Source organism: Anas platyrhynchos, chromosome 2, assembly GCF_047663525.1.
Source record: "Anas platyrhynchos isolate ZD024472 breed Pekin duck chromosome 2, IASCAAS_PekinDuck_T2T, whole genome shotgun sequence".
Lineage (NCBI taxonomy): Eukaryota > Metazoa > Chordata > Aves > Anseriformes > Anatidae > Anas > Anas platyrhynchos.
In genome coordinates, this window is record NC_092588.1 from 7908992 (window position 1) to 7978004 (window position 69013).

At 39.8% G+C, this 69013-nt stretch overlaps 1 protein-coding gene and 1 long non-coding RNA gene across 3 annotated transcripts; one reads left to right on the forward strand and one right to left on the reverse strand.

Annotated features, from left to right (window-relative positions):
* Positions 1 to 2572: 2572 nt before the first annotated feature.
* LOC106019385 (uncharacterized) lies at positions 2573 to 16396 on the reverse strand. 2 transcript variants are annotated; one of them, XR_003495851.3, is made up of 5 exons: positions 15900 to 16396; positions 14911 to 15002; positions 9767 to 9886; positions 9155 to 9303; positions 2573 to 8058 (listed from the first exon to the last, which is right to left on the reverse strand). It is a non-coding gene; the product is annotated as an uncharacterized lncRNA (long non-coding RNA). The 2 variants fall into 2 exon arrangements; XR_001194161.5 differs by lacking the exon at positions 14911 to 15002 and having other exon boundaries at positions 15900 to 16382.
* Positions 16397 to 16800: 404 nt separating this feature from the next.
* NDRG1 (N-myc downstream regulated 1) lies at positions 16801 to 59546 on the forward strand. Its single transcript, XM_027452731.3, has 16 exons — positions 16801 to 16939; positions 32838 to 32916; positions 35570 to 35605; positions 42768 to 42873; positions 44893 to 45013; positions 46920 to 46982; positions 48678 to 48738; positions 49196 to 49282; positions 50865 to 50921; positions 51855 to 51958; positions 52336 to 52392; positions 53409 to 53460; positions 54222 to 54269; positions 55819 to 55854; positions 56826 to 56877; positions 57713 to 59546. The coding sequence occupies exons 2-16, from the start codon at positions 32854 to 32856 to the stop codon at positions 57976 to 57978; spliced, it is 1209 nt and encodes a 402-aa protein (XP_027308532.1). The 5' UTR covers positions 16801 to 16939; positions 32838 to 32853; the 3' UTR covers positions 57979 to 59546.
* The last annotated feature ends 9467 nt before the right edge of the window (positions 59547 to 69013 follow it).

A 69013-nucleotide genomic window follows, 5' to 3' on the forward strand; every position in this document is an offset into this window, starting at 1 on the left:
AACAAGTAAGCAAGCATACAAAACCAAACCAACAAATAAAAACAAAAACAAAACCCCTGTCTATAACTGAAGTTTTATTATACTGTATTTTTGAACATTTCTAAGACAATATGTATTAAGGCCAACAGCTGAATCTGGGCTGCAGTGTAGTGTTATTCTGGTCTGTAAAGCAACAGTGCTGGAGGAAGCGTCACTATTTTTACAAATTTTTGTTCAATTTAACAAAAGTTATGATCATTATTATGATCAGTAGAATCATTAGAATTTATTTTTTGTCACACAGACCTCTCTTAGGGTATTGCTGTTTTTTTTTTTAAACCAAATATATTTGTGGAGAGTAAAGCAAAATATTATTTGCAACTTTTGTTTTATTAATTGGAATATTCACCCTCGTTAGATTTCTGATTTCTATTGTCAAAGGGAAATATTCCACTTTTAAACATAATAAAACGTCTATCTGTATTTATCTAGAAACTAGACAACAACTCCATATTTTTTCTTTGTTTTTCATCTAGCTTCTTCCTACCTCTTATGCTACATAGTTTTCTCTGTCTAGCAGCACTGATTTCTGGGATTGTGTCTGGCATTACATGCTTAACAGAGACCTTTTGTTGCTAACTGCATGGTTATGACAAATGGTAGATTGTTAAAGTAGGAACTGTGTTATCAAAATGCAATCAAGAGTGTGTCAAAAACTCTGGCTCTTTGTGCAGAATTCAAATGTGGGATAGGCATTATCTCAGAAATATTTTAACCAAACTCTGGTTAAAATATCTAGACTGGAGGATGAGATAAAATATATCAACCAAACTAAAACCTTGGAAAGAAAGAGGAACACAGATGAACATAACTAAAATCAACAAGTGTGTTATGAATTGTGTTCTTTACCTGCATTTGCTAGAAAAATTCTTAAAATAGAGAACCTTTACACGTTAACAGCTGTGAGGTGGGCTCTGAGGACTTATAAGGGGGGAATGTCATATTTGCTTTTCAGGAGGTGGAAGCGAAGAAGAGGAACAAATCCAGGGAATTCTACTGAACTCAGAAAGCTACTGGAACAAATTATGAAATAGCCTGTAAGCACTTGAAAGATAATATCATGCTAAGAAATGGCCAGTTCAGTTTTGTCAAGAATAAAACATGTTAAGGAAATTTAGTTTCTTCTCTGACATGAAAACCCATCCAACTGATGAGATGAAAACTTACATGATTTATTGCATTTGTAATAAAACCTTGGGTACAATTTCACTATTACATTCTCATAATGAAAGCAGCAACATACGGGCTAGATAAAGCTACTGTATACCAACCACAAAATTCAGAGATGTGACTGAGAGCAGGTTGCAATAACTGCTACCCAAGAGGGATGACACATGAAATAGCCCCCTTCAGCTAGTGATATGTATCACTAAAATAGAAATCAAACTTACAGTGAGCACTTGGTACCAACCTGTCATCAAAATGATGACATGAAATAGAAGGAAAGACATACATATATATTATTACCTTAGAAGGAAGAAATCTTAGAAGGAAGAAATCATAGCCCAAATGGAAAAAGCCAGAAAGGCAGCAAGAACATAAAAAGATATACAAACAGAACATGAAGAAGAAGAAAAAAAAAAAAAAAAAAGTTGTGCAACTAAGCAAATACTTTTCTGAGACACATTAGGAGGAGAGGAGGAGTGCTGTAAGTCAGAAGGTAAATTTTGCATTTCATTTAGCCCCTTTGAGTAATAAACCTATAGATAGACTCATCAGTAGTTCTAAGGTCTAAGAGTTCAGTGACACCTTTGGATACTGCATGACTGCATGTTAAAAAAATAACAACAAAACAGATGTAAAGAACACAGAGAAAACTTGAGAGGAAAACTAGGATCCTGGCAAGCACTTCAGGAAACATGATTTATGAGGAAATGTTTTCAAAATTAAGCTTGTTTTGCTTTTCAAAAGGCTGCTGGAGAAGACAATCAGTAGAAACACCACAGAAATACAGAGAAGGAAAATCCCCAAACAGCTAACTCTCCTGCGCATGGAAATGTTTCCAAGAGCATTAAAAGCCAGAAGGAAATTTTGTTCTCTAGGTGCCGTCAGCCTATGATAAGAAAGAACTAATAGGAAAAAAATAATGTTTTCAAATAATATGTCTCTGAAGACATTACCAAGGGAATCCTCAAACTGCATTGCTGGAGGATTTTAAAAGAGGTTAAATAAACTTGATAAGGGATTGCAACTTTTACATGATTCTTTTTCTAAACAGGAAAACATTTTCCCACTTCAAGTCCCCTTCAACACTGATTTTCTACAATTTGATATGAAACTACTGCTTATGTTCTTTCTTCTGGAAGCTGCTTGACAGCCTTCTCAATTTAAGGGGAAAATAATAATAATAATAATAATAATAATAATAATAATAATAATAATAATAATAATAAAACACAGTAATATTTGGAAAATGCTGAGAATTTCTTTCCAACTTTGGTTTCCTATCAATAGAATAAATCCTTGATTCCTACTCAAAGACTTGAGGCTACCAGCCTGTTTTTTGTTTTTTTTTTTTTTGTTTGTTTGTTTGTTTTTTTTTTTATTTATTTTGTTTTGTTTTTAATGTGTACAGCAAGTCTTTATTACTTCCAGTAGTACTGGCACCTAGTATCTTTTCTGAATCCCCTCTATGTTTCAGTGCAGTCCTTAAGGTCCACCATTTTGAAGACTTGTGCTGTTCAGTGGTTACAAATACAAGAAGCTGACTGAATTTCTCTGACTCCTTCCACAGGAATTTGGCTCAAAACCCTTTTTTCCAGTCTCTTGCAGGGTCACATCCCTTGTTTTCCAGGATGCTTTAGTCTCTCTACATGCTTCTGTGATGCTTATGCTGCTTTTCTTCTCCAAATATTTGCACTATCAGTAGATTGAGCACAAAGCAATAAACAGAAAAAGGCATTGTTCAGCTTCCAGAGTTACTCAGTTTGTGTCTTTGCATTGTACACTGATATATGACCATCTTGACCCCTTGTCATCTTGTCTACTTGCTTCCTCAGCAGACTTTCCTAGACTTAGAACTATCTTAAAAGCAGCTAAACTTTCTCAAAAGCAACAGCTACCACTTCCATTTATCCTTTAAGTGAAAAACAGCCCAAATGACAAGAAGGTGAGTTTTATGCCAGCTACTACAGAATCACAGAAAGGTTGAGGTTGGAACGAACCTCTGGAGATCACCTAAACCATACTCCCTGCTCAAGCAGGCTCAGGGATCTGTCTCTATTAAATAAATAAATAAAGATTGAACAAAGCACCCTTTACAATGTTTATTTTTTCCTTCTAACTGGAAGTACCATCTCAGTGGAAATAAATCAGGCCTGAATAGCATTTAATTCCTCTTCCACTTTTGTAAGCAAACCTCCAATATAAAGGGACTGATTTAAGTTTAATAATTTGTGAGTTAATACAGAATCAATAATAAGCAACTATTGTTATTTAACTCTGGGAAGGATTTGGGGTGTCATAGAAGATGTGAACATCTATCAGATGAAAGTGTTTTAAAATAGTGGCTAATCCCAATCTTAAATATTTACCAAATCTGCTGGCTCCACTTTTCTGCAATACTAACTGAATGTACTAACTGAGGCTCCTGAAGATTATTTCAGGGAAGTTTGATATTTAGCCAGGAAAACTCTCAAGTACATCATTGATGGGTGTTGGCAGTGGGCATGGCAACTATGTGGCTCTAAAAATGTCTAATTCAGTACCCTGCAGCTGCTGGAAAAGTGCACTTCCCTTTTTGTTGAAAAAAGTTATGTTCCAACAAACTTCTAAGAGGCCCTGGCAGCTGGTGAATTCAGGATGCTTTTGGTACCAGCAGTTACCATGAGCCACTTTTTCTTTCCCCTTGGGCTTTTAGTGTTTGGCTGGCTCTGTGTTATCATCCACACAGGGAGTAAAAATTACTCTGTAACACTCTAAGTGGCTATTCCCCTACAGCGAGACACTCCTTTGAAGCCACTTGGATATAGGTGAGGATGAATTTTCTGTAGCAGTTGCCCTAGACTAACACTCTGATAATCTGTTCCTGCAAATTAACGTGAAAGAGGGTCTAAGCCAAGGCTGTGGATTCTTTCTTCCAGAAAGAAAGCCCTGAAGGATTTAACCTCATGGTGAGGGTTCTCTCCAGCAGCAGAGGTTACAAACTTCATCCATCTGGGACAGAGTCCACCTGATTCCCCCACTGCCTGATCACAAATTTGTCATTAAACAAACTCCTGAGCTCATGGAGAGCTGGTGGATCAGAGCTAGGTGGGCTTCCTGCAGGTAGTTCCATCCTAGGGACCCATCCTAGAAAATCATCACACCCACAGAAGGAAGGGGTCAAGAACCTTCCCCTCTTTGGGGGGCAAGAACTGTCACTTCTCCCAATTTCTGAAAACCAGCATCAAATGACGTAGATAGAAAATCATATTAAATTAGGTTCCTGGGGAGTCTATGTTTTTAAGTTAATGACAGTGATAAGCCAGTAGAAAGAATCAGGTATGCCAATGGTTCTGCAGACAAAGAAACTAGTAAATAGTCTTCAGTTTTGTCCATGCTACATAATACTATTTTTAAGGCATGTTTCCCAATGGACTATAACTCATACTGTTCTAAATACTGCAGCAAACAGATTTGTATGCTTTTCACAATGTGATATCTAGTTATGGTCAAGGTTTCCTTTCTGGGTTAAGAAAACTTTCAGCATGTTACTTAAGATTCTACCAAAATGGCTTTGAAGTTCTGTCCAAATATTTCTGGAGATACCCCATTTAAAGATTGGTCATAAAAAATGCAACAGGTTTTTGTCCTCTTTTAAATTCTGATAATTTTTAAAGAGCTTCTTCTGAGAAGAAAATAAACTATGATGTGTGGGACAAACAAAGCAATAAATGCACTCCAGCAGGGAAAGCATGCTAAACAGGAAATCTTACATTCAGAAACAAGTGTGCTTCATGTAATTCCTTATCAGTTTGCTCAGGGTCTTTCTGAGCTGAAAGGACACAAACTGTTGTACAGGCAGTCTTTTCAGATATGGGGCCTCACAGATCAAAATGTTTTGTTTCAGTACATTCATATTATTCTCCCAGGATGAAGTCAGTATTATTCATGCTGTTAACAACATGATCTTGTGGCTCAGATGGGTTCATCAACAAAGGTGAGGCAATCCAGGGAAAGCTTCATGACACAAGGTAGCTTTCTGGTGGTTAGATTGTCCCCTTTTGCAAAGCTCCCTGGAACCACAGTAAGTGGATTAATACTTTCAGGTCTTTCTACAAAGTGTATTTATATGCACTCAAAATCCCCTCATCCCACAATACTAATATTTGTGTTAACATTAATACTTATAATTACTAATAACCTGGAAGTATTCAGGGCTTAGACTCTGGCCGTAGTCCCCTATGTAGAAGATGATAGGGAATGTCCTCACCATTTCAATAATGAGTGTTTTTGCCATGAACTGTCTCTCAATATTTATTTTTACTAAACTGTAGCAAAGCAGGGTTCCTAACCTTAGCTTTATCCAGCAATGTAATAGCAATGCTAATGAATAATAATTAGACTTATTTGTAAAGCTTTGCTACACTCTATTAAACACCTGTGGCCTTGCAGCTCTAGATGTTGTATCTCAGTGCTGGGTGATGAAAACCTAAATTAAATCCTCAGTTATGCTGGCAGCCGCAGAGTTCAGTAAGGGACCAGGGGTAAACACAGCCTTGCTGCCCAGCATTTTGAATAGCTGCTTTTTGAATTTGATAGCACTGGTGATCAATTGACAGGACAGAGGACACAGAAAGCAACAGGATCATGTCCATATTTCATGTGTACTTCACCACAGACAGAGGGAGATCATGCCCACAGAACTGTGATTGCTGCTGGCCATTACCAACTACATAGTAAGCAATAAAGTAAAGAGACACATGATATGCTTTAGTGCTGTATTTTCTGACAAGGTTATCTTAGGACAGAAACTGGAAGTGCTTATACAGTCCAGCTAATAAACACAACTTGGCATTTAAGATGCAACTTTTCCAGTGCTACTGTAAACAGTGGTTTTGGTTGTTCCTACAAAACCTGCTCTACTTGGCCTCTACTTCTAGTAAAATTACAAGCTTTGGGTATTTTGGTATGCTATCTCTGTTCATCGCATACCCCTCAAGACAGCTTGAAGACTCTTCAGTGATTGTGTCTTTCCTGTACTTCTCAGCATATTTACCTAAATTCTTCTCTGTTCCAGTTAGTGTTCCGTGGTATGGTGCCTCTGAATCAAGTTCTATTCCCTAGGGATTTCTTGCCTGGCAATAGTCTATGCAGCCAATCCCTACTAATAATCTTAATCAGTTATGTTTTGTTGTTATTTGTTGTCATTGTTGTTTCATCAAAGACAACTGCTGTAGCTCTGCCGGTGTTGTTCCACCATTCATTCAAATCAAAAACCAATGCGTGCAGCTTTTAAGTGAGATTGACCTGCTCATATTAAACCCGAAGTGCTGGCTCTATTTGATACTTTTTCTGAACTTTAAGACTTGGGTCTGCAATGACTAATGTTCTTCAAAAATTGTCTTTGATTTTTAATTCTGAAAATTGTTTTCTGATTATTATTATTATTATTATTAAATATAATAATAATTACACTATCATTATATTCTGTATTAATTAATTTGGATATTAATTTATAATAATAATTTAATAATAATAATAATAATTGTTTTTTTGTTCAGTTTTGTAATGACATTAAACATAATATGTATTTGTTTCATGTAGATAAAATTCTGGACTTTTCCATACCCAGAGCCAAAACATTCTTCACTGTTACTACCAAAACTCTATTTGTTTTTACAAAATATATATTTGATACTTTTTTAGAAGAGCACAAAATCAATCTGCCCTTTGGGCATGGAATATAGCCATTTACTGCTAATTGTCTTGTTACAGTATCTCAGAACTTCTGCTTCTTCATTTCCTGTATTGGGCTTTTAAAAATTGTTAGCCTGCATCCTATATCCAGATGACATGCTACACTGTAGCATTTCAGGCCAGTGACTGGTTATTTTGGCTAGTAAGATGAAGACTTCAGAATACCCATTTTTAAGCAGTCTTGGTGTCACTCCTTGTTCACTCTCTGTTTTATGGTGCTAGTCCCAACCTTGCTGTGGTCTACACTATACCTTCCGGCAATGACTTTCCTTTCAGCCTGTTAATTTCACTGAGCAGAACTTATTTTTTGTTTTCTTAGCTTTATGTTAATTTATTAAACTTAGAGCTGATCTCAACTTCCCAAGATGTGCTTGTGGCCTAATAATACTTTCTGCTACTGCTGAAAGCTCTTTACCAGGCTCTTTAAGGTTCTTGACATCCTGGTGGATTCATAACTGGTCTCACCAGAGATGAGTAAATGAGGTAATAATTTCCCCTGATTTCCCGGGCATGCTCCTCCTGATGTAACCCAGTGTGCATTTTGTACTACTTGCAATGAGAGCACACTCTTGGCTCATTTTCATTCTGACATCAACTTAAGTCTCCAGATCCCCTTTCATTAAGGCTCAGCAATTCATTTCCCAGCCTGTGCTGATGTGTGGAGTTATTCTACTCTGAGACACTGAACTTCTTCTCCCTGCAGGATATCATGAAGTTCTTAGCACAATCATGTTTCTCAAAGCCCTTCTGGGTTAAACCTTTGCTTCTTGGTATAACAAATAAGAATCACTTTTCTTGACTGAACATCATCTTGAATTTGCTTCAGTGTGCAGCAGATGGTGATGATGGTGATGATCTTGTCATCCAAATCTTGATGAAGATCTTGATCAATACTGGACCACCAAGACACTCCACTTGTTACTGGCTTTCTGTCGTTGATTTTGAACGTGGCAGTATATTCATTTTTAAGACATTCGTGCATCCCTTAACTCCTCAACTTGAGAAGAATACCTTGGGTGATGGTGCCAAAAGCCTTACAAAAAGGTCCAGGTTTATTATATCCACCAGTCTCCCTTCACTCACATAGTCAGCCTTCTGCTGACTTCCTCCTGACTGTTTCTAAAAAAAAAATAAAAAAATAAAAAAATAGAGTTTTTGCAGGAACTGTGCTCTGTTCGGCAACGCCCATTGTCACACTGTGTTCAGTGTACCCAACTGGAGTTTGGATGCATGGGATGGTAAAGCCTACAGAGGAGGCTGCCTAGTTTATCTGGGTATGTCTAGGCTAAAAGAGAAAAAGACATGAGCTCAAACCCATTCCTTTGACAGCCCACACCACTTAACTGCTGTTTGCTCCCTTGCTCTGGTCCAGCCTCTTCCCAGAAGCTGTCACCAAACAGTATAGATAAGACTGGCCTATGCACTCCACCCCAGGGCTATTCCGTGGGGCTCTGCATCCTCCAGTATGCTCCTATGGTGTCATGCATACACTGGGGTATGCAACACACCCCCTCAGCTTCATGCCATAGAAATTTCACTCTTGTGGGTTGGAATACCACCCTCAGATTATTTCAGATCCTTTGAACTGAAAAACAAAAACAAACAAACAAAAAAAAAACCAACCACCATTAAAAATGATTATGTCTGAGGACTATTGGGACATCACTCATAGAACAGAAGAAAGCCAAGGCCAAGTGCCATACAATGTATACATGGTCAGAGAGCTTGTCCTAAGACATGATGCTCGAGCCAGTTTGGGCCACTTAGAGTCAGGGCCAGAGTTTCGGTTTTGGCACTTCTATATTTAGTAGTATGGACACAGCATCAGTTCAGGTTGAGATTTTGGTCATAAAGTCAAAAATTTAACACTGAAGTGGTTTTTTTGTTTGTTTGTTTGTTTGTTTGTTTTTCTGACTTATTCAATTTGCTAATTTGAAACAGATTTTCCATGTCCTGTTTAATAGGGAACAGCCTTTAAAGTTATTAAATAAATGAACTGCTGATTTAGAGCTATCTTTTGATTCTGAGCAACTGCCTTGAAATGGCTGGAAATAAATAAATAAATAGTAAATAATAATAATAATAATAATAATAATAATAATAATAATAATAATAATAATAATAAAGTCCAGTTTTACTGAAAGAACTCCAATCAGCTTTTCTTTTGCTCTCTTCTCCTGTCCGTACTCCATTATTTCCTCTTAAAACAGCATACCTGGTCTTTGTCAAAAGATGCCTAAAGAGACCCTGTAAACCACATTGCAATCAGTAGTCACTCTTTGTGTCCTATGTCCTCTGCAGCACGCTCTTCTTACAACAAAGTCTCTCCCCTGTAAGAAGGGAACCAACCTCCATCTTCTCTACCTGAACACAGGACAGGGAAGAAACATGAGGTATTTGTTACATAGGCGACTGTGTTTTATGCCCAGAAGCCCAAAACTATGAACATATAAAAGCACTTGGTCCCAGGCCTGTTGGTGTGGCCAGCTGTGAGGACACGGTGCCATGATAATACTTCGTGCTTCTGTGACCTTGGGTTCAAAGCTATAAGAACAGCATTTATAACCAAAAGAGAGCTGTAGTCATCTAACTGATTTCAAGTGATACATGCCATTTAGGAAATTGTCTTGCAGAACCAGACTTACTTTTAGTTAATTGCTTGGCTGTGTTATTGCTATGTAAATCTATGCACAGGCCAAAAGGGTATATATTTTTAAGTGTATTTTTGAAGCAGAGGGCATGTTACTACAGTGTTAGGAAGATTAGGCATTGATCAGGCCTTTTTACCAGCTCTCCCTTATTGGAGAGAATTCTGATTTGTACTTACTTAGGTGCTCCTTAAACTGATGGGCACCACCCAGCCTGTTTTGGTTGGTTTCAAACCATCTTGAGCCTGGTGGGTTCCAAAGTTCATCTGAGATATGTATTTGATATTACTTCAGAGAAGCTGTGAAGAAGAAAGCATTCTGGTTACACACACATGTATTCGTGCCTCTATATTTGTGTGTATAGCAACGCCCCAGCAAGACTGAGTGGGAGGTGAGGCGAAGGGGAGGGAATTATTTTCCAGATTTATAGCTAGTAAAAAAAACTTCTTTCAAAAAATAATCATGAGAGATGGGGTATAAAGAGAGAGAGGGGTGTACTGGTACTTCAGGTTTGGAACAATTTTTCTTAGCCAAATAAAGATCACAGAGAATCAAAAAGACATCAAATTGCATTTAGTGTCTTCTGTCTGGGTCAGTATAGGAGTTGTAGACTGATGTGACAGGCACCAATGTGTTTGGATTGAGGAGGTTTTCTGGTGGCTTCCAGGTCCTATGATCTCTTGGTCTGAATGGCCTAACTTATCATGTTACTTATCATGTTACTTAACTTATCATGTCACTTAGCAGACACTTCTATCCTGCACCTCCCTGGTCACGTCTCTACTGAAGAACGAGTCTCTTCAAAGTCTGTTTTATATAAATGAGTGGAAATCTCCAGGTTTGACACATATTGCTTGTCCTGACTTGCAGGACTTGACCACAAATGATCACAGTTTGAACATCCCTAATTCTCTCCTAGAGTGGATGTACATGGGGTTTTTCTCTAAATGCTCAAGTATATAGAATCCCTATTTCTATTTCCTAATAGGTGAAATCAGATTTTCTGAAAAGGCATGTGCAACTTAAAAGTACATCCTTAAATTTGGCATTGAATTTTCAGCAGATGACAGCAATTGCAACTGATGTTCAAATTCTTCCTACTCAGTGAGTGGGGATACAGGTTCCTGGCACTCCAAGACATTGGCCTGGTAGATTGAAGAAGGATTACTGATGCTATAATTTGTAGATGAATAACTGTTGGCATCAGGTGGGCTCTGTAAAATTCTCTACTTATCCAGTGCTTCAGAAATTAGTGACCTGTGTAGCTTGTCTTCTTGGAGACCATTTTTTTTGGAAGAGCATTAAAGACGCTACTTTTAGAAAAAGAATGGAAAATGGTAGTTGCAAATGCTGAAGGGAGTACTCTCTAATTAGGTTTCTTTAGCCAAAGTATATCCATTCTTATTAATGCAAAGTTTCTTGTTGGCTATGGGATGGAGAAGATTATCCACCTTTGAGAGCTGAGAAGAATTTCTGCTCATTTATAACTTGCAGTATTTCATTCCTCCTGCCTACTGTGTAGGGTTGCAGTACTGCTTTTAGTTCACAGTTAAAGCAGCTCTCTCTATTTCCTTGCCTGCTCATAGTTGGCATGAAAAGAATCAACATGAGTAAGAAAAGAATAACATGTCATGCCAGCTCAGTAAAGCTATACCTGCATTGGAACTAGTACATTCATCTGTGTATTTAGCCTAGATCCCTAAAGAAACAAACACTATATGATTGTACATACAGGTGTGTGTGTTTAACACGTAGACAGGTCTTATGACTGCAATATTCCTCCAGCAGGCCTAAATAACCTCACGAAAGGGGCTATCAGGTACCCACAAAACCAATTTTTTTAATCTCCAGAAGCCCCAAATAGACTTCTGTTTAGCCCACTGGGCAAACAAGAGGGCAGTTATATACCTGGTCACCAAACATTTCCTGCTGGGGCCATCAGCAAACAAACAGCTCAACAGCTCCACAGAGGACAGTGTGAACGGCATTTTGCTGCTGCTTCAGCTCAGGGGCAAGCAGGTGACAAAGAAGAGAAAAACAATTAACCTGCCTCAGTAGAAATCTTATTTTTAAATCAGGCAAGATAGATAGTAGCAAAGAACTTGCCTGAGTGGAAAACTTGAGGTTAAATAGGCAAGATAGTAACAGTGCATTGCACTCCAATTGTGGCAAACGTGCAAGCTGAATTCACCTGAACCTCTTAAGTCTAAAACATGGGTACCACTGAAACCTTTAAAACCCTTATTGGACTACTACCAAACCCAGGAAATGCTGGTCTTCACTGCTTGATATGCGTGAAACCATTGTCATCCTGGGAAGAGGAGCTGTTCTAGATGTTAACTGAAACCCCAGTTGGGATTTCCTCCCTTTTGTCTAACTGTGTACAAGTTTCAGAGAGTTCCTCCTGGCTTAATCTCTGCACAAAAGACAGCTTGGAAAAAGTTAATGTGTTCTTGGTGTGAGAGACATGCTTTAATGTAGACATTGCAATCTGAGCCCTATTTAAAGGAGGAGTGGAAGTATCAGGGTATTATGCAGCAAGTCTTTCTAACTGTAGTAGGGATGTAGAACAATCTCCTTGCCTTTGCAATGACATCTGTGAGCTTCAGAACAAAAATCTTCTCTTTTTATTTTTTTTTTCTCCCTTCCAGTTTGATGAATTTTTACAAAATGCATTAGCAGCTTCAACAAGAAAAACTGCAAGGAAAATGTTGTGCAATGGGTATATAACTACCCATTAGGCTGTGGTTACGACTTTTTCCTGGTAAGCAGGAGAACTGTGCTCAAACCTAACTGCATGAGCATCTGAAACTGAGTCTCTCAGATGCCTGCACTATCTGTAGGTTATGGACACTGCAGCAGTACTGGAGAAAGCACTAACTAACAGACTATAGTTTTTTTTTTTTTTTTTTTTTCTCAGAGCCAAAAACTCAGAGCCAAAAACCTTATGTGGAAATAAACATAAAGTCTATTTTAGATCTTGTCTTTCTTGGCACTTTCTTTTGGCTAGCTTTAATATTTAGCACTCATAATGTTGACTTCTCAGAAAACCAGTTCTTAGGCACTTAGTAGTTCCCATGCATCGAAGTGAAAGCGTTGAGTGCTGAATGCAGAGCTGGGGAGCCCTGTCACTCCGCAATTGAGTCCTGCTGTGAATTTTGCTCATAGGTCCCACCCCAGTTCACAGAATGTCCTGCAAAAAATGCTCATCTTGGCAAAATGCTCCACAGAAATCTCTTGAAGGTACATACTGATTGAAAACAAAACAAAACAAAAATCAAAACCCAAACCAGCTACTTCGTTCATCAAATTAATACGCAGAGAAAACTCTGGTTTTCTAAACAAATAACCCCTTTCCCTCCTCCCCCCAGCCCCCCTCCCCCCAATGAATAGATAAATAAATAAAATTAAAAATCTGCTACTTCCTTTGCAAATGGTAGGAAGTTCATATTGCAAGACCAATGACTCACCCCACATCTATGCTCTTACTGAACCAGATAAACCTGCCAAAAGCAGTTTCCAAACTGGAAATAAGTACTTATGTGGGGATATGAATAATATCAGGGAAATCTGTGACAAGGGCATGTGAATCTGTGATCTGTTGTGTTATTTATTTATAATTTTTATTGAGGTCGGTGCCTTGGTTCAAAGCTGCATTGGATAATTTTTGGAGAACAACTGATCCGTATGGCTACATGTCAACAACATCAAGGGATCCAAAGACAACAACAAAAGGCTGCAGTAGAATAAAATTCCCCCCGGATGAGGTGTGATATTTGATGGGTCACACAGGGAATTCTTTTGACATGAACCAGCAAACATCAAGTATATTTTTCATAAAACATGTAGCTTAATCCAAAATTATCCCTGCTGTATTGTCAGTGAGAACAAGGGAACACCCAGTTACTCTTGCAGTGACTAATAATATTACCACTGCTTAAATGTAAATAGCGTGCAGAAATCTTTCTAAAGTAAAGGAGTTGGTTTTTTTTTTTTTTTTTTTTTTTTTAATAACAACAATAATGTTGTGTTCCTACTTCATTCAACTCTTTTTCCTTCTTTGCTGTAGCAGCACAACTACTGAAATTTCCTGTGTTAATGTTGGCATAGCAATAAATATAATGTCTAAGGAAAGAAGAACAGTCTCATAATTAAAATCTCTTTTCATAGCATTGAGACAGATTCTGTTGCTACCCTTCGAATTAGGTCTCTACTCTGGTCTTTCTTCATTTGCTCCATCCTCTTTCTCCTGGAGCCTTGTAAGCATTGATTAGTAAATGGCTTCAAAGTGCTATTTGAATGCTAAAATATTGTTATTTCCAGGTATTTGAGCACATTGGCAGGTTTCTGCTTAGCACATATTATTATGTACTGAACAGGAATCTTTCTCTAGCATGTAAGTATGCCATTTCCCTTCTCTGTGCATATGTGCCTTCAGGTGTGCAATAGCCCAGTTTAGTAAAACAGTAAATCAGTGACTTGTTTACTTCACTTTTAAAAATCTTGGAGATTGGTATGGTTATCTCAAGTGGAAGTCATAGACAGAACTGGAGAGTAGTGGTGCTTTCAGTCGAGTTTGAGCAACCTGGTTGATCTGGTAAAGGAATGAACATAGTGACTGGACAGCTATTTCTCAAAGAGATGCTGATTTGAAAAGGGCAAGTGCATGCCAGCTACATAAATCTGTTTTATTAAATAAAATAAAAAATAAAAAATAAAAATCAAAAAATAATAATAAAAAAACATTTATAGCAGAAGTGCTCATTAGCTTGCCAGTTGGCCCATGTGGGTGGCAGCTTGACTGTCTCCCTAGCACAGTGGTTCCTAAACTACATGTCTCCACATGTTCTGCTAATGGTACGTGAGCCACTCAGCCACTATGGGAATGCAGTGTGAGCAGTTATGCAGCCCAACACAGGGTAAAATCTCACCGAGGCAGTGGCTACTGCATTGTCAGCAGTGCCACTCAAGCAAATTAAGCCTTGAAATTCCTTTTTTTTTCCTACCTGCATTCTAAGGAGACTGTCTGAAGCCAAGGGGAACGATGTTCCCCAAGCTTTAGCTGTGCTCCTTTCTGGCACATTGCAGGATTTGGCACTCTGAGTACAAACTTCAGCAATTACATCTTCACATAGTAAAATACTTCCTAACTTGGATTTTTGGAATGACTTCATTTTCTTTTGCAATCCACCAATCACCCTCAAAAGACATTGTGAATCACTGTGTTATTCTCAGTCTTTTAACTAACAAAATAGGTAGGAACAGTGCTTGAACTAGCGAGGGCTCAGTCTGGCTGCACACATTCACAGGCTTTCCTACTTACCTGGGCTAGCAGCTACCAGCTCCTGGGGGCTTCTGCCTGTCTGTCTCCAATATTTTTGAGAGTCCAACACTACATGTGTTCTAAATAACAAACTGCAAAGGTCAAAGCAAAATAAAACACTTTATGCCAGTTCTCTCATTCATTCCAAGCTCAGTACTTGTTTTTACTGCAGAAATCTTCATTTGCTGCCCATGGAATGGTTCATTCCATTTGAATCTCTGGAGCTTTTGGCCCCTTCCCTAAAAAGCGGCCAAGCACAGCAGATTGAAAAACTGCTTGAGGGTAGGCCAGACCACATAGTTCAGACACTGACCCAGATCTGTTTTCTGAAGGACTGAATGCTTCTGAACTAGGATTTTGTTTCATGATCAGATGAAGGAAGGATTAATCCCTTGGAAAATTAGTCAAGCCCATCTTCTTGTTCTAGTATTTGCACTTGTTCCATAACTTTAGGAGCCACTGCGCTAGACAGATCTTCCATAACAAACACAGTGAGCCAGTGATTAGATGACTTCATTCTGAAGATCCGACTTCAAACTTGGCTCAGTTATAAATTATTTTTCATGGTTTCATTGGATTCCTGGCCTTGTAGTTTAAAATGAGTATGAAAAAGGTTAGCCCTTTTATGAAAAAAAAAAAAAAAAAGGCATGCACAAAGCAGCTTTGTTTGTCTTAGAATGACAAATGCTTCTCTTTTGTTGTTTTAGAAATACTTTTCATCCTTGCATACATTAACTAATCAAAAGTAAGAAAAGCTGATAAGAAATTAGATTTATTAAACAATAATATTTCATAGCGCGAGCTGTACAACATGGTGAAATAGGAACCAGTTTTCCAAGGTTCTTTTTCCAAAGTTGGCACTTTTGACTCAGGTGCAGAAGCTGGGTTAGAAGGAGAGAAGCTAATATGCATTTGAACAGCAGCAAGCTTTTGTAGACTAGACTTAATAAGCTTATTGTGTAGCAAGAAAACAAAGGCAGAGAGCTTACCAGAGTTTCAGGAATTTCTGATTTTGTCTTCAAGCCACTACACGAGGGAGTATGATAACATTCTGTGGATTTCATCAGTTTGGGGCAGAGTAACCTGTCATAAAAGTGAGGCTGTTAAGTGAAATCACACACATGGAGTAAGTGCGCTTTACAAAAAGTCACAGAAGAAGCAGCCCGGTCTGTCACAGTTTAACCTGTCCCTTCGCGGGTAGTTACACGCAGAACTGTGTATATAGAGATATTCTTTACTCAGCAGGCTAGGGCCCCTTTTTGGAATAAACGATTAGCTGCGCTTCTTGCCAAAGAGCTGTTCTCTGGGAAACTCACACAGCACTTGTTGCACCCGTTGTACCCTCTGAACTTCATCAGAAACATACAAAGGCATTATTTTGTTTCTACTGAAATCAGTGTTCATTCCTAGTGGTGATGGTAATATACGAGCATAAGTTTTGCAATTCAAGATTTGGTAAACAGACTTATTTTTATATAGGATTACACACATCCGCATGATTTTGACCACCTGTGCCAGAACACCCCAGTTGCAGTCCTTTTCTCATCTTTTCCCAGGAATGCTCCTCTTTGGCCACTGGGAAAACCTGTTCAAACTCCCCTCTCCTCATCGAACTGTGTGAAACACTACACCCCGCATAGTAAACACTTCGTGAAGCGGGGCAGAAGGTCTCAGCCGTTCAGCCCTCAGCCTCTCCCCCCGCCTGGGCTGCACGACCCCGAGGAAAGGGGCGGACGTGGGGTTAAGAGAGGGGGCCAGCTGCCATACAGAGACCCTGCGCGGAACAGGCGTGCGGGCTGTAACCGCTGCAGGCATCGGCTGGCGGCTGGGGGAGCCCTGGGGCGCCGGGAAGGGCCAGGCGGAGCGGCGGATCGGGTGGCGACCCGCCCCGTGCTCCCGGCGGGGAGGCGGCGGTGGCGGCGGGCAGCGCCGCCCGGCGGGCGGGGCGCGGGCTATAAATCCGACCCGCGGGCTCAGGCAGCGGCGGTCGGAGCGCGGCGGCGGCAGCGCACGGAGAGCAGCTGTTGCGGCAAGTACCGCATCTATCTATCTATCTATCTATCTATCTATCTATCTATCTATCTATCTATCTATCTATCTATCTATCTATCTATCTATCTATCTATCTATCTATCTATCTATCTATCTATCTATCTATCTATCTATCTATCTATCTATCTATCTACTCACGCAACCACTGTCTTCATTTTCTTTCTTTTTCTCTTTTTCCATCTTTCTCTTTTTTCTATAATCTTTTTCTTTTCCTTTTTTTTTTTTCCTATTATCTTTCTCGTTTTCTTTTTCTACCTTTCTCGTTTTCCTTTCTATCTTTTTCTCTCTTTTTCTTTCTTCTCTCTCTTTTTTTTAACCTATCTTCTTTTTTTTCTTTTCCTTTTTTTTTTTCTTTTTTTTTTTTCTTTTTTCTTTTTATTTTCTTTTATTCTTTGTCTTTTTATCTTTCCTTTTCTATCTCTTTTCTTTTTCTTCCAAAGAGGACTTTGCTGGCTGCAGGCTGAGGAGGTGAAGGAGTGAGTGGCTCTTTGCAGAACAGGGGCTGTGCACTGGTGGGTGGGAGTGGCAAATGGGGCAGCTGCTGGATGCTGCTGCCATGGTTGAGGTTCTCGTGACAGCAGCGGGCTGGGCTGGTAAACAGCTGTGAAACGAAGGCACATACTTTATTACGGAAGTTGACTACTGGCGCTTGTTGCTTGTGATTCTGTGCTGTTGCAGCTCCACATTGGATTTGGAGCAGATGACAGACTTGATTGGTGTCCAGTTTTTAGTAGTCAGTTGTTTCTGTGGGGTTCTTGTCTTAATATGTGATACTAGGTGCAGTTTACTCTGAGCACTTCCAGGCACTGCTAAGGTGCATAGAACTTCACTGCAGTGTTTGCAGTGGAGGCAAAGCCTATGCATTGGATCTCATGAAATAAGAGATTTCACTTCTGCTAGTGAGGATGTTAGGTTAGTGGTTTCCATTGTATTATGGTTCTCTTACGAAAGGCTTGCATCACTCCCTATCTTACCCACTGTTTTAAGAAGTCTTCAGTGCCCAATTTTGTACCCAATCCCCAGAACTGGACTCTTTATTACTTTGAGATGGAAGTATTTACCAGCTATGTTATTTGGATTTTTTTTTTTTTTTCCTCTGAGTTGTCTATTTAAATAAAAACTGCATTTTGAACCTGAAAAATGCAGTAGTAGAGACATGGAAGAGGTCATAGACAACCCAAAGCTTTTTGTCCAGATTCTCTAAGTATTACACTGTTTCGATTTCTTCTGAATTTTTTACTTTTTTTTTTTTTTTTTTTTTTAATATACAACCGTGTCAAAGATACAGCTACTGAAAAAACAGCATTGGGGCAAGCAATAGAAATACCCTGTAAACAAGAGCTATCAAAGGCTTCAGGTAAACATGTAAGGCTGCCTTGCTGCTTTTTGTCTACTCTGTTACTGGCCGTTTACAGCAAAACACCTGCTAAGCTGGTGCAGTCTGAACTTGGCTCTGGGAGCATGCTTTTAAACATCTTGTGTTCTCTTAACTAAAGTCTAACAAAGTGTGATACACTGTTTTTATCACAAGTACTCAAGTAAACAGCAGGTAGCTAATGCTGTACTCTGACTTGCACACAGCAAGAGCTTAGTGACAGTGGATAAAATGGTAAAATAGTAGTAGATGCTACAAAAATAGTGTTCCTTAAACATTTGTACAATCTCCCAAGTACTAATACTAAGGTCTGTGGCCTTCAAGAATAATTCATGAATGGATTCAGGAAGAATTGGTATGTGATTTGACATACAGAGTCTCCTGGATAATACTGGTGCAGTAAAAACAGGCTTTAATATATTAGTAAGAAACTACTTAGGATGTATATGTTTTCCATACCTAATATTTTTCAGTATACACAGAACAGATGCTATGTCATAGGTGGGGAACTAAAGGCCATGAGTTCTGAATCTGAGTTGCTTGCACTGCAGTTACACAGACATCTGAACAGGCTGGACTTCAATTTGGAAACTTCGAAGCAAAATTTCAACAATAAGTGAACTTAGAGGTGCCCTTGAGAATGGACATGCTCTGGAGTAGCTGGCCTCAAACCAAGCTAGTGGAGAGGGGTCTAGAAAGTCTTGAAAGCTGGGATTTTAATTTATTTCCTGTAGTGAAAAGGGTTTATGTATCAGTGCCCTTCATTCATAGATCACTTCACCCAAACTGACAGTAGGATAGAGATGTTAAAATGTGAGGTGCCCAAGGAATTTAATAGCAGAACAAGTGATGTGGGTTCCCCTGCTGAGGGTGTGCTGCCACCTGTGTTTGAGAATCAGCGTCCTCACCACAGAAAAACAGACTCCTTATGTTCTGTTGTTTCTCCCATGCACAATGCTTTTTTTTTTTTCTTGCCCAAATCAAAAGGAACACTAAAGCAGATCATTTGGGTAGATCAAATGAATGCTCAGTAAAAATGGCAGGATTCACCAATTTTCTTGACTCTGGTGGAAGATATTTTACTCTTTGAAGGTTCCTTTTTGCACTATGACAATTACATGGGAAGTTCACAGTGTATTTTGGGAAACAGTTTAGCGTGGTAGCCTGGTCTTTAAGAACAGTTATAAGCAGTTGACTAATTTGCTCTAGTAGTTCAGGTGTGCTTATCAAAGAATCTTAGAAGGGTTTGTATTGGAAGCAACCTTAAAGATCATCTAGTTTGAACCCCCCTGCTGTGGGCAGGGACACCTCCTACCAGACCAGGTTGCCCTACCCAACCTGGCCTTAAACACTGCCAGGGATGGGGCTTCCACAACTTCTCTGGGCAACGTGTGCCAGTGCCTCATCACCTTCACAGTAAATAATTTCCTCCTTATATCTAATCTAAATCAACTTTTTTTAGTTTAAAGCCATTGCCCCTTGTCCTTTCACTCCACTCACTAACAGAGTCCCTCTCCAGCTTTCCTGTAGGCCCCTTTTAGGTACTGGAAGGCTGCTGTAAGGCCTCCCTGGAGCCTTCTCTTCTCCAGGCTGAACAACCACAAAACCCTCAGCCTGTCTTCACAGGTCATCTTCATGGCCCTTCTCTAGACTCGTTCTAATAGGTCCATGTCCTCCTTGTGCTGGGGACACTGCAGCTGAACACAGTACTTCAGTAAGAATCAGTTCAAAATAAAAATCAGAACACTGTTATCGGTGAATTGATGTGATAAAAATCTTTTGATTCATATATTTAAACCAAAGTGATTAATTTATTTGGCTGAAGTGCAACATATATCTTCTCATGACCAGCTTAAGGGATTTTGGCAAACTTCTAACTTCCCACAGAGAATACTGTTCTTTCGCTTAACCTCATTAGAGCCTGTGAACCTGTTGCACTAAATATGGAGCATGTATGTAATGAGATATTTCCTGCTTTTATTGTCTCAAAATAGACAGAGTGAAAGAAATTATACAGATGGGTGAAACTGGCTTGAGGTTCTTCAGGAAAAAAGACAACTAGAAAAAATAAAATTCTCAAAAATACTAAAACCTAATTATACTGGATCAACAATGTTTACATCATGCATATGGCTAGAAGTTTAGGGTAGCAAAAACACTTTTGCCATCAGTAGAGAGAAAGCCTGTGAAACTGATGGTGTGTATTAGTTCAATCCCATCAGTATGCAGCAATGGTGACTTCTCTTCTTGCACTGATTCGTCCATTTGAAAGGTAAACTGCAGGAACTAGGAGATAATGACAGATGCAGTGACTGCTTGATATTAATAGTGATTATATGTTGTTTCTTGAGACCAAATAAAACTTCCAGATGGCAGTTTTTTTTACATCTAATTTAGAAATTTCAAAGAAGTACAGAAGAGCACATTCTATACTGTCAGTAAAGCTGTTTGACCAAGTAAATGGTATTGTATGTAGACTGCCCTTTAGCTTCACCTTTTAGGTGTGCATTTGTAAGTTTACCAAATGCATGAAGGTGATGTCCCTGTAACCTTCTTGGTGAAGAACTTTCTAGAATTTTGCACAGGGACCTCCAGCAGATCGAGGAAGCAAGTTACCCCTGTGCTCTTGTCAAAAGCTCTGTCTCAGAAGTTCCAAATAAATTGTTTTCTACTACTAGAAAGCCATGGGAAATACTCTGAAACTGTTTAAAAGGCTTAGAAGAAGGAAGTCCTGATTTCAGATTTGGTAATGCATGTCGCTATGGATTACTAAAATCTGGGTTATGTCTCTTGGAAATCAATAGCTATGAATAAAATAACTATTGAACTTGTTTCTCTCAAATAGTGTTTTTTTTTCTTTTTTTTTTTTTTTTCTCCAATCTGTGTCACTTCCAGAGCCCTGGATAACTTCAGTGGGGCCAGTCAGCAGGAGGTAATCCCTATTGTTAATTCCCTTTGGCTGCAGAGTTGGAGCAGCAGTAAGAAGCCATTCAGAGCTTCTCCTGGATATGTGAACAAGTTTCGTTTAAGTGTTATTATGACATAATTAAACCCAGTTCTGAGCATCCATGAGAATCAGTACCATTATCTGCCATTTAGTTCAGCACAGCAAGTGGTTAGAGAGTAAAGCCTGCAATTATCCAATTTTCAGACTCAAATGTGCAAGCTCTTTTGTTAACAATGAAGATGAGTTTTACTTCTAGCAAAGGGCTGATACAGGATCAGGCCTGTTTTGTTTCCCAACTGGCATGGGAATGTTGTCTTTGGATAACACCCAGCAGTTTGTTGTCAAACGGGACATTCTCCACACAGAGGAGATCCACAGTGTGCTTGTGGATGCACAACTGGTCTGCCCATGCTGATGAAATTTTCCACAGCTGTATCTGTTTGTACAAAGCAGGATGTATGTCAATTTTACTGCTCTAATTTTGTGTGGCTGATCACGTTTCCTGTGTTTCTTTCGGGTTTTGTGCTACTTCCTTTCAGTTAATTGTCACAATTTTAATATATCTTTTTCATCTGCCAGTCATTTTCTTTCTCTTTATAGCTGGAAGTCGGTCCACACAGATCTTCCTTTTCAAGCCCTGTTTTTAAAATTGGACGTTCTCTACTCTTCCAAGCTTTTAACTGGCTACTTCCTGTCTGAACTAAGTATAGCTTCAAAAGTATAGCTCTTGTAGCTTCTTTTCTACCATGTATATGTCAGGCCAGTCTGCTAGTATTGTATGGATGATGTAAAAGTTAATGGAAAGAGCAAACCTTAGAACCTAGAGCAGCATGAAAACCTAATTGACTAAAGTGTTTTTTTCCATGTGCTTTTTTTTTGGGGGGGGCATCGGCCATGGTGGTAGTGGGGGTGGTGTTATTTATTTATTTCCTTGCCATTTGTCTTGGTTTCAGCTGAGAAAGAGTTAATTTTCCTCCTAGTAGCTGGTATGATGCTGTGTTATGGGTTTAGGGTGAGAATAATGCTGATATCACACTGATGTTTTAGTTGTTGCAGAGCAGTGCTCACACAGAGGCAAGGACTTTTCATCTCCTTATGCTGCCCCCCCAGTGCTGGGGGTGTACCTGGATCTGAGAGGGGACACAGCCAGGACAGCTGGCCCAGACTGGCCATATGATGTCATGCTGAACGACTAATATGGGTTAGCTGGCTAGAGTGGGGGGCGACTGCTGCTCAGAGGTGGGCTGGGCATTGGTCAGAGGGTGGTGTACAATTGCATTATGCATCACTTGGTTTGTACATTCTATTATTATTACAATTATTATTATTTCTCTAACCCCTCTCCCCCCCCAAAAAACAAAAAAAAACAAAACAAAAAATGATAGGGTTCTTAATCTGCACCTGAATAAGATTCTGTAGATGGAGAACTGAACATTGCACTCCAGATGGGGTCTCATGAGAGTGGGTCAATCTTCCCTTGACCTGCTGGCCATGTTGCTTTTTATTTTTATTTTTTTTCCTTCCCTAGGATACAGGTGGCTTTCTGGGCTGCAAGAAAATATTGCCAGTTCATGTTTACCTTCTTCATCAACCAACACCCCAGGTCCTTCTCAGGGCTGCTCTTAGTCCATACTCTGCCCAGCCTGTATTTATGCTTGAGATTGCCCTGACCCCGATGCAGGACCTTGCATTTAGCCTTGTTGAACTTCATGAGGTGCACACATGTCCACCTCCCAAGCCTGTCCAGGTCCCTCTGGATGTCATTCTTTCCCTCCAATGTGTCAACTGCACCATACAGCTTGGTGTCATCAGCAAACCCACTGAAGGTGCACTCAATTTCACTGTACATGTCACTGACAAATATATGAAGTAGTGCTGGTCCCAATACTGACCCCTGAGGAACACCACTCATTACTGATCTCCACCTGGACATTGAGCCATTGACCGCAACCCTTTGAGTGCAACCATCCAGCCAATTCCTTACCCACCAAATGATCCATCCATCAAATCCATGTCCCTCCAATTTAGAGACAAGGACATCATGGGTGACAGCATCAAATGCTTTGTACAAGTCCAGGTAGATGTCAGTTGCTTTTCCCCTATCCACCAATGTTGTAAACCTGTTGTAGGTCACCGGATTTCTCAGGCAGGATCTGCCCTTAGTGAAGCCATGTTGGCTGTCACCAATAACCTCCTTTTTTTCCATGTCACGTATATACAAATGTATGGAATGGTAGGCAATGGAAAAGTAGTTAGGAAAGTAGAATAAAACTTTAAAAGTAAACCTTATTTGTTAACAGAGTAAGCAGACATCCATACAGGAAACATACTATTAGAGGAAGGAAGGATTGCTCTTGCTGTGGCTTTTTGGTTTGCTGCCTTCAGGAAGCTCCAGTGCACCTTGTCAAACTACTAACATGTCATTTTTAATATTGCTAGAGTTCTAGAGTGCTCTAAATATATTTTGTATGTAATGTATCCCTGTTAAATTTTAGGTTGCATTTGTATCTTTGTACAAAGTTGCACCATATTGGGGTGTTCAGTGAAATAAAGGCAGTGATGAGCTTTATGATGACCCTTTATATTTCAGCATATTACAAATATATTTTTTCTTGTATTATTTCATTTAAGAACATCACATATTTTTCTTCCATTCAGAACACCCTGTATTTTTTGAAGTTGTGTGTAAAATGCCAGATAGCAACATGTGCCTTGATGACTCCAGCCCCTCTTACAAACATCTGAAAAGTGGTAACTTAAACTTTACTTCCTGATATAACAGATGCTGATGATGGAGCATAGATGGGTGAGATTTTCCAAAAATTCATCTGAGGAAGAAGAATTGCTTTTTGTCCATCCTGAAGGAATTTGAAAGCCTTTATTTTGATAAGCTAGGAGTATTCTGGCACTGGATAGCACTAATTTAGACACTTATTTCATCAGTCTCATATGTGGTGATACAGGGAGGAATATGCTCAGCCTTTAGGAAGATTATATTGTATCTCTAGATGTTGAGGCCTGCAGGTAATATGACTGTTACCCAGATCTACCCTTGAGTAGTTCAGTATGTGCAAATGCTTAAATTTGAGTAACTATAATGGGAACTTCCTGGGAAGAATTAAAGATGTGTCCTTAATGCAATGGCCATTTGCGCAAAATCTGAGTCCTGATGAAGTTCAGGAATGCTAAAGGTCTTCCCAGAAAAGTGGACTGAAAGTTCAGAGGAAGAAAATGATATCCATCCATTGTTCTTTTCTCCTGAAAATCAAACAAACACCATCAAGACACTTGTCATGGAAAACTTCAGCCCAGACATTTTGGCAAGGATTATAAAGAATTATATATTGATATTATAAAGAATTATATATTGATTGTAACATCAATAATCAAGTAATTTTAATAGGTGGCAGAACAAGTAGTCTATGAACTCAGAAGCCGTAACCCATATAGGATGACCTAATGAATACATGTAAATAAAGATATACCATCAGCCTTAGATTTGATGTTTTTCAACATGATTGCTCATCTTTGCAACACCAACATGAAAACACAAAGCAAATATAAAGAAACCACTATGTACTTGCAAGGATGCAGACTAGAGCCTGATAACATTCTTCATCTCTGAGTGTACTACAAGCCTGTCCCTTCTGGAATAACCTCAGTATGTTTTTGCCTCTAACTTCTACAGAACCACCCACTTTTTGAAGTAGTTGCAGCTGGGCAGAAGCTATGAACTATTAAAGCATGGCAGATTGAAAATAAGAGGGGGTGGGGAGCATGGCCTGACACTGGTGAGCTGCAGGAACAATAGCTTGTTTCTTGTCTGTTTAGAGTGCAATCTTTGTGGCAGAAGTTGTCTCTTGCATGTTATGAAATGCTTAATGTGTCTTTGCAGTATTCCTTATTTAAACTGCCCCTAAAATCCAGCCTAATACCCAGGTGCAGGGGAGTGTCAGGGTTTGAACCAATATATTGCCTTTAATGTTTGCTTAAGACCTTTACATTTGCAGTCATTCAAGGAGGAGTAGAAAGGATGTGAAGGATGTTGAGAGGATAGTAGGAGGGTTCTGGGGCAGTGAGAGGAGACATGCTGTTTTGGTGGTATAAGAAAAAGTCTAGGAAGACATCTGATTGCTCTTTGCTCTTTCCACCCTGTGGTTCCACCACCCGCAGCCTGGAGTTGTTTTTAAAGAAAAAAAAATATATAAAATTGTGCAAAGGCACAATTTTGGCATGAGAACAGATGGGCATAATGAATTTTGAAGTAACCTTAGGCTGCTATTTAGACGTTGAATTTCTTCTCACAAAAGCCCTGGGTTCTCTTACCAATACATTGGTTCATCACAGTCTGCAAGGACTTTCTGCAACCGTGTCAGCACTAAACAGTGGTTGCTTGAGGAGGTGGGTTGGGATGACGGTGCTATTCATAGCTAAAAAGTCCTGGGCAGGCAACTGTATTTTTAATCTCTTTGAAAAAAACTTCATAGTATTGGAGATTTCACTTTCCACAAGATTCCATCAGTTTCAGCATATGCCAGATGCTAAAGAACTATGAATTTCAAAGACTTTCAAGGTCTGTAGTTTGCCCCTCCTGGAGTTGAGCTGTAATACTCTAGGTAATATCAGGGACTGCTACAATTGAGAGAGGGGGAAAAAAAAAATTAAAACATTGCAAACTCTCCATTTTCATGCCAATTAGGACTATAACAGTTGCCCGTTATATTGTGGAGAAGGTAGGGATTTGCACCATAGGGGAGAGGGGGATGGAAGGCATGTCTTTTGGCTAGCACTGTGACCCTTCCCAGTGTCAGTTTTTACTCCCATGAAGCATGGGTGGACCTCAAGCTTTCCAAGGAACATTTGTCATTGCATCCCCCAGCAAGAGTATTGTGCAAACAGCACAGTTGCAACAGTTTTCTTCAGTTTTGCTCAACATCTGTGGAATAGAGAAAGGGGTTGCTTCCAGTTAACTTTGTTTTGATGCTCTTATCAGTGCTCAGCTGCTGGAGCATATCATGCATGTGAAGAGTAACCAGTCCCTGGTATGAGGAACTGGCAGTTCAAAGGCTCTGTCTGATCCCAGAGTGCTTGTAGCAGAATAGCTCTGTGCCTATACAGGTGCCTGTGCCAGCCACCACACAAGTGAAACAACCAGAACAAAAGGATTAAAGACAAGCCTGGAGTTTTCTAACCACAGGGGTATGATAAAGCCACAGGCAAGTGTAGCTGCAGGGAGCGCCGTGGTCCTGCACCCAGGCAGTGCTCACAGAAGTCCATCAAAAGATCAGTTTTTGGATCCATCATCAGTTTTCTCCTTGTGGCTTAACTTGGCTGTTGCTTGGCACAGGACTCAAGCTCTTGGCTAAAACATCTCAGTTTCCTAATCAGATTGATTAGCACACAGCATAAATCTGAATTTTAAAATGTCTAAAACTTTAAGCCCTACTTATTTTTGCCTTTGAAAACTGTTGTTATGCTCCATTATGCTATTAAGAACCTTTTTTTTTTTTTCTTTTTTTTTTCCAGTCATCAGCCTGAGCTTTTATTTTTCACTGAAGTGTGATTGTGGAGTAACTGACTAAGGGGTTTAAAAATAAATAAAACTAAATAGAAACAACAAAAATAATTAAATGAGGGGTCAGCAGTGTGCTGTGCTTTAAGAAGGCTGGGTAACAGAGATGCGCGGGACATCTTTTAACCAGAGTGTACCCTGCCACCCTGAGGCAGCGTAATTGTTTCAGTTTCCTGATATTAGTACATTTAAAAATATGCTTTAGTTCATCACCTTTTTTGATTTGAAACTTTAAGTGATGTAAGGGTCACACTCCTTCCTTCTTATCAGGTTATTAACTTTTAGTTGCAAATCGAGATCATCATGTACTAACTACATGCTAAGGAGAAGCAGTGAGTCCTAAGTAGCTGAGCAACTTCAGCTTTTGACACTTGCTGTTCAAACTGCTTAGTCGGATGATATATAACCATTAAAAGTGTATTGTTGGTTTTTTTTTTTTTTTTTTCAAAGGGAAGATCTCTCTGGAAGAGTCATTTCTATTAAAACCTCTTTCATGATTTATTGTGTGAAACTATGTCAGAGAAAATCAGTAGTCAGACAGTACACAAAGGACCTCGTGACACCAGAGCCTGTAACAAAGAATAGCTTAAACAGGGCATAGTGTGGGCAGATGCTTATGCATGAACTGTTTTGGATGCTTGCAAGATGATTAATTTTCAAACAAATGATAAACAGGAAGATTAGATTTGTCAAGTTTATTATGAAATATCTGAAATGTAAACCATGCTTAATGAGAGCATGCATTGTGGAGCATAACCATACAGTTGCTATTAAGTGAAGTCCACTTGTGCCTGTGTAGTGGAGATATTTTTTTTTCAAGTTCCTCTCCAATTTACAGTCAGACTAGTTTACAGCACTTAGTGTTAATCACTGGAAAAAGTCTAATTTAGCATGTGTAAGGTTGCAAATGCTTTTTGAATGTCACAATAATTTTCGTTGCTTGGCTGTCAGAGGCCTGAGTTGCTTGGCTATTTTTCTGACCTGGACTATGGGTATCATTGCTAGTCACCTTTTTCAGAGCTCTGGAGATGTTAGTTTTCTACCTTCTATCCCCAGTCCAGCTTGTTTAGTAAGGCTTTGAGCTGCTGCAGAATAATGGAGCCCCAAATTCCTACCTGCTTTAGTGCTTGAGGACTCTTTAGTGCCTCTCAGGACACTTGAGCTTTTAGATGTTGAAGCATTGAGTGATGTTGCCAACCTGGCAATGCCTCCAGCATGTGGCCCTGGGTCCGAGTCTATTATCCCTCTCTATCAAAAGAGAGCAACGCCTGTGCTTGGGAGCCATCACCTTCGCTGCCCATGGCCTTCTCCATCCTCTCTTTGCCTTTAAAAGTTCAAGAGTATTCAATCCGATGTGTAAAGTGATGTCCCTCCTGCTTGCTCAGCCTGTGGTTGAAATGGTGTCAGACTGCTGTGGTGAGGTTAGCTTTTTGTACATCAGTATTATGTCTCAAAAGGAGAATAATGTCTACTGCCAATGTTTAAACACGCTGCTTTGAGGAAATTGCCTTCTTTATGAAGCATTAAGGCAGGAACCTTTTCCTGTTCTTTGTTTTCCACAATACCATGGAAATAAAAAAAAAAAAAAAAAGGTTGGATATCAGTACAGAGGTAAATCCTGTAGTGCTTGTAGTGGTACCCCCAGTCTTTCAGGGATGTGAGACCACCCTGCTGGTTGATGCACCTTGTAGCACGAACATGAACATCCCTGTGTTCATCTTTAGCAGAGGAATGTTTGAAGTGAGGGATTTTTGAACTTGTTTGGTTTCTGTGCTTGGAATGAAATAAATCATGTATATTATGATTATCTATGATTGCACCATTGATGGTGTCTGAGGATGGATGACCTGACATGTGGCTTCTTAGCTCCTTTGTTGGCATCCCTGTTGTGAAAAGCCAGACTGCTCATCAATCCGGTATCCCCTGCTGCCAAAACAAGGCTCCAGCAATGTTATGGAGAGACAGGGGATATATTCTCAATTGTTAAGAGCAAAATAACCAGGCTCAGTAAAATTATTTCTGAGCTACTAGCCTTAGTTAGGACACTTGCTCTGGCATTTTTGGAGCAGTGAGTTTGAGCTGGAATGGGTACGCAAAAGTCTATTTGAATGAAATTAGTGAACACAGTATTGCACAGATGACTTCACCTTTCCCTATGCACCCCTTGCTTCCATAGGCTTGTTTGCTGCTGTTCCTGCTAACTGGCAAAGTCAGATATGCAATCAGTTTTAAAGCAGTTTGCCAGTTGCAAAGGTGTCTCAAACCTTTATTTTTTCTTAGTCAGAAGAATTATTGTTTTAAAACTTAATCCTCTGAGCTGCGTCTGTAATGGATTCAGCTGATTGCTGGGTACAAGGTGGTGGAAGTCCACTGGGTGGAGGTGGCTCATCCAGAAGGGGAGAACTCGGGACCTCTTTGCAGGCTGAGTTGGCCAAGTGGAGTGAAAAAAACTTGTTTTTCTCCAAGTTGGCAACTTCACACTAATGCTTGCAGATATAAATGAACTTTGTATTTTGAATACTTCTGTGAAGCAAGTGCTTTTGACATGCATATAAAGGAATGCTTGTATGGTTATCTATTTAGGAAAGTTATGCAGTTACAATAGCTTCAAGCTACCCTGTTACACAAGGGGGGAGCACAAAGCACATATTTAGAGATTATAAAATTTGTGCTGAACATGGGTGGTGTAAAAACCACTTCTCCAGCATCTTTCTTTTTGGAAAACAAGATGTTTTTTGCAATGGTGTCAGATAGCAGAGCTTTGTTTGCCAGCTCTCATGAACAAATAACGTGCTGTTGTGCTGGCTTATCACAAAGTTGTTCCTTGGTGGGAATGTTTCAGGTATTCCTGATGCAGAGAGAGAGAACCCAGCGCTTGTAAATGCCTGACCTGAAAACATAATGTGGCTTGAAGATCTGGTATCATTCCAAAAGTGAGAACGTGGTGCACGTTGGGCTTTTGTTCAGCAGGCTTGATGGCAGTAATGTAATCTGCTGGTCAGCACTTCCTAGTGCTGGTTCTTTCGGAAACATAGAGCAACAACTTTGAACTATTATGAAAACAGGATTGTTTTTTAAGGCTATAAAAGGCACCCATGTTCTTTTTGGCACAGTTTTTTGGTCATTTGTAGTCAATGCTGTGACTCCCTGAAAATCTGAAGCTGTCCTGGGTAAACAATTTTCTTCCACAAACACTAGCTGTGGCTTTGTTCCTTGAGCCACTTCTTACTGGAAAACTGCAGGGAGCCTGGCTTCTTACTTTCCTCCTGCATAAGGAAAACATGAAAAATCTCTTGTATTTCTAGCCTGTATTGAAGACTGAAGTGGAATCTTAAGGTGCTATTTCTATATTCACATAATTAGCTGATTTAAAAAAAAAAGTAGCTAGTTGCATGTAAATATTTTTGACTTGAAAATATTGCAGCAACATTCGTTTTCCTTTTCTGCCATACGTAATTACTGACTGTTTAGAATACTACACTGCATAGATAGCTCTAACTTTAAAAATATATAACACTGTTTCTAAAGTGTCACTTTCAGTTGCTTGAAACTTTGGCAAACTTGGTTTTGCTTGTTCTTTATGATTAAAAACTTTAATGAGCAAAACTTAATAAACATGTAGAAAAACGGTGAACCAGAGCAAGTGCTGGGGAATTAACTCTGTCTTGAATTTCCTGACTGTTTCAGTAGCTCTGGCGCCTTGTTGTAAATTTGGATTACAAATTACTGGGGAAGGGGACAGTTTTGCTTCTGTCCCAAGGACTCAGTTGGTGGAGTTAAATACCCATGAAGTATTTCTCTAAGCTTAAAATCCCCATCCTAATTCTTTGCCAAAAAATTCCTCCAGTTGTACAGCTTCCAAGAAGATTTCCTAAAATCTGAAGCTGTTTGTGCATTCATGGACACCAGTGTTTGTTCAGCATTCTCTCTCTTAATCAATGTCTGCTGCTGCATAGCTTCCTGCAGCATCCCAACATCCTGCAAACTTTTTCACTATAGCCCTGGAAAAAGTGCATGGAGTTAACCCTTGGGGCTGAGTGAAATGATACTGCCAGCTCTTGAATCATAAAATCATACGATGATAGAATGATTTGGGTTGGAACGGGCCTTAAAGATCTAGTCCAAGCCCCATGCCATTAGCAGGGATGCCACCCACTAGATCAGGTTGCCCCGGGCCCTGTCCAAGCTTACCTACTACACCTCTAGAGGTAGGGCATCCCCAGCCTCTCTGGGCAGCCTGTTCCAGTGCCTCACCACCCTGATAGTAAAGAATGCTCATAGTAGACTGTTCCTGTGGGCTTCAAAGCCCTTCCTGAGCACTAGGTTGTTTATGCAAACAGGGTTGATTAACTTAAGTCAGTTTTAAATCAGGAGGTGGCAAATCATGGTTTAAAGAATCATTTTTATTATTTATTATATTATTATATATCCCTCTTGATAAAAATTGTTAATAATTGAAATGTTTACAGTTGCAATTAGTCAGTAATTCCTAAACATATTAAAGACTTTTGCTTTGGCTTATGAGTACCCATTCATATCCTTCGGTTGAGATGATTCTAAACTTTTTTAAAGAAATAATTACACAACAATAAAACACACGAATACTTAATAAACTTTCAATTATGTCCAAAGATGCACAAAACCAATATGGCATTAATTTCTCCAGCAGGCAAGAGGATATGTAACAAACATTCTTTGACTTCTGTATTTGCCGTCTTGCTTTTAAAACACTCTCAGTATCTGTTCTGAGAACTGCTTGTGGTCATTCATCTAAGCTTCACAGAACAGCCCTCTGCCCTTTATCTCTGTGAATGAAAACATGCCATTCTTCTTTAACTCCCTCTTTGGACTGATACATTCACTGGACTGAAGTACAGCTTGGTCAAAATGCAGAAAGTGTGCTACATCTGCAGAAGAGTTTGCTGCTCCGTTTGTCTTGGCAGTCATCTGCTCTGGGGCTATAGTGGTTGTTTCCACCCTTTGGCAGAAAATTGCCTACGCATTTAAATATAAGCCTTGTTAAAACACGAATTTAGTTCAAACAGTTACATTTTAAGATCAAGCAGGTGTCTGGCCAAAAGCATGGAAGTGTGGGCCAGAACCTGAGGTCTGTCTGCACACTCAGGGTGGTGCAAGTGTGCTGGGAATTTGGTTGCAGTTTAGTCAAAAGATTTCTATTGGCAAAATATATTCAACATCTCAAATCTGACTACATAAATAAAACTATAAAAAAGAATTTCCTCAACTTCACAGTCCTTCAGGTTCTGCCACATCCATGTGCCCTGTTAAGCTTTCCACAGACAAGGCCTGGGTAGTGTGTTGCTGTTACTTTCCTAGGGCAGGATACAGCAGTCTTGTTCCCTTCTTTGATGAGCGTGAAAATAGTGTTATTGCATACATCTCAGTGGGTAATTAAAGGAATATTGGTTTTACTCAGTACTTGCTACTACTTGGTTTGTTCAGATCAAGTAGTGTGTTTCTGTCCCAAAGAACAGAGCACACTGGTACAAGAGTAAAATTCTTCTAATGAACATCCAGTTCAGTTTGCTTAAAGTAGAGATCTTGGAGTTGGAGTCTGCATCTAAGAAAAGAGTTGCAGAGATGAGCATTTAAGCTCAAGAGAAGGCATTTTAGCAGATTTGGTCATGCCTCATTTCACTTGTGAAACAATAGTTGTTGTGTGATTGTATACTAAGAGTGGTGCTGGTCCTTGCCCCATTTTCTTCAGCATCTTCAGTTCTGAAGCTGCCAAAGCTTTGTTTTGATCTTGCAGCCTTAACATTTTTTTAATCTCTTGTTGTGCAGGAGCTTGTATATAAATAAACCAGGGAGGCATTTTATAACAGATTCATAACCTTCTTGCAAAGGTCTTTCAAACTATAACCTGAGATATCAAGTAGTAGTGGAGGTTGATGGAAATTTATTTCTATATTTAATCTTTGGTGCAAGCTGAAAACAAATCTTTTTTTTCATCTTCACAGATACCAGCTACTGACCATGTCAACAGAGTTCCAGGACGCCCACCTCGCAGAGGTGAAACCTCTGGTGGAGAAGGAAGAGGTAATTACTTTAAAGCTCTTTAGAGCTTGTCTGTCTTATTTCAGGGTTACCGTTGGAACTGCACATGTATTCTTAGTTCTAACAAACTTTTTTTTTTCTATGGAAAAATAGACAAGAGAAACTGAAAATGCAATGAGAGGGGTGTTTTAATAATAAAGCAAAACTAAGTTTTATTTATTGCTTTCTCAGTTTTTGGTTTTGTATTTCTCTACTCAGATTGTGATTTTTTTTTCCTTTTTTTTTTTTTTTTCTGTATAATGACAGCTCTGAGTGTCTTTAACTATTTTGAACAATCCCAGCTGGCCAAACTCATCTATACCTGTAGACACCTCAATGTAGAGATACAAGCTTTGCTCTATCTGCTGTCATTCAAAGAGGTGCAGATATGCAGAGAGTGCCTTTACACTTCCTCTGGGTACCTCTGCCCCACCTAGTCTGCTCAGGTTGTCCTGAGCTATGAGTTGTTCCAGACACACTTTTACCAGGTCTGCAGCCAGCTGGGGATGCACAAGCTACAGCCATGCCTCTGGGACTGCAGCACAGAAATATCTGCAGGGTGTCTGTTTTTTTTTGTTGTTTGTTTGTTTTGTTTGTTTGTCTTTATTCCATTGTTAACTTTCCATTTGTTGTTTGTGATATTTTTCTCCAAATCTCTGCCCACAGTGTCTGGGGTCACTGGCCATCCGACTCTGTTTAATGGTGGTCATACCCTGTGCGTGTTCATTGCATATTAATTCAGTGGAATATTTGAAGGAAACTCAGCTTTTTTTTTTTTTTTTTTGAATCAAAGCTAAGATATTTCTTCTGTTCCCAATGACTGTAATTCTCGACAATGCTGTATATAAATGTGGTGAGGGTTTTTTCTGGATTTCTACACTGGGATTGCTCATTGTTTTATCTTCTACTTTCAGTTTTTATTTCCTAACTCTTTTTGGGTAAACACTTCAGAAAATGATTTCTATTTATGAATGTAATGAAACGAAGAGAGAAACTTTAAACACAGTTTCTTTGCCAAGAACATTGCATGAAAGCAGAGTATGTCTGGATACCAGTGAAAGTACCACTCAAACTTCAGAAACTAAGACCCCTTTTTAATGCCAATATTGTTCTGTAACCACAAAACAAAGGAGAAGTCCTAATATTAATGAAATGTCTTTGCTTCAAAATTCAGAAATGTCTTAAAACACTGAAGAACTTACTGGGTTTCTGTTGCATGTAGATGAAAACTTGGTATCTTGACAAGGAACCCTGTATGCTTTTATTCACAGATGCCTTAATTTTTGTCTACATGGGGAAACTAGCAGAATTACTCTGGTTTGATCACCTGTGCAGCCATTCTTATCACAGAGTGAAGGAAGTGTGTTAATATATTTTGAGAAAGTGGAAAAAAAATGATTGCCCTGAAGGACACTCAGCATGGGCTGGGGTTAGTCGTGGAGCTGGTGTTGAGTGCATGATACTCTGAAGTTTTACACAATAACTTAGTTATTGTGTACTAGGTTTCTGAACGGTGATGGATTCTTATTTCATACATTGTCTAGATGGATGCCATTAAGTCAGCACATTGTTCAAGATTAAAAATAGTGTAAAGAGTAAACTTCAAGTCTTGTGTTCAGGCTGTGTAAAATGACTTCCACAAGCTCAGTCAGCACCTCAGATACTACTGAATTACCTAACTATCATGGCTCTAGAGGAGTGTCATAATTGTGGGTTGTATTGCAGTGCTTTGAAGTCCATCATCTGAGATGATATTGACAGCAGTTGCATTGCTTTAGACATCTTTTGTCCTTAATTTATGTGGGATTCTGGGACTGCATGATCTCCTTGCCAGATTTCTAAACTTTTCTTTTTATCTCTGTACTTCTTCCTTAGGCTTTGGCTTCCCTGCCATAGTCTGCAGTGTGAGAAGTGCTCTTCCTACTTTGTTCATACCCCCAGTGAAGCTGACTGACTTCTTGTCTTTTACTAGGTGGAGGTGACTTTAAAGCATTTCTTCCTTGAGGCCTTAAGGCATTTCTTCCCTCAAGGAAGGGGATGAGAGATAGGGAAGATGTTACATTACTCCTTTTCTGGTGGAGATACAGGGCAGACATAGGAGCTTCTCAGTAACAGCAATGGCCAGTCACAGGTTGGAATGGACTTCTTGTCCAGCCAGCCTCCCGAGTATAAGAACTTTTAATTTTGGCTGGGTAAAACCCTTCCAACCTTCCACATCACACAACCAAATCCCAGAAACAAGTGCATCTTGCAAGAGCACAGGGCATGTTCAAAGACTTTCCATTGTAGACAGGACTTGAGTGAGCTGTTGACAGTCCTGTGGCTACCACAAGCAATGGAGAAATGTTCAATTTTTATTGCTATCACTTGTCCAGTGACTCCAGCAATAACTTCACCTGTACCAGCTTTTGTACTTTATTTTACTCTTCTATATACTATTATTTTATTGCTTTCATAATCTGTGGTTATGAGTGGGTAAAGCTCTTGGGTGAAGTTTGATATTTAGCATGAAAACTATTCACTGAGTGAAGGGTATGTGACAGAGCTCTCTACTGCAGAACCAGTGGGTTACAGCATGTGTCAGAGTGTATATGCAAGTGCAGATTTTTGTAACTGCAAAAGTTAAATGAATTAATGTTTTAAAATCTCTTCACAGGCTATCACTCGCCTCCTACCAGACTTCGATGTTCAGGCAAGTAAAGCTATTCTTTTTTGTTGTTGTATAAAGGGAAACTGAATTGACATTTGAGAAAACAGTAAAATGTGATCAGAAATAAGTGACTGCTCATCAGAAGTACTGTAGTTGTGAGACAGGGTTTGAATGGGGCTCTTATGCAACGATATGAAGGGGACTGCAGGAGGTCTTTTCAAACTAAAGCTGGGAAAGCCTAATCCAAAAGAGGTGAATGAGTTGCAAGTAGTTCTGTTCTTGCAAACAGAAAGATTCTTTAGCAATGGCAGTGAAAGCAAAATATACTCCTCCCACATGAACACACAATTTCCCCAGTTAATTTGCTTTCATTAGTGGTGTGCTTGCATTTCCTCTGAGGAAATGCCTCTCTGTGTATCCCATTATGTCATTAAAAGTTTCCAAAAGATTCCTGAAACATGGGGACTGGAGGAAGGCACTAAGCAATCAATTTTGTTTGTACCAAGAGTGACAGCAGTTTCTGTATATTTATTTACAGCCAGCACATAAACATGCGTAAAGTGCACTGCCAGGTCAAATGGTAGCTTTCCATTTTCCTCAGATATCTTGTTTTTGAGAGGTGACTTTATAATTCTTGTAGTTCCCTCTTTGTATTATTTTATCTCTATTTGGGATTATAACTGAGTTTTTGTTTTTGTTGGTTCTTAAACTGCAAATAAGGAAATGGGTTGCTCTTGGAGTGAGACTGGTTTGAACTGAGAGAGACAGCAGTGAACATGTACCTGCCTTGACAAGAAGAGTGAGCATTGAATTCCCACCACTGGGGACGAGTATGAGTTGAGCAATGAGGCTTGCTGGTTGTCTATCAAAGGGATGTAAGGAGGGAGGTAGATCATGCAGGAATGAGGAAAGCTATTGAGTTTTTCTAGTCTCTTGTATGTGCAAGTGGAGGTCCTTTAAAAATAACCCTGTTGAACATTGTGGCATGTTGCGCTTTATTAGTACTTCTCTATCTGTTATTCAGTGCTGTGCAAATTGGTTAAAAATGTAGTAGAAATGCAGCAGTCTTTTCCCTGGAAACCAGGAGAGGCAAGTCTCTCAAACATCTCACCCTCTTTCAATGGCACTTACTTTTGTAGTAAAAATACAGTTCATATTAATTCTTCATTCATCCTTTCTAATGATGAAATCCACTGCCTGAAGTCTTGATAAATATAAGTTAAAATTCTCCTCATCAGACTTCCTGCAGGACTGATCACAGCATGGGAGAAGCTCACTGTTTTGTCCCAGATTAACCACTTGTTCTAAATAAATCTGAATCAAGGATTAAGTCTTTGAACAGGAATACTGCAACATTTTGATTAAAATCAAGAAGTGACCTGTATTTCATTTCTATTCTTGGAATAAATTTGCTTGGCTTGTAAACCATGCGTATATATAGATTTTTAACTTGCAAGATCAAATTCTCTAAGCCATTTTGTTTTTTTTTTTTTTTTCCCCCATGTTTTGGATTAAATGTCGCTAATCCAGGCCCGTGGTTCTTGTCATTTAGCCTTGCTCTGCCAGCTCCTGCTTTTTTAATGATCTTTCTTGCTTAGACCTTAATCTTTGGTTGTTCTAGTTCAAGAAGGAAAAATGTGTGAGAACAGCCTCAATCTGTTATTTTAAGAACTACTACTGGAAAGGAGGCTTAGCTTTGGTGCTTAAAACCACAAAAACTCTACCTATGCATCTTTAGGTTTCTTTGTGGTTGACCTATGAAAAAAAGTGGTTTGAAGCTGTTGTGAGTGCTTTGACTGCTTAGTTCATTAGGTAAGTTTATGGGTGTCCCTGGACACTGAAGATAACAAATGAGCCTAATGAACAACCTGTCTCATGAGCCGTGTTTGGGAGAAGGAGGGACCTGGGCAGGACAGGAGGTTCTCAGGACCTGGTAGGATGGAGCTTCTCATATAGTATCTATGTGTCTACATATGTATGTGGATGTCCACTGTAGCACTTGCTTGGTCCTTTTGCAGAGAAGTTAAGCAATGTACAAATAATTTTGTTTCTGCCACTAGTGAAAAGTAATGGCTGTCCATGAGGTGGTTTTGTTCCAATAATACATTTCATCTAGTTATTCAGATTTGGAAAGAAGTAGGCTCTTATTTCGCATGCTATTTTAGACGGACCTGAGTTAAAACATACTTTCTATTTTTGAAGTCACCCGCTGTATGACACAATATTATGCTGCAAATTGCAAGATATGTGTGCTTGTTCTCTGGAGGAAATCTTTCACAGAGTTACTAGGGAATGGCCAAGACAAGAGGTGAATGGAAGAACTGACAGCTGTGATGTACCACAGCTGTACTCTCTGTCAGTATTTCTGTCTGTGGCACCTACCTGAAAATGTGAGTGAAGTTACTGTCTCCCGGGAAGGGGAGTGTTCCTCACGAAGCCTGTTCTAGCACAATTCGAGATCAATTAGTGCAGGGCAGCATGCCCTGTGCTGTTTTATGTTGGCTTAATGTCAAGTACTTCTTTGTTGTATTTGCAGATTAATATATTTGCCTGTTCACTTACCTGGTAATATTGGAGTTGATGGAGGGCTGACTCCATATCCCTGTATGCATTCCCTTAGCTTTGTATTTCAGAAATGAGCAGTCTGTCAGGAGACCGCTTTCTCAATAATAAAGGAAAACTCTGAGCTATGTGACAGCAGTAGGTGGCAGAGATGAGTTTGTACCTTGCATATCAGCATAGCCATTTCTGTTTTCCCTCATCCTCCTGCCTTCAAGGGGAGAAGGAAACAGTCACCTTGCAACGGGAGACAAATCAACTGGTCCTCATGGCATGATGGCTGTAGTTTTGGGGGCTTTTCAGTTTATTAGACGTGATTTTCCTTTAGGATCGTTTTAGGTCTCTGAAGGAAAGGAGGGGGGGGGGCAGCTGAGCTTTTTGTTTTGCAGAGCAGTGTGACCCCATGCTAAGTAGACTAGGAAGAATACCAGGACAGAACTATTATAATCATCTACTGCAGTTCCTATATCAATGTTTTTGTAGCTTGTGTAACAGGTACATATAGAAACAATCCAAAAAATGTCCTGGTTTCTACCTTAACAGAATTGTTTGCATTTAAACCTATGGTCATGACACTAAAGTACCCAACTCACAACCCAAATTGGAGAACCTTTTCTTAATACTGTTAATTTAAAACAAATATTAATTAAGTGTAATAAATAAATTAATACCTGGAAGGGTGGGCATTGGGATTTTAGCAGAATCTAAGATTAATATAAATAATTGTTTTAGAGTAGAAAAAGCTAGAGGAAAAATAACAAGGATAAGGGGGATTTTGAAATACAGCATTGTAATTTCACATTAAAAGCTCAAATGCTTTTCATCTTCAAGATATGAAGGGAAAAAAAAAGTAAAAAATAGCATAAGCAGGTATTAGTATATTAAATTTCTCAAGTAAAATACACTGTCTCCTAGCAATTTTTTAAAGAGCTCTGAAGCTTTTCTCTCAGTTCTGAGGTAAGACAAGGGAAATATATTTGACAGGCATAATATAAATTAAATAAAAGCATGAGACAGTAATTGGGGATTAAGTATTTTTGAAAGCTTTAAAATAATCTTGGTGGAATACAGCATTTAATTTAAAATAAAAAATACATTGTTTTAACAAAATGGGCCAGGTGTGTAATTTCTCTTTCTAGAGAGCATTGAGTATTCCATACTTTAGAAAACAGTAAACTGGTCATAAACATGTTCCTCAATCTATGTCTTCCTTAGTCAGGATAAAGGGGAGAAGGAATAAATAAACTCTTGTGCTATTGGTGTTTAAATTGTTTCCCCCTTCTAATTGCAGGACAAAATGTCATGTCAAAAAGAGAAAATCTTCTTTAGTAGGGAACAACTCCTTTTAAACTAAGATAACCACTCTTAAATTGCATGTATCGTATTTGTGTGTGTACTTTTAGGGCACTAAGGAAAGGCTGCACCTCTGTTAAAGTGAGAGATGTGAACAGATGGCATGCTTGTCTTTATCCTTCTATCGGATTAGTGTACCTTGGATGTTTTTCTAAGATAGTGTTTTAATACAAATCAGTTGGTGAAGAGCTTCTTACTACAATGTTGACGTTGATTGGGATGTGCTGCCATCTGTTTTCAGTGCTCTGTGTTTTGAAAACATCCATCCTGACATCACGTAGACAAATCTCTTGATCTTTAATAGGATCAATTGGGACGTGGAGTTGTTTTGACATCACTGAAGAAACTGGCTTGAATTGTTTTTTAGGAGAACTTTCTGGGTATTTGTACCTAAGAATTCATGCTAATGAAAAACAGCACAGCATTCTTGAATTACAGAAGCCTTATTGTGAAGATAATGAGGAATTAAACTGACGGTGCCAGTAATTAGCAGTATGGTCTTCAGTTCATCTCTGAACTATTTTTAGTTGACACTGAATTTGAACTAGTCTCAGGTTTCTAGTTCCAGAATGATTAGCTGTGGAGGTCAGTGGGATGTGCAGGTTCAAGTGTCTGGCTTTATCTGGCACAAACAGATTGTTTTTTGCGTGCAAAGGATGAAGAACCCGAATTTTGAAAGTTGGTCTCTCCTCAGAAAAACTGTTCTAGGTTTTTCAGTGCTGGAAAATTCTAGCATTCACAACAATAAAAACCTGACAATATGAAATGCTCATTAGACTCTAACTGAGGAGGAAATAATTTCAATATTCCACATTTAACAGAAGGCGTGTTACTCTCCTTATTGGTGTTAAGGTTTCCAACCTATCAATTCTTATGCTTTGTATTGAAAATAATCTGAATAACCTAGGTTGGTCCAGACGATCTTTGAGGTCTGTTTCCATCTGACATGATTCTATTATTCTATGATTAAATGCAGAAGGAAGGTAGAATGTTGGAAGTATTAATTGCTAATTTTATTAATTGCTATCTATTGCTACTGCAAATAAATTCTGGAGTATTAAATAATGAATTTAACAACAACATGCTATTTTCTACCAAAAGTGAAACTTCTGTTAACTTTAGCAAGACTGAAGTAGCAATACTGTAGACTAAATATTGCTTATCTAGTTTGGAAAATACTAGATTTCAAATACTGAATGTCAGATTCTTTCTTCTCGTGCTGTTGTACAGGATCATTCTGAGTTACAGTAAGCTTTTAAAGTCTTTGCACTGTGTTCTTATTGGCAACTTTACTCTTGACTTACAGGAAAGAACTTGCTACCAATTTAATTCAGAATATTTTTAATGTCTATTAGCTTTTGAGTTAACAAAATCTGAAATGAATCTAAGCTTATCAAAGCCTAACTGAAACAACAGCAGGAAAACCAGTACTAATAACTAATTCCCAGGTTTGAAAGTTGGCCATTTGTACATTATGTGGCAGAGACTTAGTTCATCTTTGATGTCTGAGCTGTGTTGAATAAGCACTTCTCCTGGTCAAACCTGACTCAAATCCTATTTAAGAATGACGTTGTCCTGAATTAGTCTGTTTTGGTTTTTCTAGCTGGGCATTATGGGAGTCATAAGCCTATGCAGAATAGCAGCTTGCCTATATAACCCAGTTTCCTGCTTGGGCAAATTAGAAACCAGCTACTGTCTTCTGTCTAACTTGCTGGATTTATCACCCTGTTTTGCTAAAGATGGTACTGGATATGGAAGATACAGCTTACTTGCTAAACAATGCAGTGAGTATGCAGAGAAATTAATTTCTAAGGAGACATAAAAGCCAAGCATTAGTTATAGTATAGTTCAGCTAGCAGAGATACACAGCTCGCCTGTTGTTCAAGAGAAGGGGGGAGTCTTTGTATGTTTGCAACTCAAAACTGATTTGAATGTGTAATTGCAAGGAAAATAGGTGAAATGTGGTGTGGTGCTGCCTAACATCCTTATTTTCAACAAAATGTATGGTATAGTTCATGTATGAAATGTCTGAGCTGAGAGTTAGATTGAATCAATACTTCAGATCTTCGAAGAGCTTCTGAGTTTTCCTCTGTAAAGGCTTTTGTAGAGGCTGTATGCTGCTAATTTCTACAGTGTAATTTGTAACAGATTTGAATTTAACTTGGACTTTGTCTCCAGGCATTATTGCACAGAGCAAGTCAAGTAAGCACAGAGCAGACTGTATACTGTACCGAATGACAATGATGTCTGTATCCTATACAGAAAACATTCTTATGAAATGTTAAGGCTGGCTACTAAATACATACTGCTTTGATAACATAAATGTAACAGTACTGTAAATGTGTCATGGCCAATGTGTCATGGTTCTGTGATTCCCTTTAAACACATTGACAAGCTAACAAACTGTTTATACCTATCTTAAGAGCAAGTGTAAAAAGAAACTAAGACTATTCCATATGTCGAGAATGTTAGTATGCACCAAGTCTCTCTAACCTACACAGACATCCAGTAAATAAAAGATGGTAGTGAGGGTGTCTCTGATTTGATACTACATGTGTTATAATCTCATTAAATAGTACAAAATCCAGTTATGTCAAATAATAGCACTGGGCTTTTAAAGGTTGTTTCTGTGATAATCAAAGGTATAGCCACGCTATTCTGTAGCAAACTTTATTCATTTGTGTTTGTGCTTAGATCCAAACAATAGCAAGCCATAAAGCCATAACATGTAGCTGTTATGTTTACTGGGTTTTTACTAAAACCACAAGGCCCCGGAGTGTGATAAGTCTTTATGGTGAATACAGGCTATTTAATAGCCTGTTCTTTAGGGAAATAACAATTGCTTGCTCAGTTAAAATCATTTTCCTAGAAAGCAGAAGTGTTTTCTTTTGGCAACCTGCACCTTTGCAAATGCTGCTGGCCATAGTTGTAAGCTGTTGTTGTTTTAGGCATCATTGCACCGAACTGCTTTTTTTTTTTTTTCCTTCTCTGCCTTTTGCTGTGGTCAGAAAGTGTTTCAGAAAGTGTTTCCTCAATATCTGGTTAGAGCTAGCAGCTTGAGTGCTTCTGCAGTTGTCTGTGGACTGCAGTAAATGACAACCACATGTAAAATGTCAGCAGAGAGCCCACACTGTGGGGAGGCATGGGGTGTGTTAGCACAGGAATTGAAGAGATCCTGGGGCCAGAGGGGCTGCAGACAGCCCTGAGATAAGGCAGGAGCTGTACTGCTGCGGTGGGTGTTAATCAGAGCCCTTGGACAAGCTGCTGACAGATTCCCCTTGTTCTTTATCAGGAGCAAGATGTGGAGACTGTGCATGGCTCGGTCCATGTCACCATGTGCGGGACTCCCAGAGGGAACAGACCTGCTATTCTCACCTACCACGACATTGGGCTGAATCGTAAGTAGGCTTTTTATTTTATAGTACAGCTATGGCCTGGTTACTTAACACCACTGCTGTAGTCAAAGGTATGGAAGCTGCGGAGGTTAGGAAACCTTTCCCAGGTCCTTGCTAACTTACGACCATTGCAACCTGTTACATGGCACCATTCTTTGTATACAAACATGCCTAATCTAATAATTTTCTTACAGACAGCTTAATTCTCAGTTTCTGTCCTCCCAGTGTAAATAATTGGAATATTTCACTTAAGGGAGGAAAAGAATCTCTGGTAGCTTGTAACAACCTTCTATAAATGGTGTAAAAATATCAGTAAAGAATGGCTGAGGCTATGTTAGCGCAGGGGAGGGACTCTGTCAGGAAGTGCAGTGATAGGACAAAGAATAATGGCTTTAAACTAAAAGAGGGGAGATTTAAATTAGATATGAGGACGAAATTCTTTACGCTGAAGGTGGTGAGGCAGTGGGACAGGTTATCCAGAGGAGCTGGGGATGTCCCATCTCTGGGAGTGTTCAGGGCCAGGCTGGATGGGGCTTTGGGAAACCTGATGCGGTGGGAGGTGTCCCTGCCCATGGCAGGAGGGTTAGAACTGGATGGGCTTTGAGGTCGCTTCCAACCAAAACCATTCTGTGATTCTGTGTTGCCAGCAGAATTGATAAGGACATTGCTGTTGCTTTGGCTTGTAGATTCCTGTCTGAAAACCAGTTTTATGCTGCTATGCACTTATATGAATTGCACATCAAATCAGTATTAATAAAATAACTTTAAGTGCCATTTATCTTATCCAGGTCATTATATAGGAATATAATGACCTATATGTCCAGATCTGCTTAAGTTTGTTCTTTTCACGGTACTGTTTGCTTCATACAATTTGCTCGTTCTTAATGAGATATGAATTTTAAAATTAAAAACATCTGCAAATCTGTAAAGCCTGGATTGGAAAGGAGAGGGGATGATATTGCTAATAAGAAAAAGATCTTTTTCTTATTTTCTTGAGTAGACCTGATTTGCTTTATTTTGGATTTTCTGTGGATCACAGAAGAGGTCTGGGTCTCATTTCTGAATAAGACATTTTTCTTTCTAGAGATACAAACTCTGTATGGTGAATAAACTTTCTCTCTTTCTAAAAGGCAAGGAAGCTTTATCCCTAACTCATATATTCTCCTAAAGCTGGATTTTAGCTAAAAATACTGTATATTCTCTAATGATTTTGTTTGCATGTTGTGTAGTAAGAGGACATTCAGAAACACATACAAAATATTGAACTGTTTTCTATGCGTCTTAAAGATGGTGCTGCAGAGTTCATGCTTTCCACTCCAGAAGGAAAGTATGCTTACCTTCTCCCTACATTAATATTCATTAAACATCAGAAATCAAATCATCTCAGAGTTGGGTCCTACAGCATTAAGTATCCCAAAAGGACACTTTTGTCTTGAGTTGCCTGCCTTGAGAGACATGAATATAATGTTTATCTTGTAATATTTGGGCAAAAGCACAAGTCACGATCTCAGAGTTGGATACCTTTTCTCGCCATCTGTTTTGACATAATCCAAAGAAAAATGACTGGACAAGTGAATGAATAATTTTACCTAAGCCAAAACCCAGGATGAATATTTCTGATGGCACTTTATGACTATTTTACCTTCGCATAAATAATGATTTCTTTAGATTTTGGGGCACCAAGCCAAAACTTCTGGCAAGGACCAAAATAACATGGATAAACCTTAGCTGGCCATGAAGAGAGAGCTTTTCGTTTTTTTCTCTTCAAGGAATTGAAACAACTTTTCAGAGGTTGCTTTGTAGCAGGGCTTTACTGTTTTTTCCTCCTTAGAAATAAAGGATTGTCACTTTTTCCAGGCTATACCGTAGCTCAGCTGATTGTTGAAACCTGGCCTGCAGTTAAGAAAAGTTTATGTTAGAGATAACATTAATGAAATAAATGCTTTTATTATAGATGCAGACTTACTATTGAACAAATTTCCTCCCAGAACAAATATTCCATGTTTTCTTTTTCTTTTCAAGATAAAACTTGCTTCAATCCTCTGTTCAACTTTGAGGATATGCAGGAAATCACTCAGCACTTTGCAGTTTGCCATGTGGATGCACCTGGTCAGCAGGATGGTGCACCATCTTTCCAAACTGGGTGAGTTATCACAGAAACAGCCCATGTTTTCAGAGTTATCCTCTTTCAGTGGCTGGAAAAAGAGCATTAATCGGCAATTCAATTGAAAAGCAATTGCAGAAAGAAGAGTAATTGGCTTTTGAACACTGACACATTTTATTTCTAATTTTCTGGAGCTCTGTTTTGTCTTACCAATTCACAGTAAACTTTGGGGCTGTAATTTCGTGTTTTATTGCTGACAACCACACTTGTAAAGCAGTTCCGTGACATATCTCTACATCTGTCAGCTTAAATAATGAGTTGTCATGTTTTTTAATGACATCTTGAATACAAATACAAAACTAAATTGTTTCTGTAAACAAAATAGGCATTAGTACTATATCACGTCTTTCCTAAGTCTGTGGCTTTTAGGAAATATTAGCATGGTAGATGTTGATAAATAAACTCAATAAGCTTACTAGAAATTCCAAGTGGCTGGACAGTAACAAAGTGATGTAACCCTTGGGATATTGTAAATTCCTGCATCCTCCCGACTATGTATCATATATGATGTTGTAACTCTTGGAAACTTGAATGTCGTTAAGCGCTGTCTTTGCCAAAATACTTGTCCCATTTAGTCAGAGGAGATGGTTTGCCTGAAGATGCCTCTTGGACAGGAGTCAGCTTGGTTGAGGAAGGAAGGAGCCAACATGCCAAGTGAGGGCAGAAGTCAAGAGACAGTAAGAACTAGGTATTAAGGAGCTTGTACATACCCTAATGCATGAGCCAGTCTATTTACCTTCTTAATCGTTAAGCTAGTCTGGCTGAGGAGGTTATCATGGGCCAGGTGCTCAGCAAGTGTTAACTGCAATGGCCCAGTTGTCTACCCAAGCAGGTGACAAAGCTATTTTAGTCACTTCCCTTTGTATTTGTTTGAACCAAAAGCTTTTAAGTGTCTTAACCCTCATGTCCTGAACAGGCGTTAACACTTCTGGGTTGTCAGCTGCACAGGGCAAAGATCATGGTCTGTGCTAGTAAAGACCACTACTTAATCATCATGATGACAGCACAAGAAACTGTACTATCTCTTAGCCCTCCAGCTGAAAGTTATGACAAGCTTTACTTTCCCAACAAGAAAATCTAAGAAAACAATGTAAAACAGTTTTGCGATGTTCTTTCTTTTCTTTCTTTTTGTTTTTGGGAGTGGGGGGAGACTAGAGAATCATTAAGTATAGTCCTGATAGAAAGCAGAAATTTGTATGTATCCTAGGCAAATGTTCTGTGGCTTCTTAGGGTGGATTTTTTTTTCCTTGTGCTGCTTGGTCAAAGTTTTGTTAAATATATCCTTCTCAGAATTTTGTTGCCACTCTGCAGAAGACCAGAGACATTAACTTACAGCCACTTGTCGAATTTCTTCAACAGCTTCACAGGCCTTTCTATGGCTTCATTTTCTCCATGAATATTAATAGAAAGTTATCCTAATTTTATAGCTGCAGAAATGCATGTCCCTGAAAATATGCATGCAAACTATTTGCCAAAGATCTAGATTGCATTGCTGTAGTCTGATTCTGCAACATGGGGAAACCTTTTTGTGGTGAACCAAAAGTACAAATGTGGCGAATGTGGCTGGAAACTCACCTCTTAAGTCCAAACTCTTTAATAAATTTTTAATGTTAACTTTTCTTGGAAGAGATTCATTATGGTCTGTTTTGCTTTTAGCTGGACTAGACTATCATCCTGTAACTCACATAAAGCACCATATTGAGTACATACATATTTCTGCTAAATCACTTACTTGTACTTGCTCCTGATTTAAATTCAGTTCATGCTGTTAATGATCTGGTAATGGGCACATTTGTTATTAAATCTACAGTGACCAGTGTGTCTCTAAAGACACCAGACTACTCTACTGAATGTGTGTAGTAACTCCACAAACATGTATTTGTAGGTATGTGTATCCCTCCATGGATCAGCTGGCTGAAATGATTCCTGGAATCCTGAAACAGTTTGGGTGAGTGCAGAATTCCTGACTTATTTTCCTCATTCTTGTTTTTATGTGGCACACTGAAGAAAGAGCAGGGAAGATCAGGTATTCCTCTATTCTACCCCTAAAGCTTCCTGGCATTTTGCTATAATTTCTGTTGTGGTTCTTTTTTAACTCTTTTATTACAGTTGGCTATTTTGCCTTTGTTTCTGAAGAAGCTTATATTTTGCCCTTTCAGTTTTTGAAAAGTCTGTTTATTTTTAAACAGGAAGCAGCTTCAAGTGAAATCACATGTGCATAATTTAGGGGTTTCCTCCAGTACATTTTCTGTGTAGCCGTGACAGAGATAGGACACAGACAATCTGTTCTTCCCACTGTAACAACCCACGTTTTCCTGTGTGGTTAGTAGAAAAAAATGTAGACCCATCTGAAGACACTTAATGTTTTGTTTCTGTGGCTTGAGTGTCTTTAGGGGTCATTCCTGCTTCTTCAAGCCTCTTGTACTACTAGTACATAAGCCAGACTGCTGATGCTGAGGAACCTGGTCCAGGCAGTGTTCCTTTGCTGTGTACCTGCATCAAGCTTAGTCACGTGTCCTCCTTCAAAGCTTAGTTTTAGCAGAAGTTATGCATGAGAAGTGCCTTCTCTGAGGAACTAGTGCTCCTGATGTGCAGTGAAGACTGCAAGTAGGCACCTCCAGTGGGTTTTCAAACTAAGAAGAGAAAATCTGACATTCAGGGTTAGGGAGCCTTGGAGAACAGACAGGCTGGACTGCTGGTGGAGCTTTTGTCTTAGACCAGCACATGAATTTAGACATTGTTCAGCATGCAAACTAGTTGTAGCAATACCTTGGACTAGTTTACTTCTCTGGTCTCTCTACATTTTTAAAACAAATGTATTGTTTAAAATACTTTTTTTTTCTTTTTTCTTAAACCAAAGCACAGTATTGGCAATTCTGCTGTTCTCTTAAAAAATATGCTAACATAATGTCAATGTCTTGAAAATCAATTTAGCTGGAGTGTACTTACAGAACGTCGATTTAATACTGTTATGAGAATGAAACCTTTCTCTAGGCATTTTCCTAAAAGCATTGTATAGCCTGTTTTTCTGAGTGGTTTTGTCTAGTCTCCCCTTCCATGTATTTTCTAAGACCTTGAAGGTGGTGCTTTAAAACCAATTTCAGTGAATGCAAATATTTAGTTTGTCTCTGCCCTGCTTAGTTATGAAGTTTAAATTTGCTTGCCCCAGCAGCTGGATAGCATAAGAGGTTTCCCTGCCAGCTCCCTGCTAGAGAGGAATCAGCATCACAGTTTGATAGCATTGTCGTGGAGGGTAGGGGAGCCTGGGGTGGGGGGCTTTGTGTTTTGACTGCAGACCTCAGGACTGTATCTTAGAAGTTTTTCTGGCAGAGAGTAGCCATTTCCTTACAGAACCAGAACAATGCTGTGGTTGCTCAGTGTATTTACTTAAAGATAAGTGAGGATTGTTGCTGCACTGCAATATATGAGGACCATAGGCCCAAGAATCTGCTCAAATCCAATTTGCTCTGCAAGCTCCTGACTGGAGCTACTGGCATTGCTGAGGGTCCACAGCTTGCCCAATGTGCAACCTGTCCTTCCATTGGCATGTGCAAGAGGAAGGCTGCCGACAGGGTTTTACTTGTTTTCAGTGCACCCTTACTGATTTGTCTCTTCCATTTCATGGCACGCGACTGCTGTGCAGGCTGAAGACAGTTATTGGAATGGGAACTGGAGCTGGTGCCTACATCCTGACCAGATTTGCTGTAAGTTTCATTTCATGGAGCTTTCTTAAAGGCTCGAACCTGATTTTCTAGATGTATTGCTGCCTCCATAGGGTCTGCAGAGACTTCCTGCTCTACTGTGTCCATCCAAGTAAGCAGCCAGGCTTTTAAGTGAAATACCATGGTCTGCGGGATAGCTAATCCAGAAGACCTAGATTTTCCATTTTAAGGCCAGTTAGTCTGCAGAAGGTTTTTTTAATGGGAGTTCTCTATTTAAACTGAGGGTGGAGAAGAAGTTAAATCTTAATATTCTCCAGCTGCTCCGTTGAATTGCTTTAATTAATTTTTTTTCCATACATATGCTTGTTTTGTGCAAGATAAAACTAGACCTACTGCCTTCCTTCCCAGGAGATAATTTGCTAATTTAAATTTTATGATGTCTGTCAGCTTGCAAAGGACACAAGATAAATCTTAACTCAAAGGTGTTTTTTTCTTTCAGTTAAACCACGCAGACATGGTGGAGGGATTAGTTCTCATTAATGTAAACCCTTGTGCTGAAGGTTGGATGGACTGGGCAGCAACAAAGGTAAACATTCTTAAGTTAGAAAAATAAATCATACTGTGAACATGTCAAGCATGAGGAGCTGGGCAAGCTTGTGTGTTAAGGCATGGCTGCAGACACAAAATATCACAGACTAATTCCTTTTGGATTTATTTTTTCCATTTACAAACATACCTCCTGTAGGGCCAGTGATAAAAATAAATAAAATAAAATTGGTACTTCTAGGAAGCAGATACCTGTGGTATAATGGAGCTACTGGGTACGGACAATTCTTAAGAGTTGGTAATGAAAAAAAAAAATTTATCTTGGACATGGAATAAGTTTTGGAAACAACTTTCTTCCAATTAAACTTGAATCTTAGTGTAACATTCTTTCTTCTTTTTTTTTTTTTCTCTTGTCTGTGGCTTTGTTTACAAGCATAGTCCAAGAAGTGAATTGGAGCACAGAAAAAAAAAATCAAAACAATATATTCCTGGTTTTAGTCATCTAGCTGAATCTGAGATGCTAAAAAGACTCAAAAGGGCATTAGCTACAGTAACAATAGTCAGATTGCCTGTACAATCAGACTTTTAAGTGATATTATTCACAAACAAAGCCCCTGTACACTTTATTCTTTTGTAGTTGTAAGATTACAGTGTGGGAAAACAGCTTGAGAGCTGGTTTCAAATGGCCTCCTGGGGTTAATGGAGAAATAGATATAATTGATACATGACATGTCACTCATTTAACTTATGAAAACATTTTTTTTAGGGTAAGCTGATGGAATACACTTATTGTATCATTCAGGGTCATGTTTTAATGAATGGAGGTTGTTATAAACACACAGAAGTTCAAATATTGGTGTTTTGTCTTTTAACCACACATACAATCAACCTATTCTAAGTGTGTTAAGGGGATATTAAGTGCAATGACAGCCTTGTAGTACTAGGAAAAACTTTCCAAAGCAGGGATATAACATTTTTCCAATGCTGATTACTCCTTTAAAAAAAAAAATAGTTTAGCATACCAGTTTATTTTGGTAAGTTTGAACTGGAATTTTGTTTATTATCTCTGCCACAATGAGATAGACCAGTTGACTCATTTTAGTTATCTCATCCAATATCTCACCATAATTAAATTCTTTCACATCTGTGTCACTGCTGTCTACCTCACCTAGCTATTGACAACCTTAGGTGTACAGTGTGCCCCCTGTATCCTTCTGTCCTTCCAAATCAAGACCATGTACTGTGTGAACACCAGAGCTCCATGGTCTTTAGTGATTAGCTCCAAAGTACTCTGTGTTGATTGCTAGGGACAAGATTGGTTAAATTACACATATCTGTCTGATTTACTTAATTTTCTTTCAGGGAGTGATTCTGTATATACTCATGTCACTGGTAGTGTGTTTCCTATGTAATCAAATAAGTATAGACATCATATGAGAACAACCAAAACGTAAACAATACCTGATGGTATAGCAGGATTCGAGGGGAAAAAAAATCAGTCCAGGGTATTGTACATAAGAGCAGCAGAGAAATATCTATTGGTCTTCTTATGGGTAATTAAAAGGTTTCAATTGTTCAAAGATTGTTTTAATATCAGATACTTAGATAATCCTGCTGTTCAGATTTCAGGTTGGACAAATGCTTTACCAGACTTGGTCATTTCTCATCTTTTTGCAAAGGTAAGCGTGTTCAAAACATTCCTCTGATGTATTCAGTCATCTATATTTACCTCCTAGAGCTGGGAGGAGGGGAGAACATTTTACTTAAACAACAAAATACAAAATTAAACTGTGGGATAGGATGAATACTTGTGTTCCCAGCACTTTGGAGTGTGTATATTGCCGTGAGGCTTCCTGAGTTCCAAAGACTCAAGCACACTGCAGTTATAACAACTCCAGAAGTGGCAGCTCCCTGTTTAGGTAGTTGATACTTAAGCATGAGTAAAGCATTGTATGTGCTAACATTCTGAGAAGAATTTGCCCAAAGATTTTTATACCATAACATGCTTGTAACTCTGAGAAAAATGGTTACTAGTAGAAACATTGCTCTTCAATGCAAACCCATTTCAATACTATTTTATAAGGCCATATTGCTGGACTTGAAACTGTTAGTAAATGCAATGGAAAACTCCATTCCAGAAGAACAAGGAACTAATCTGTAAAAATTATAGAACCAAACGGTTTGAAAATGTTAGTGATTTAAGTCCTTGAAGCTTAGTTATTTATTATTGTGAAAATGAGTTTCACATTACATATGTATGTAAGCTTTGAACATCAGCTTTATCCTGGAAACATTTATGGAGCTTCTCACTCTGAATCTTTTGTTTTAGAACCTCACACTTGTTTGACTGTAACCATCTGCACTACAACAGCGTTTTGCAACTGTATGATTGTGATATTACAAAACACTGATAACTTAAATTGAAAAATGTGGAACGACAGTTGGAGGCTAATGTTAGCTCTGGGTGAAACCACTGAGTGTTGCAAGTTCTCCCTTCTCTAAGGGAGCACTCCTGTTGTGTGGAGATGAGTCTGATACACGACTGCTGTGCCATGTCTTCAGATCTTTTCAGAAAATAGCCCCTATTCTGAATGATTCTGTCTCCCCTGTAGGAAGAGATTCACAGCAACCCTGACCTGATCCATACTTACCGTCAGCATATTATTAATGATATGAATCAAACCAACCTTCATCTCTTTGTCAACTCTTACACCAGGTAAATACATTTACCTGATTTCTAACTGGAAACTGTTTTAAGAGTCTGTCCAGCTCTTTTTTTAGCCAGTACTATTTATGTGGTGGAGTTACTTGTTTTCCCCCTGTATAAAGTTATGGTTAACAACACCTTTAGGGATCTCAGGTGGCTTGCTTATGGGAGAAGGTCCTTGTGTGTTTGTGGGGAGAAAGATGGTACACTTGGACTGAACAAAGATATTGATGTTTCAGTTTAAAAGTGGTTCTCCATCAGTTATGGAAATTACAACATATATAAGATTAACACGTGAGTCCCTGTGCTTTCTGTAAATTAGAATATGGGCATATATGTCCAATTTGTGTGTATCAAAAATGTTTGTTCTCTCCATTTTCTTTTAGTCGGCGAGACCTAGAGATTGAACGCCCTGTTCCTGGAGTAAATGTTGTCACCCTTCAGTAAGTATTTTATTTCCAATCAGTTCACCTCTACATGATGTGAGCAAAGAGATGTGATCTGGGGGTGTGGTATGCAAACATTGCAAAGATGTTGCTGAGTTGCCCTGCTTCCATGCTAGAAAAGGGTCTTGTAGCTTCATTTTGGAGATATATTGTTATTGATATGTTGATATATTGTTAGGGACGCCCATTACAGAGACTTAATGGAAACTATGGCTCTGGATGCATTTAAGCCATGCCTATGCAGCCAAAGAAACATGACAAGAACCAATTAAAAAACAGTAATTCAAGAAGATCACAGAATTTCTAGGTTGGAAGATGGAGCAGTTATGGCAGAAAATGTTTATCTACCAGATTTTCTGCTGATGGCTTTTCACTTATGCTGCAATTTGTAAACAAAATAGTTGTCCAGTCCATTGCTCAGCTGCTGATGTTTAAACATGGCAGACCTTGAGACTCTGTTTTTCTGCCAGAGGTTGAAATTGGCTGACATTCCAAAAGTTGGAGCTGGGAGAGAAGCAAGAAGTAGGGTGAGACTTTGATGCTGATGACCACATTCAATTTCTTACAAAACAAGGAATTAGAGCAATGGGAAGGGCTGATTGCCACAAGGTGAGGAAAAGGACAGGTTCTCAGGCAAGGTATCAGAGTATGTCAGTTTATCCGCACTTTTACTGTGCGGGTGACTGGGCACTGGCACAGGTTGCCCAGAGAGGTTGTGAGGTCTGCATCCTTGGAGATCTTCAAAAGGAATGTGGATGTGCTCCTGGGCAACCTGCAGTAGGTAGGCCCTCTTGAGCAGGGGGTTGGACCAGGTGACCTCTAGACCTTCCAACTCAACTATTCTGTGATTCTGTAATATGGGAGATTTAATGTGTCCTTAAAGTTTCTGGAATACAAAACAAACAATTTTCCCACATTTAACCATCTCATTCTTCCCTGGACGCAAAGTAAAGCTGAGGGCAAGCCTGGGCCGGACCACAGAAATAACACAGCTTTTGTGTGCTTCCTTGCAGATGCCCCGTCCTCCTGGTGGTTGGTGACAGCTCCCCGGCAGTGGATGCTGTGGTGTGTATATCGAGCCTTCCTCACCACTGTGCTAATGGGCAGGCAACCCAAGATGCTGAGTGAGCCCGGCAGGGCTCCCAGAGGCGCAGCAAATCTCGCCAGCTATCAGTCCAGTCCAGATGGCTATCCTCTTTCAGGCTGCAGGAGAGCTGCCATTATTCCTGACTGTTTGTACCCTCTGTGCGCCACTTTAATAGCTACTGTGTTAGGAACAATTGCCAGAGCAATTCCAGTGAACCACAAATATTTTCCTTCGGAGAGGAATCTGCTGCTGGCATTTTAACTTGTTCTGTGGTGTTGGAGTTCTGCCCTGGGTCACTATGGAAGCGAAGAACTGCTTTTTGACCATTATAACTCGCCCCAGATGACTGGATGACTTCTTGTTGTGCCTTAACAGGCATGCCCGCCTGCTGGCTGTTGGCCACGTGGCTGCTCACCACTTGGGATGCTACCAGATGACCCCGAATCACAAGATAAACAACCCTTGTTGCCACTGGAGTCCCAGAAACGCATAAAAAAAAAAATCTAATTCCCAGTAAATGGGTTTGTTTGTACATGGAAAAGAATAGCCATAAGTGTTAACTGACCTAATTGATCCCTTATAATGATACATATATGCACACATAAAGTCCTTATATGGAAGACTAAGAAACCCAATTTAGTCTGTATTAAGATAGACTAGGTATTTAGTTAGTTTTCATCCGGTAGTTCATAATTAATATTTTGCATACAATATCTTATGTTGCTCTTATTTCATATAGGTTGAATGCAATTCAAAGCTGGACCCAACAAGGACAACGCTTCTGAAGGTAATAACAAAAGTTGTTTCTTTAAATAAGCATTCCCCTCATTTAATATTATCTCAATTAACTATAAAAGCAGAACCAAACCAATGTGCTACAGTACTGGTAACATGATCAAAATTCAGTTCTGATGTGGCAGAGCAGTGCCTTCAGGATAAGAGCATTTTACTGGGATAAACCAAGCTGGGTGCTTCTCATCAAAGTTAACAACAGGGAATTTCTCAGCTCCTCTATTTTGAAACACTAGAGGTGAGACCTGGAATGCTCAGTATTTCACATACCAATAATGAATTTGACCAGAGCCGGCAAAGTTGATCTTGGTATTTGGAAAGGTTTGAAAAAACCTTCAGCAGAGTAGAATTGCAAAAACATTCTGTTTCTTTCCTTGCCTTTTCCTCAACAGCAACGTAAGGTGAATAGACAACTAATCTATCCATCACAGTTCTGTCATCCTGCTTTTTATTTGAATGCAGTCCAGGACAGCTTACGTTTGGAAATGACTTCTGTGTTTTCCAAAAAGTTGATAAAATGGACTGTCAAAACAGCAAAGAATGATGCCAAGTCTTTGGCTGTTTCTTGGCATTAGGTATGGGTGCAGTCTTCAGTTCGTTAGTGATGACATAAAGTGCAGTAAGTGTAATAGATTACAAATGGTGACACAAATTTTGTCATGCTTCTACTGGGACCTTCTACTGTATCTCTGTTTACTGAACTGGACAGTGATAATGATAATAAACAATGAAATTTAAGTAATTTTTCCTCCTAATGGTGAGGTGGTTGAGTGCTGACCTACCACATGGCCATGGCAGACTTATTCTAAGGAAAAATCTGACGCTATCTGAAACACTTATTGGTGGCCAACTTTTCCTCATTCAGGGTTACAGCTGATGCCAGACCTGTTACAGGGCTGTTTTGCTGCTAACTAATCCTAGATAGGATTTGGGGTTTCCTGTAATTCACAACTTAACTGATTTCACTTTGTGGTGTTCCTTGGAACAGGACTGTTTTTGTTGGGTTGACTTTGAGGGGTGGAGTGGCAGGAAAAATGAAGTGCTCCAAAAATACTGCATGCACTCAAGATAGCTTTTTTTAATTTGGCTTTCCTTGTTTCCCTTGGCAAGTCAGGCTGATGCTTGCCATCCACAATCTCAGCAAAGCATTTTTCCCTCTCACCCCTGAGGTTTAGGTGTTTGTTCACTCTTTGTCGTTCAGGTCGATACTGCATCACATTATTGTAATTCAGAACTGAACCTGTAATAAAGACTAATGGGATAGTTTCTAAGAAACTGGTAATCACTTGCTATCAAAAACATTTATTTGTAGCTCCAGCTGATGCTTTGCCAGGGGATCAAGGTAATTTGGTGTTTTCTGAGGTGCAGTTGTAGCTTTTATGAATGCTGAGCTACTTCGATGCACTCATCTACATGAATGTTACTCATACAACAAAGTGAAATGTTTTTCTGTCAGATAGTCAAAAAAGTCATTTTAATATACCCTCAGCATAAATGTATTTCTCTGGCAATACACTAACTGGCTGTTCTCATCCCTGTTTCAGATGGCTGACTGTGGTGGGCTCCCCCAAGTTTCCCAGGTATGATTTGGCTGACAGAAATCCTACTAATCCTGTTCTGCAGCATCTCAGACTGCAATAAATGGGTGTTTTCCTTCTGGGTACTTGCTGTTCCCAAATGTCGGCCAAAAGGACAGTTATGATTTCATGAGTAATGAAGTCAGTCGGTCATCTGAGCTTTCTTTTTTCTTTAAAGACCAATGAAGCTCAAAATTAAGATTAGAAGGGGATATTATTTCCACTAATTAAGTCTTAACCAAGTAAAGGTCTGAGGTGGGAATGCAGAGGTATTATTTTATGCCTGTCTACTAAGCTAACATGGATTAAGACTTCTGCAACAGCATTTTAAAACTGTATTTTTATTTGGACTATTTTTAGGATAGATCAGGAAAGTGGGAGGCAGGAAATAACAGTTCTGTGTTCTTACATACGCTGACCTGGCTTGACTGAGAATGAACTGGAGTTTCTAAAATATATTTAGGCATACATTCCAAGGCTGCTAGTAAAAGCAGGCTGGGAAACCTAAAAACTTACCTTTGTTCTAGTCTTGCTTCACTTTAAGAGCTGATCTGTAAGTCAGCTTTAGGATGTGATGTTTTCTAACGAGATTTCTAAACAATACAATGTGGTGTTAGGAACTGCTGAATTATTGATCCTCATATTTATGAGGCCAGTTGTTTTACTTTGGCTCATCAGCTTAAGTAACTGCGCTAGTAGAGTTTGGACCCGGCTTAGACCACTTGTAGTCACTTCTCCAAAAATCTTATTCTCAAATGCTCTTGAATGTCTTTTCATTTAAAACAATGGGGGTGAGGGAACATACAAGAGAGGACAATGGTGGAATTTTCTCATGTAAATGAAATTTCCGGCAAATTTAGAAGAACACAGAATATTTAAGATGTCCTTATTAAGATTAGACATCTATGGCATTGCATTGTAATGAAACTAAACTGTTGATCATCATGTACAATAATACTCTGTTTCTTTTGCAGCCTGCAAAGCTTGCAGAAGCTTTCAAATACTTTGTTCAAGGCATGGGATACAGTAAGTACTGGCATTATGGAATGGTTCTTTCAGCTTCCAGAGTTTGTTGGGTATCTAGGCATGCAGAGAGCCTTCTGATCCCAGATGTGTTGTCTTTTCCCTGTTGGATATGCATTTGCAAGGGAAACAAACTAAAACCAAAAACCTGTGGTGTTTGGAAGAGGATTTTTTTAGTCCAAATCATGTTACTAAATAGTAGATAGCTTTGTAGATAGACTTCTATCACCAAGTATTTCTCCAAAATGAAGGTGAAGCTCTTTTGCCTTTATTTTATTTAAGCAATTGTCTGTAATTCCCATGCATCTTATCTAAGCCATGTTTTCTAATACACATTACTCATGTTATTCTGTAAGTTTTTTAATGACCAATAGGTCATGGAATGGGACATTTCCATGCTTGAGAGAAGGCATAAAGGTATCCTTAAACAAAACTGCTTTGTCTCAAGGAAAGCAGCAGGCAACATTTCATAAAATTGCATGCCCTTCTGACAGATGTTGTTGTGTAGGTGCATTTCTAGCCTGGGCTGACAGCAAAACCATCTGAAAGTAAAAAGAGGTCTAATGAGTCTTCTCAGTTTTCGTCAGGCTTTTTGCAGCCACAAAAGCATGCCGTGAAATAGTCTTGAATCCCTCACTGCTGACCACCAATTTTGCCTTAGCAATTTGGGTTTATTAGCTGTAGGTCTGGAACGTTGCTACTACTTCTAAACATGAAGCTACCATGAAAACTATTTTCAACCCTGAAGGCTTCTCCAAGGGTGGTTAGGGCTGGAAGTAAGAAAGGGGTTTCTACCAAGTCTACACAACAAGGAGTTAATGAAAGTCTTTTCTTCCAGTGCCTTCTGCTAGTATGACCAGGCTGATGAGGTCCCGCACAGCTTCTGGCTCCAGTGTAACCTCTTTGGAAGGACAGAGGAGCCGGTCTCACACTGGAGAAGGCACAAGAAGCCGGTCTCACACTGGGGAGGGAACTAGGAGCCGATCCCACACCGGGGAGGGTTCCAGGAACCGCTCCCACACAGACACACGCATCGAGCTGACGCCGAATTCAGCAAGCAATGCTGAGCAATCAGGCCCCAAGTCCATGGAAGTGTCCTGTTAAGTGTGTGCGGGAGGTGTAGACTGGTCACAGTTTGGAAAAGTAAAGGATGCCCCCTGTGTACCACAAAAACATAACTGGTATTAATCTCAAGCTATTCTGTAAGATGAGCTCTGTTCACCAGGGTCTGATGGGGACCAAAGAAAAGAAGCATCTCATTTCCTCTATCGTTACTCTTGTAACTCAGACAGCTGCTGCTATTGTGCCCTCCTTCAATGGATGCCAAATTCTAAAGGAAACTTGCCAAAAGCTGATATGGTTGTAAACACTTCAGAGTCAAACCAGACATGCTTAATATCCTCCTTTAAAATCAAAACTATTCCACATCCCTTTATTCCTAATTCTCTTGAAGTAAACTGGCACAATTTGAGATGAGTTTCAAAGAGGGGGAGAGAAATTACTGTTGTGGATGGCTTTTAAAAAAAGGAAATGAAACAAATGTGTTACGGCCTCATGTTGAAGCTGGAGTAGAATGCATTGTATATAGCTTGACTTCAAATGATAGAGAAGTTAATGTATCATGCATTTATAGATCTTCTAATTCATTAGTATTCAAGCCTGTTTTCCTATGTATAATAATATACTACTAAAATAGACAAATTTAATGTGACTTTAAGACGAACTAAATCTTTAAGTTTTTTTATTTCACTTTTTTGAGATTTAGTTCTGGTCTTCCTTTCTTTCCCCCCCCTCCTAAACCCCACTTAGCCAAATGAGGACAAGATTTAAATTTTATAAGAAAGGTAGCATCTCCTCTTTGGGATCTTGGGCCAAAGGGTTTACAATACTGCAAAAGTTGGTGTAGTTTGAACAAGTAGGGTAGCCATACATGCCAGCAAAGCAGAAGCAGCTTGATTTTTACTTCAGACAGCTTCTTATCTTTGCAGCTCAAGTTTTTGTGTCCAGCACAACTGTAAGAAATTCAGAATTCTGTAAGCAAAGCCAGATCCAGCTGTTCTTTGTCAAGAAAGATGAATAACTGTGGAATGGCATGTAATTAGATACTGTACATTCAACTGCCACTAATTACTAGAATTAAAACTCTGAGTTCTCGCTGGTGCTGAGAAGTATATTCCACAAAGTGATGGAGCGGCAACACTGTAACTGAGCAATACAGTGTTTAATGAGTGCATAAATGTAATGATCTGCTGGTTCTGCATCTTTACGTAGCCACCTGATACCTAGGGTTACTTGTGTTGATGCTAGTGGTTTGATATCTTTCTACCAGTCAGATTTTCACAGTTGGGTGTTCTTAAGTTTGTCCTTCCATATGTAGTGGGATGGGATTTCCTGAGCTCCAATGCATACCTGCTGCATTGCAGTCCTTGCATAAACAAGAAAACAGTTAAATAGAAAATGTTAATACTTTGGGATTGCTTGTTCAGAAGAACACCGTCTAGGTTACTTTATATTGACTAACTTCAGCTTTTGTGTAGAATATCCATAGTGGTTTGTGGGAAGAACAGACAATTTCAAGAAAGAATAAAGCTATTGTGTAAAGTCTATCAAGAAAAGTTTCTTAATGAAGTATTTGTATTTATTTCAAAACAAATAAATTTGTAACTTTGCAATGTCTTGTGTGTGTCTTCATCTTTTACCAGGAGTACAATGATCTTTCTCAATGGTGTTAATAGTTCCTTGTCATTGCTTTTTAGCAACAAAGTCTTTTTTCTTGTGCTCTTGTCCCTGCCCTTCCCTATGTTCATGCTGTGAACTTTTTTTTTCCACTTTTTTTTCACTTCAGCCTACTTTTATTTTAACAAAACACAATGTAGTTCAGTATCAAGTGTTACTGGCTATTCAAAAGATAATTTATTAATGCATTTGTTAGAGCAAAATTAAGCCTCAGTACAGAGTACTTCTTATCTAAAGTTAGAAGTTTTCTTTGTATCCTTAGATACAATCCTGGCTAGCACATAGACCTGCAGTTTGCGGTCTGACTTCCTCACAGGAACTGGATTTTACTTCTATCCTTAAAGCAGAAGTACAGGTTTCCTTTCTTATGCCAGTCTGGGTGCTGGTAGACCACTCTGGTCACCTTTTTACTTACCTTGGTGCTCTTACCTAGTGACTGATTTAATGTATTGGGAGTTTCAGGGGTAGGTGGGTTTTGTGACTTTGCTGGAACTATTTTGGTGGCTCCTTCCTTCTCTATTTAAAAATAAAAAATAAATCCTGTGATAGGAAGAGGCAAAAGCAAATATTTGGCCTGCCAGAGCCCAGGTTCTGCTAAATGTGATTATTCAGCAGTTGTCACTGGACTGGAACCAGAAAATGGCTTGATTTGGTCATCCACAGCCCATGCCACTGCCAGTGAAAAATGGGAGGGATCTCTGCCAGCTCATCTTACAAAAGAAGGGCAAAGTTATGTTCTTCTCTGAGCTTTTCTGGGAATGGCTAATCATTCCTTCCACAAGGACACCGTGGTGTGCCTGTCAAGCCTTGGCAGTTTATTATTGTTTAACAGGGAGGAATGCATCCAATCCTTCTTGCAGCACAAAGGGATCTGCGAGCACTTCTGAGCAGCTAGGAGTTGCTAGGACCACTATAAATGTTAGCTTTTCAACAAAAAGTATTCATTGGGCGAGGAACAGTGTGTACCTGTACAGAAAAGCTGGAGGACAGTACAGAGGAGTGGTGCCTTACCTTTTAAAAGGAGTTATGGCTCCTTTTTCCCCACAGTACTGGTCTTCTGGCATCTTTTAATGGTACTTAAACTGAAGAGATGTAAGTGGCTTCCAGTTTTATTAGAATTTATTTTTAAATAACTTCCTTCCTACACTTTGGAAATGCTCAGTTCCTCATTCTTGGAGACTGTAGTGACATTAAACTAGAGAAGATGAGTTGGATTTTCACCTTTTCCTGAAAGGATGAATGGCCACTAGGGAGCAAGGAGATCTTATGGCAGAGAGGAAATTCCAAGCGGATAACAGGAGGCTTCCAGAAAATAAACACTTCAGCCTTCACAGTCTTTTGGGGAGGAGAATTCTCCTAAGAGGAGAATGGGCTTCCCTGGACCAACAGGTTTCCTGACTGCTCTTCAGAACCACTTGTAGTACACAGGGTGTAATTGCTGAAATCAGTTCTTTCCACCTCTGCCTGGGTCTCAAGATCTACTATGCAAAAATCAACTGAACTTAAGTAGAGCTTTCCCTTCCCTGTCCTTGCAGAGCAGGAGTGGATCTGCACGTGCCAATACCATGTCAACACAGCAGGACTTTTGTGCTGAAGGATGCTGCTTTTCTCTTTAAAAGTCTCTAGAAAATAAACAGCTGGAAACTTTAACCTAGATGCATTTTGGGGGTTTATGATTAATGTCACGTGTTGCAAGTGATGGACTGAGCTGGAGAGAAAACAGTTTATAGAAAAGCTGCTTATTTTTCTCTCCAGTGCTGGAATCCTCTTCCTGTCTGTTTTTGCATCTTGGGCAGAATATCTGTTGCAATCTGTGATGTGCCAGTATAACGTAATTGTTTTCACCCCAACAACACATCCAGCAGTGTCTCATGAGTAACTTGTCCTGCCCCCTTCCACATGCCAGCTGCTTTTTTTTGCACTGTTTTGCACTGTGTTGCACTATCCCACATTTGCTGGACCTGTAAGTCTCTCTGGGTCTGTACATATCAGCAGCTGTTTTGATGTGTGGATTTAGTGTTTCCACAGAGCCAAATATAGGCTTTATGTTGATAGCTGATAACTGTTTTGTCTGATGTTTAAACAACCAAGAGAAAGGATGTCAGGGTGTTTTAAGAGATCAACCCTTCCCCCTCAACCCTTTGCAACAGAGAGACACAGCCTCTCACTGTCCTATTCCTTCATTAAGGGCTCCATTCATTTTATAAACAACACAGCTGCTGACCAGCGTTGGGGAAAGAAGGAAAAAAAAAAAAGGCTTTTGATTGCAACTGCCAAACAGTCTGATGTCTGTTCCCTGCAATCCAGCATGGGGATCTTTTGCTCACCCAGCACCTGCAGGAAGCTGGAGGAGAGCTGTTATTTGGGTGTAATTAAAGAGGCAATCCCCTATTCCTTACCATGTGTACTTTTGTCACTGATGGCTGCATGATGCACGTCAGACGCTGGAAACAAACATCACTGAGCATCTCCAGGAGAGCTCAACGGTTGGGACAGGGGATAATTAGGCAGCAATTCCCTCCCAAGCAGCACCTAGCACAGTCACTGCCACCACGGTGGGCTCTGACCCACAGTACAGCTGAAAAACTATCCTTGGGTGACCTGCCACTCCCTGCTACTGCTTATGGCTGAAGGGGATTATGGTATTCAGGTCAAGGTCAGCGTGTGGGGAGAGCTGGGGGCAGTGCAGGGCTTTTTGCTGGGTGGTTGCACTCACAGAGACACAGGGCAGCTCCATACAAAGCCTACAGCCATGACTGGTGGCTCTTGAAAGAGATCAAGAGCTGCCAGCAGTTTGGTGTTTGTTCATGTGAGTGCACATCCCTGCGAGGCCCAGCACCCTGCATGCAGCAAGGTGTGCAGCAAAGGTGAGTCTGCCAAGCTGTGGTTTCATCCCATGGGGTGGTCCTGGCATGGAGCATGGCCAACCTGCTGTAGGGCTTGGTAAGACTGCCCTGAGCAGTGGTGTCACCCAGCCTGTCACACACTGGTGGGACTCATCTTGGCCTCTTTTGCCTACACTTGCATCTCCCCACCAGGGGAATAGTTTTTACTTGATCAATTACCATGTGTTTTCATTTATTATTAGTGGTAGCTAAAGAATAACTCCAAGAAGTCTTAGTTCTTCACCACCATCTGCCAATAAAACTTGACCCCTCAGTTCTTCCCTCCCCACTGCTCACAGAGGCTCAGGGTGGGGTTTCTTATGGGAGCAGAGCCCAGCTTGGCTGTCAGTACTTCATTTGGAAAGTGCAAAGTACTTAGGAGGTGATAGGTTTCCAGACGAGTCCAAACGCAGTGGCTGTGAAAGCATCCAAGACACTCTTCATGCAAGACAGTGTACTTGGAGGCTCCATATGTGCAAGCAGAAGAAGCATCAGCTAGATGGGACTTCTGATGCCTGTAGAGGCAGAAGGAAAGGGTGCTACCTTTGCTGAAATCTGTTCTGGAGATTTGGCTGGTCAGAAAGTATTTACATTGCAGAGGACTTCCCTTCCCAACCAAAGAAAGGCACAGAAGGCTGGAGAGAGGTTGCTTTCTCACCTAGTGCCCCAGTAGCCATGAGCAATCCCAGCACACAGACCCATCATTGCAGGATGCAGGAGGCCACAGAAAGAGTTTTGAGTTCCTACTGGAACTGGTTCCAGTTCCTACTGGTGGGTATCACAGTTCAGGCTGAAAGGCAAACCTCTGAAAACCTCCAGATAGTGATAATTTACCTCTTCTATAACTAAATGGTGGAATCCTTACTGGGGTTAGCTCTGAGGATTTGTAAATGCTGGGGTATGGAATAATGAATCTGTAATTTAAATGTGTTTCCTCTTGTCATCATTATCATTGTTTGAATAATTTCTGTCCATATGGCTGCTGCAAACAGGTTATTCTTACAGACTCTCAAGAGAGATGACAAAAAAAGAGACAGGCTTACAGAGGTTAAGTAATACACTCAACTTTGCTCTAAGAGTCTAGACTCTTAGACTAATCTAGTAAGGGTGATGGAAAAAAAAAAAAAAAGGCTGGAAACAGACCATCACAAAATGACACATGAGTTGGAGAATACCTGGCATTCTCAAGCTGCCAAAATATTCACAGTAAGGGAATTGCTGTCAGAGCAATTTTTTTTTTTTTCTTTTCTTTATACTACTGTCTCTTTGTTTTCATTTGTACGTGTTCTTCAGCTCAGGGTTTTGTCACACATTGCAAACCCATACTTGGACATTGGCCAGGTGAGGAGATTGGAAAAGGAAAAAGAAATGTCAGTGGTAAACATACTTTACCTTCTTTTGCTTGCCTAAGCCTCTAAATGAGGTGTCAGTCATAGATCCATTAATCATTTACCACTTATGAGGTTATTTAATGTATTTAAAGCATAGCAGCAGCATGCCACCTACAAAACCTCACCATGATGCTGTGTGAACAAACTATACATGTTGCCTTGTTGGTGTAACTCAGACTGACACTGCCAACCCGATCTGTTTTTCCCATTAATATTTCATATATTTCAGCATATGAAGCTTACAAAAATAGCTCTGCAGGACTGTTAAATTAGGAAAGTAACAGTTTGAAAAGATACGTGTATGGATATGTGCTTGTAGCTAATGAGAGTACTCTGCCTCCAACAGTTTAATAAACTGTCTTAAAACTTCAAAAAACTGGGGGAAAAAAAAAATCACAGGGTTTAATTTACTGGATGACTCAGAGTTTCTGAATGTTTCAGTCCTGCTGTATTACATATACACAGCACAATCCCTGTGAACACATCAAAAATAAAGCAACTGCACCACACCCTGTTTTCAGTTGCATGCACACTGAAATTGCTATAAATTCTAGTCAGAGCTCTGGTAAAAGGCATCTTTATAAGCTACACGATTGCTTCTTTTCATCCTTCAGTGAGTAGAATCTTTTCTGGTGTTCCCAAACAAAGCAGCTTGAGCCACCATACTGACACTGGAAAGCCCCTGTGGAAAGCAAATATAGCAAATACATTTAATGTGAGCTGCCCCTCAAAATCCCATCCTCCATCCTTCTCACAGACTACTAGACCAACACGATAATTGGCATGAGAGGGGTGTGGGTCAAACAGCCTCAGCTTAGCCTGGATTGCAAAATCATCACTTCCATCCTTTCTCAAGCCCATCCCTGGACTACTGCACCAAAGGGATCTAGCACCAGCTCAGAGCCTGCTATCTCCACAATAGGATTATTGTTTTTTTTGTTTTTTTTGTTTTTTTTTGGATGATACTACCACTTTCAGGTCCCAGCAGAGACCTGGACCCATTGTATGAGGCACAGTGAGCATCAGTTCCTGCTGATGGAGGAGTTTTCACTCTCACCAGAGGAGATGGACACTAGGGCTTTGTTCTTCTGGCTACACTGATAAAGAACTGAGGAAAAGTGAAGCAAAGGTCTGGATCCATGAAAGTTTTTGAGGATCTAGCTCCTCAGCACATTTAAATAGTAACCACAAAGGTATTCGTGTAAAGACTGATGACTTGCCCAAGCTCTCAGGGAGACAAGGAATTGAATCTAAAGGCTAGTTTCTTTATGTAGTCCTAGAGTTAGTCTTCCTGTAAATATCCTTTAAAATAAAGGAGCTCTAAAGGACCACAAACAGCAAGACAAGGTCATTTGTTATAAGTGTTCCTCATCCTCTTTCCTTGTCACTAGAAAGAAAAGCAGTTGCACAAACAGCAGAGCTAATGAAGCTTGATCTCTGATAGCTTTTTTGTCAGAAATTCCCTTACAGCACTCTAACAACCAATATTTCCTGTCCATGATGCCCTCAGCATTCCCTTCACCACGGCTGCGCATTTCCAAATGGTGCATCTGTTCAAAACGTCTTAATGCTGCTGTTGTGGTTGGGCCATGCTGCAGCTGTTCTGGCTTTCTGGCAGAAGTGGGTGGGCTTGGTACGAGCAATGTGCTGGGTGTTTCCTCTGTTCTGTTATTTTATTTATTTGCTTGTTTGTTTGTTTTTATTTCAGGAATCACAATGTTTTCAAGATCTTTACTCTTCTGCCTACTTTGTTTGAAATTCCCCACCAAGGGAGTGACTGACAGATGAACAAATGGACAGCATGATTGCATATGCCTGGTTCCCTAAGGAAACCAGGCGAGAAACAGAAACATCTTGGATGTGTGGGGGAAGATCTGTGGTTTCTAGGCATTCACTTCACTGAAAACCAACACACGCTGGAGCTGCTGGTCATGCATTAGCTTACAATAGCTTCTTTTATCTCTCAATGAAAGCTGTGTGTTTCAGCCACTGCAGAATTTGATTATGATGGTTACAGCGTTAGCTAATTGCAAAGCTACGCAAGCATATTAAGTGCCACAGCTTTGGGTCTGTATTTTTATCCTGTTTTCTTGCTTCTCTATGTGTACTTGTAGGAATGACTTATTATACATATAAATACATGTTACATATGCACTTTATTTTATGCACCACAGACTTCACTATAGGAAAAATATAAATAAATATACACGTATATATTAATGGACATGCTCATGTATGTTTTATATATAACATTATATAAAATGTTATATATAATATTATATGCATTATAGTACACGTATATATTTATATATATATACACATATGTAGATATGCACAAATATATATATGTATATACATGTGTGTGTGTGTGTATATATATATATATATATATTTTTTTTTTTTTTGGGTGGTCCAAATCTAGAACACGATATTCCAAATCACATTTAGGAGTGATCTTATTGAATTCCTAGGCTGGCCTCCCTACAAAGCATCTCAAAACAAACTATTTTTTCTTTTGGAAAGCATTGTCAACTTCTTGGCTAAGGCCTCATTTTCTTATGTCTCTGTGGAGCTTTTTTTCCAGGTGATGGAGTTTAAAATGTGACATACTCGGTCTTGCAAGTGTTGAGCTGCTATCTGGATTGAGATGAATAGATCTGACATGATCTATCCTGTCACATCATCCCAGCTAAAGGCAGTTGGGAGGCTGAATACTGCAAAGTGGCAATGTCTCCATTTCTTGTCACCCAAGGAACAAACAGAACAGGCATTTTGCAAATATGCTGGAACATGCAGACAGGGATCACCCTTATTTTCTGCCACTGGGGAGTTCAGAGAAGCTTCAGAAGAATTAGTAAAGAGCTTTGGATTAAGGAATAACCCAGCTCTGTGGAAAATGTACGGGCCAAATCCTTGTATACAAACAAAGCTTCTCTTGAATTCCAGTTTTGAGAATTTACAGCATTTCTCCTACAAGTTTTACATAGGAATTGCATTATTCTCAGCCTACTCACAAGAAGCATTAATTTGTCATTGGCCAGAATCACAGAATCACAGAATCACAGGATTTCTAGGTTGGAAGAGACCTCAAGATCATCGAGTCCAACCTCTAACCTAACACTAACAGTCCCCACTAAACCATATCCCTAAGCTCTACATCTAAACGTCTTTTGAAGACTTCCAGGGATGGTGACTCCACCACCTCCCTGGGCAGCCTGTTCCAGTGCCTAACAACCCTTTCAGTAAAGAAATTCTTCCTAACATCTAACCTAAAACTCCCCTGGCATAACTTTAGCCCATTCCCCCTCGTCCCGTCACCAGGCACGTGGGAGAACAGGCCAACCCCCACCTCGCTACAGCCTCCTTTAATGTACTTATACAGAGCAATAAGGTCACCCCTGAGCCTCCTCTTCTCTAGGCTGAACAAGCCCAGCTCCTTCAGCCGCTCCTCATAGGACTTGTTCTCCAGGCCCCTCACCAGCTTCGTCGCCCTTCTTTGGACCCGCTCAAGCACCTCGATGTCCTTCTTGTAGCGAGGGGCCCAAAACTGAACACAGTACTCGAGGCGTGGCCTCACCAGAGCCGAGTACAGGGGGACGATCACCTCCCTAGCCCTGCTGGTCACGCTGTTTCTGATACAAGCCAGGATGCCGTTGGCCTTCTTGGCCACCTGAGCACACTGCTGGCTCATATTCAGCCGACTGTCCACCATCACTCCCAGGTCCTTCTCTGCCTGGCAGCTCTCCAACCATTCCTCTCCCAGCCTGTAGTTCTGCTTGGGGTTATTGTGCCCCAGGTGCAGGACCCGGCACTTGGCCTTGTTGAACTTCATACAGTTGACCTCAGCCCATCGGTGCAGCCTATCCAGATCCTCCTGCAGAGCCTTCCTACCCTCGAGCAGATCGACACACGCACCTAGCTTGGTGTCATCTGCAAACTTACTGAGGGTGCACTCAGTGCCGTCATCCAGATCATTGATGAAGATGTTAAAGAGGACCGGCTCCAGCACCGAGCCCTGGGGGACGCCACTAGTGACTGGCCTCCAACTGGACTTGGCTCCATTTACCACAACTCTTTGGGCCCGGCTATCCAGCCAGAAAGATTTATGTCTCCTGGGAAGTAATCTAGCTTCCTCTGGTTTATCAAGATGAAGTCTGGAACTAAAGCAAAATAAATGACTGATTTAAAAGCAGTTTGCATTATCTGAAGTTCAGCTCTGTGTGGGTCAATCCCCAGCCCATGTCTCACTCAGCAGTTCTCTTGTGCCCCAGGGAATTTTCAAACATATACTATACTTTCCCATGCAGAAACACATTTCTACTGCTCAGCTCTCCCAAGTGAAGCAATGGTGAACCTGGCATGGTACATGAGGGCTGTAACTACAACTCACTGGAGAAAAACTGTCTCCAGCAGGCTTCGGTGATGAGAAACGCATTGCTTAAAATGTTAACAACTGGGGGTTTCTACTCCTATATAATATCTGTGTGTGAAACTATTTCTGCAGAACATTTTACTCCAAGCAGCAGCCCATTTATGATTGACATGCCAGAGGCTATGACAGCAGCTGTCCTCTCCTTTCACATGCACTCACCCACAAAGCTGATGGGAAGCCTAACACCTACTTTCTCCTTTAGCACGTGGCTCCTTTCCTCTACCTCAGCCATGTAAAACAAAGGTATGTGCCACTGACAAGGTGCCAGTAGGAAGCAGGACCTGCTGGCTGGTAACACCACAGGGTAGAAGAGGTGGTTTCCAGGCACAGACCTTTCTTCACTATTTCTATGTGAAGAAAGGAGCAAGTGAGGTGCTGTCCTTCATCTCTCCTCTGGCTCTCTACAGCTCCTCCTACAGATCTGCAGGTCTGCATAGATAGCCAATGAGCAATATGGAATCTATGGGCAAGAGGAATACCCACAAATATGAGCTCTGGGGTGGGCATTTTGGGTTCAGAGCATTCAGGCTCTTCAAAATAAGAGCTGGTAGTGAAACTGTGAAAATGTCCCTGCCATAATATACTCCAAGAGATCAAGAGACCAAGGAGAGCAGGACACAGAGAGTCTTTCACCCACCCCAGTGCAGTGAGATAAGGGTGCCTCACCCAGAGATTTCAGGAGAAACCATCTTGTT

Bases quoted from the DNA above. Each gene is read 5' to 3' on its own strand.
- NDRG1 (XM_027452731.3), top strand. From the start codon at position 32,854: ATGTCAACAGAGTTCCAGGACGCCCACCTCGCAGAGGTGAAACCTCTG. The intron at 35,606-42,767 runs GCAAGTAAAGCT...GTTCTTTATCAG, and splicing joins TACCAGACTTCGATGTTCAG to GAGCAAGATGTGGAGACTGT. The intron at 53,461-54,221 runs GTGTGTATATCG...TATTTCATATAG, and splicing joins CCCCGGCAGTGGATGCTGTG to GTTGAATGCAATTCAAAGCT.